At 37.1% G+C, this 72,089-nt stretch overlaps 1 protein-coding gene across 1 annotated transcript; it reads right to left on the bottom strand.

The window, feature by feature from the left end:
• Positions 1-15,151: 15,151 nt before the first annotated feature.
• On the bottom strand, positions 15,152-55,895 carry MACC1 (MET transcriptional regulator MACC1; the record flags this gene model as incomplete). The annotated part of the gene is given in 13 exon segments (XM_081244367.1): positions 15,152-15,364; positions 28,003-28,080; positions 28,310-28,420; positions 31,095-31,202; positions 31,206-31,618; positions 31,621-31,867; positions 31,871-31,957; positions 31,961-32,038; positions 32,258-32,986; positions 32,990-33,387; positions 34,860-34,982; positions 55,784-55,811; positions 55,815-55,895. Coding segments are annotated over 13 exon segments (2,694 nt in total).
• Positions 55,896-72,089: the final 16,194 nt, after the last annotated feature.

Genomic DNA, 72,089 nt, shown 5'->3' with positions numbered 1-72,089 from the left:
TGGGATTTGCTAGTGAGGAGCATATGCATGCTGTCTTGCTCCTGAGGCAGGATAGAGAGGGCAGATTGAAGACAGCTCCAGTGGCTGCTTGGTTTCCAGTGACTGCCCTGGCACATGCCCAAGCCTGAGCAGAATGAACGGTCAAGCACCATCACTCCATGTCCCAGCCCTGCACTGTACCTAGGCTGCCAACACCAGAGAGAGAGCTTGGCTGTGGGATGCAGAGGCAACTTGGACCCAGAACAGTGTCTGGGTAGGGTGAGGGTGGCAACTGCTGGCACATACTTAGGCAGTGCATCAGAAGCAGCCTGGAATTCTGATGGTGGCTGGTCCACCATAACCCACACCCTGATAAATACTGAGACCATGTGGGCCCCACCTGCACTGTGGTGAGACTTCACAACAGGGCAGGGACGGTGGAGATTGGAGTGAGTGATAAGCTGTGTGGAATAAAGGGGACTCAGATGTGAGGCTGAGTCTAAACCAGGTGAAGGCAACAATTACTCATGCCTACACAGGTGGCACATTGCAGGCAGCTTGGACCACTACAGCTGACACACCATAGCCCATGCCCCAACATAAGAGCACTTGCATGGGCCCCTCTGCTTCAGCATTGCTCCCCTCTGAGCCAAGAGTACCAGTACTTAGAGAGGAGATAGCACATACTTAAAGGGAACAGAGCTAGCTCAGACCAGACCCTCAGGGCTTCTGCTCCAGCAACTTGGGATCTGCCCTGCCCCCAATAGGATGGTTACAGCCACTGAGCAGAGGGGAAGCCCTGCCTCAAAATCAGTTCCGACTCTAGCCACTCTGTCTTCAGCCCCACTGCCTACCAAGGTGATGGGTGCAGGCATAATCTGAGGAAAGACATGACTTGCATCCACATCAAATCTAGCTTTCCAACCAAAGAGACTGGGCACTAGCAGTCTCTATAGGGACACTCCTACATAAGAACACCCTTACAAATCTGCAATGGGTAACCGTTTAACCTAAATTCATAGAGACAGAGAAAGTTAAGCAAAATGAGAAGGCAGAGGGACTGGTCTACAGATTTCAGATTCACCAACCCCCATAGTTGCCTTAGCCACTTCCTTAAAAAAAAAAAGACCCAATCAGAAATGAAGAATTCAGTAACTAAAATAAAAAACATACTAGCAGGAACGAATAGCAGACTAAGTGATACAGAATAATGCATAAGTGATCTGGGATAATGGAAATCACCAATCAGAAGAGCAAAAAGAAAAAAATTTAAATGAAAACAGTTTAAGAGATTTTTGGGATAACATCAAGCAAAGCAATATTTGCATTATAGGGGTCCCAGAAGAAGAGAGAAAATTGGTGATTGAAAATGTATCTGATGAAATTATGGCTGAAAACTTCTCAAACTTGAAGAAGGAAACAGATATCCAGGTACAGGAAGCACAGAGGGTCCTAAATAAGATGAACCTAAACAGACCCATGCCAAGACAAATCATAATTAAAATGACAAAAGTTAAAGATAAAGAGAGAATTCTAAAGGTATCAAGAGAAAAACACAGAGTCATATAAAAGGGAACCCCCATAAGGATATCAGCTGATTTTTCTGCAGAATATTTGCAGGCCAGAAGGGAATGTCATGATATATTCAAAGTACTGAAAGGGAAAAAACCTGCTACTCAGGATAATCTACACAGCAAGACTATCATTTAGAATAGAAGGAGAGAGAAAGAATTTCTCAGACAAGCAAAAACTAAAAGAGTTCATCAATACTTTTATGAGTTCATCAATTCTTTTAGGGTAAACCTACCCTAAAAGAAATGTTAAAAGATCTTCTCTAAGTGGAAAAGAAGTAAGAATCTATAAGAAAGGGAAAATCCCACTAGGAAAGGCAAGCATAGAGTAAGGCCTGAGGATCAACAATTTAAATAAGCTAGTACGAAGATTAAAAGACAAAAAAATTGTAAAAGTAACTATAACAAACAGTTAAGGGATAAGCACGAAGATGTACAATATGACATCAAAAACACAAAACATGGGAGAGCAGAATAAACAATGTAGATCTTTTAGCATATGTTTGAACTTAAATGACTACCAGTATAAAACAAGTAGATATAGTTATATGTCAACACATATGAATCTCATGGTAACCAGTAATCAAAAACCTACAACAGATACACAAAAACTAAAAAGAAATGAACACAAGCATACTACTAAAAAAATCATCCAACCACAAGGGAAGAAACAAAAAAAATAACAGAGAAGAACTACAAAAACAACTGGAAAACATGCAATAAAACGGTGTAAGTACATACCTATCAACAGTTAATTTAGATGTCGATGTCAATGAAATAAATGGTCCAATCAGAAGACATAGGGTGGCTGATTGGATAAAAAACATGACAAGACCCATCTATATACTGCCTACAAGAGATTCACTCCAGAGCTAAAGACACACGTAGACTGAAAGTGAGCTGATGGAAAAAGATATTTCATTCAAATGGAAACAACAAGAAAACAGGAGTGGAAATATTCATACAGACAAAATGGATATTAAAGTAAAGACTATAACAAAAGACAAAGAAGGGCATTATATAACGGTTAAGGGACCAATACAAGAAGGGAATAGTATACTCATTAACATGTATGCACCTAATACAGGAGCACCTAAATATATAAAGCAAATATTAACAAAAATAAAGGGAGAAATTGACAATAATATAATAATAGTAAAGAATTTTAACACCCCTCTTACATCAATGGACAGATCATTCAGAGAAAATAAAAAAGGCAAGAGTGGTCTCAAATGCCACAATAGACTATTTCGACTTAATGGATATCTATAGGACATTCCATCCAAAATCAGCAGAATACACATTCTTTTCAAATGCACATGGAAAGTGCTCCAGATAGATCATATGCTAGAACACAAAACAAGTCTCAAAAAATTTAAGAAAATAGAAATTATATCAAGCATTTGTTTCCCAATCACAACAGTATGAAACTAAAAATCATAAAGGCTAAACAACATGCTACTAAAAAACCAATGGGTCAGTGAAGAAATCAAAGAAAAATCAGAAAATACCTTAAGAAAAATGAAAATGAAAACATAACTTTCCAAAATCTATGGGATTCAGGAAAAACACATCTAAGAGGGAAGTTTATAGCAATACAAACCTTCCTCAAGAAAGAAGAAAAATCTCACGTAAACAATCTAACCTACCACCTAAAGGAATTACAAAAAGAAGAGCTAACAAAGCCCAAAGTCAGCAGAAGGAAGGAAATGATAAAGATCAGAGTGGAAATAAATAAAATAGAGACCACAAAACAATGGAAAATATCAATGAAATCAAGAGCCGGTTTTTTAAAAGAAAAACAAAATTGATACATCTTTAGCCAGGTTCATCAAGAAGAAAAGTGAGAGGACCCAAATAAACAAAATTAGAAACAAAAAAGGAGAAGTTACAACCAATATCACAGAGATACAAGAGATCATAAGAGACTATTACAAACAGTTATATGCCAACAAACTGGACAACCTCGAAGAAAAGGACAGATTTCTAGAAACATACAACCTGCCAAGACTGAATCAAGAAGAAATAGAAAATTCGAACGGACAGATCATTAGTAGTGAAATTAAATTTTTAATTAAAAAACTCCCAGCAAACAAAAGTCCAGGACCAAATGGCTTCACAGGGGAATTCTAGAAAACATATAAAGAATAGCTAATACCAATCCTTGTTAAACTACTGCAAAAAACTGAAGAGGACAGAACACTCCCAAATTCATTCTCCGAGGCCATCATTACCCTGATACCAAACCCAGACAAAGATCACACACACAAAAAAATTTACAGGCCAATACCTTTGATGAATATAGATGCAAAAATCCTTAACAAATTATTAGTAATCTGTATCTAATGATATATAAAAAGGATCATATATCATGATTAAGTGGGATTTATTCCAGGTTTGCAAGGATGGTTCAATATTCACAAATAATCAATGTAATACAACACATTAACGAAAGGAAGGATAAAAATCACATGATCATCTCTTTAGTCACAGAAAAAGCATTTGACAAAATTCAACATCCATGAAAAGATGCTCAACATCACTAATTATTAGAGAAATGCAAATCAAAACAACAATATCAACTCACACCTTTCAGGATGACTATCATCAAAATGTCTACAAATATCAAATGCTAGAGAGGGCGTGGAGAAAAGGGAACACTTGTACACTGTTGGTAGGAATGTAAACTGATACAGCCACTATGGAGAACAGTATGGAGGTTCCTCAAGAAACTAAAAATAGAACTACCATAGGATCCAGCAATCCCACTCTTGTGTATATATCTGAAAGAAAAAAAATGAAAACACTAATTCAAAAAGGTATGTGCACTCCAATGTTCATAGCAGCACTACCTACAATGGCCAAGATATGGAAGCAATCCAAGTGTCTATCAACAGACAAATGGATAAAGAAGATGTGGCATATATATGCAATGGAATATTACTCAGCCATAAAAAGAATGAAATTCTTCCATTTGCAACAATGTGGATGGACTTATAGGGTATTATTCTTAGTGAAATATGTCAGACAGAGAAAGACAAATACTGTATGTTATCACTTAACGTGGAATCTAAGAAATAAAACAAGTGAATGCATATAGCAAAACAGAAACAGACTCACAGATATATAAGACAAACTAGTGGATGCTGGCAGGGAGAAGGAAGGTGGGATGGGCAAGATAGGGGTATGGGATTAAGAGATACAAACTACTATGTATGAAATAGATAAGCAACAAGGATATATTGTATAGCACAGGGAATTATAGCCATTATTTTGTAATAATTTTAAATGGATTATAATCTATAGAAATACAGAATCACTACACTGTACACCTGAAACTAATATAATATTGTAAATCAACTATAGTTCAATTAATTAGTTAATTAAATGTGCAAATGATTATGCCTAATACTGTTCTTTATAAACCAAAATAACCACTTTGACAAATACCCTTCCCACAAACTGGTCAGTAAAGTCGCAAATTTTTTTGACCATTGTATCTTTTTGACTGAACTGAGTTAATAATTGGTGTGCTTTCTAGTCAGAGAAACTGATAATTAAGTAACACACTTACAGATAATCCTTTCAAAGATTACCCACATCAAAGTGGCATGAGTTTTATCAGGTCTGGTCCTCAGCCAAAACTGTAATTAGCAAGGTTTGCATTCATTATCTCTCCCTATCACCTTCTGCACTTGTACTTACTTTAAGTTTTGCCCTTTTCTCAAGACAGTCTGTCCCCAAGTCAGTGACACATTTTTGGTACTCTCCATGTCCCCCTTCACCTATAAAAATATCCCATGTCCTTCGCTAACAAAGGTTTAACTATTGTGATTATTTGAGCTATGGTGCAAAATGCCTGATAATGATTGAAAGTGTTATCCTTCCCAGTTGCCACTTTTATTTTTAGCACTGTCTTTCAGTGTTTTATACCTGGGGTGACCAACTGTTTGTTTGCCTGGGACTTTCCTGGTTTTAGCAATGGAAATTCCAAGTCTCAGGAAACCCCTCAGTTCCAAGCTTATTTACCCTAATTGCCCTGAAAGGACTGGAAAAAATGACAGCTGGGGGAGACTTTTTAGCCTTCTCTCTCAAATGCAGTTCCCAGTTGGAGATTTTTCTGCTGCTTCTCTCAGATCTCTCTTCAGGATGATGTATTTGACCCCCTCAGGATATCTTCTCTTTCTTCCCCACCACACTCTTCAAGACAGATTTCCCACATTTGCTCCTCGTGCTTTCTAGGTGGTCTAAGCCGTCCATTATTTTAGTTTGCTCAATAAAAGACATTTGCCTTCCTAGGCATCTCAGTGTTCACAAAAAAAGGGTCCAGATTCATGTCATAATCCTTAACCACAGCACTCTGTTCTTTGTCTTCACATTGCCCACCTGTAGAAAGAGCATTCTTTATCTAAAGCACTCAGATCCTATAATAACAACAAAGAAAACCCAAGGGAAATCATCTATGAGTATGTTTATCTACACCAATATTTTTCATTAGTTCTAATAAGCAGAATTTGATGATATGTCTTACCTGAAGTAAAAGGACAATGTAGTGAAAAGTTTCCAGCTGTCTAGGTTTGCCATCTCAATACAATTCTATTCATTCGTGGCTCTGGAACATCCATCATTTCTCAGGCATCTATGATTTGCCTGTGATAGAGAAGCAAGGAAGAAAAATTTTTTAAAGGCTCATTGTGGGATTGTTTAAAATGCATTCAAACAAAGTAGTTGATTTTACTAAATTAAAAAAAATTTGACCATATCATTTCTGTTATGGATTTATGGCTGGATTGTGTCCCCCAAAATTCATATGTTGAACTGCTAACCCCCAGTGCTTAAGAATGTGATTAGATTTGGTGATAGGGTCTTTCAAAAGGTTATTAAGTTAAAATGAAGTCACTAGGGTAAGCCTTAATCCAATATGAGAAGAGGTTAGGACATAGACACATGTACCGAGATAAAACCACGGTAAAGACACAGAGAAGATAACCATCTACAAGCCAGGAGACAGGCCTAAAACAGATCCTTCCCTCATGGCCCTCACAAGAAACCAACCCTGCCAAAGCTTTGATCTTGGACTTCTAGCCTCCAGAACTGGGAGAAAATAAATTTTTGTTGTTTAAGCCACCCATTCTATGGTACTTTGTTATGGCGGCACTAGCAAACTAATAAAATTTTCTGGTGGATAAATACAGAAATACTAAATGATCAAAATGAGCTCTCATTAAATACAGATTTAGAACCTTGCTCAACGCAAGAACCCAGGGCGTATGGATTAATCACTTGCATGGGTTTGCAGCTCTCACATCAGTATTGGACTGTTATCCCTAGGCACACAGTAAAATTCTCAGCAATCCAAATGGAAATAAATAGAAAGGTTCTCTTAAGAGTATGGATTTTTTTCTTCCAACCTATCAGTGAAACCTCTTGAAAATAGCTTTAGGAATGTAACATCAAGCACTGTCTCATCTTCTCACGGATAACCTTGATCAATCATCTTTTATTTCACCACAACCCACAGCATTCCACTCCACCTGAAAAACAACAGTATGATAGTCTTCCCTGAAGAGTATTTCTCCACTCAGACTAAATTATAAGTATAACTGAACACATATTAAACACATATTATACAGGAACTATGTATTAAGAAAGAAAATGTTTACAGGTTCTTAAAAATGGACAGAATGAATTGTATGAGCTTTATCTTAATAAATTTGTTCTGTATATAGAACAAGCAAATAAATACACCACCTCTGTCAGTGTATCCCTTTTGTATCATTTCGTCCTATTTTTCACTGATGTCTTAGAATCATCTAATTTACTTTGCTGTTGTACTTTCCCCTTGGGCAGCATTTAGAGGTTATTACTGATTCAAAAGTGGAGATAAAGGTCTCCAATGAAAAGTCAGATGGCTGAGAAAGATAGAAATACCCCTGACCTTGGACTTCCTTTCATAATTTCATTCAGAGAATGTTCAAAGGATTGTGTCGTGATGTTTTTCATGGGCAGGTGATACCTGCCACTCAATCTTTACAATTTTCTCAATCAGGCACTCTGGGAACTCCTCCTCTATCCCTCTCTCCCAGTCAGCTTCTTTCTGGCAGCAGTTGAGGTGTATTTACTAGGTTACAGGTCCTGTTTGAGACTGAACAGTTAGGAGTAATAGGAGATCTACCGCTGGACCTCCTGGGTCAGGTGAACTCACAGTCTTGATGGGGTTTTCGATGGCTCTGTCATGTCATCAGCAATTTATAAATTGGTATGTAGAGGGTAGATTGCCGGTGAGGTTTCACTTACTTAGCGTTTGATTTAGTGCAGAAGTTTATAGAAGCAGGCCCACTGCCCAGTCTCGTGAGAGGGACTCAGATGACTAGATTCTTGAATTACACTTGAGGGAAAAAGTTTTCCTGGTATAGGAAAAATAGTTCTGAGGTTATCTCACATCACATTTTTAATGGAAAATTGCTGTTGACGTCCCCAACACCAACCTCCTCCCAATTCCAGGAACAGATCTCAATTTCACCTGGTGACCAGTGACTCCCAAACCCAGTGGTTTGAATGAGGGGGGAGGCTGTCAAGGAAGGAGCTTGTGACCCAGGTCTGACCAGTCAAAGGATTGCTGGTTACAGCCCTTAGTGACTGGCTGAGGGAGAAGCACAAAACCTAAACTGGTCTAATCAGAGGCACTCTTCTTCTGGGGTTATAGGGAAATACTCAGTATTGCCCTACCTATCAATCAAAGTTTATTCAGAAAAGCAGGACCATCAGCAATGATATACAATAAGGATTTATTGCAGTGATTTGACCTGAAACGTATGTGAGAGCTGGTCAGTCTTGGCCTGGCACTTTCTTCTGTCTCTGGTGTGGAGCCAGAAGTCATAGGTCAGGCTGAGGGAAAGAAAAGATGAACACCTGACTGAGGAAGAACAGGGACAACTAGAATCTGCCTTTGTCAGTTACTCGCACCCTTGTTGGTCACTCCTTGTCTCCAAGCCTGCAACCTTGCTGCTGTGGATAACCCTCAGGACAAGTGGTGCTCTGGCTGCAGATGCCCACCAACAAGCTGAGTCAGAAGCTGTAATGGAGCCTAACCTACATCCACCTTCCAAGAGTCACAATGGCTATTGCTCCACAGTGACCTTCCAAATCTTCCACAGATTTCTCTTGTAGCTAACCCTACCCAGAAATATTCAGTGAAGAGAATTCTGGGAAACATAGTTTAGTTTAGCCAAGTTGACACATTACAAAGCCACCACAGCCTGAAACCAGAACATGGAGAAATATGAGGTGGGAGATGCTGCAGCCATATTGCCCCAGAGAGAGCCCAGAGCTGCTGCACTGCTTTGTGGAGCTCAAGGATTAAACTAATATAATCAAAGTCAGAGAAGAGTGAAAAACAAATGAGCAATTTGATCACACCCTTCAAGCTCTGAATCCTGGAATGCCTGAAACTACCCCTGGAGTTTTCAGTTGTGAGAGACAATAAATTCTTTGTGCTTAAGCCAGTTTGAAATAGGTTTTCTGACACTAGCTCCTGAAAGACTGCTAAATGACAATCTTAACACAGGGCTGCTGTGTTTGCTCTTGCTGAAGTTTCTTAATAGTTTTAAGGAACAGTCTTTAGTAGCATTAAATCCATCCTGGAGGAAACCAAGCAACAGTTAATTTGTATCTTATTATTAATCAGATAAGGAGAATCAATGAAAGATATTTTCCATTTTTAAAAAGACCAGCAAAAAGAAAGTTTCCATTGTTCCTTTCATTAGACCACAATCAAACGTTTTCCTATCTCTCCTTCACACTTTCCTTGCTTTCCACCATGATATAAGGGGACTGAGTGAGCGCTGAGTACATATTTTCTGGAGTAAAAGAGTATATTTTCCTCTTATAATGGATTTTTCTACTATACTAAGACAGAGTGTGGTAGATAATTCTATTATGCCATTTAACATAATAAGTGTAAGGTCAACATTATACCAAACTTGTCAACCCCAAATTCTGCTTAAATGACTGACTTTGGTAGAACCAGTTTAAGTAAAATGAATAATATCATCATGGCCAAGTTTGATTTTCAACGACTAATCATATTTATATAAATACATTAAATGTCTCAGCACATTCCAAGGGTTTAAGTGTCAATTTATATATTAGGAACATTTAAAATCTGCTTCCAAGCCCAAAAGGAGAGTCTCAAATGTATCTAAGAAGGAAAAAGTAAGTCATAGATCCTCCTAGTCACCCAAAGAAGAACAATTAAAAAGAAAATTTTGGCAGTGGATGAGATATGATACATTAATGTCAAAGTGAGGTTGCTCAGCTCATCACCCCTGTCAGAGTCACCATCCCTTTAAATGTGGAATTCCTCATTGGAAAGAGAACATCTGTCTACCTTATTAACAAGTGCCTGTGATCACTCTGTAATTCTACAAAGAATGTGAGGCATATAGTTGTACTGACCACATTAGAAACATTTTTTGTTTCCAATGGGGAAAAATTAATTCAATAAGACATTTAACAAGTGATGGGACAGTAAAAACAAGGCTTTCTCCAAAAATATTTTATAGAAACAGTGCATGTATTTTGCAAAATCATCTTAACACACATTAAATGTCTCAAATTATTAACCTATTTTTATTCAAATGTGTTTACATTTTAAACGAGATGTAGGGATATTAATTATTTTAGTTTTATAATAAAAATTATTTTTCAAGCTTTTAGGAAGTCATTATGAAAAAGTTCACTTTATATATATAAATGGAGCCATTATATAATCTGATTTGCAGGGGTTTTTTTGTTTTACAATTTAAAAACTATATTTTTGATGGAATGACATAAAAATTTGTTACCTAGAAGTAAGGTTTTCTGGTTTAGCAAAGATTCCTTTATTCTTATAGAGATGAAGGAAATTAATGCTGTGGTTCTCAAAGTATAGTCCCTGGACCAGCAGCATCTATATTACCTGAGAACTTATCAGAAATGCAAATTCTCAGGCACCACCCCACACCTGCTGAATCAGAATTCTGGGGTGGAGCCCAGAAGTCTGTGTTCCAACAAGCCCTCTAGATGATTCTGCTGCTGCTAAAGTTGAAGAACCTCTGTTGTAGAGGTTGCTTGGTCTAAGGCCTTTGCAATGAGACGGGAGCATGTTTGACACTGTGCTTTGGGTAGCTCCGAGTAAAACCATTGCTGACCTTCTAACTCAGTCCTCATACTCATATTCGAGTTTGTTTTGAATAGTTGGTGGTTTTCAACTATTCAAAATTGTGCATACTGCGTAACCAGTTTCAGTAGGCTACATGAGTAATAAATGAGATAGTATCTATCTGTAAAGTGATTAGTGCGCTTATGTGTGCATGCTATGTGTGCTATGCCTCACGCAGAGGGGACCTTATTTTAATGTAAATAATTGATATTCAAACTATTAGTCTTAGTTCACATTCTTTTCCCTCATAGCAAAATAAATATACAAAACCCACAAAATATCCTACTCATTATACATTCATAGACATTTAAGCCTAAGAGGAATTTCAAGATTACCCAGTTCAAGCCCCTCGTTTTACAGATGAAAAAACTGAAGCCCAGGGAGGCTGAATGACAGGTCAAAAGTCTCTTAGGAAGTAATGGGCAAAGATTAGAAGCCACAGCTTCAACTCCTGGACTAGTATCTTACAGAAGAAGCCATTCATGTTGTACTCACTACTACAACAGCAGTGCTTACTCTGGAATTTTCTCCTTTGCCCTTACTAATTATTATCCAGTACTAATCTCTCCTTCTGCACTCCCTCATGTATAAACTATTATTCAGAATTGCAAAGCTATTAGATTTAAAGCTTTCTGGCCTACATAAGCCTAGATATACATAAACACAAAAGGTAAAATATGCATGCAAAAGCCACAAATTTCCATAACATTTAGTGAAATAATAAAATATTGTAGTGTATACATAGTCACTTTTTATTTTGTATTGTGGACTAGTAAATAAGCATGCAAGAAACCAACTTTCAACATTTATGTTATTTGGAACAATGTCTTTGGGTTAACCCCACCTCTTTAGAACTTTGGAACTCACTAAATTATACAGCAGCACATGAAGGAAACTTCATACAGAAGAGGGGGGAAGAAGTATGTACATATAAAAAGAAATAAAATCTATTTTAATTAGAAAAGACTTCAGAGACATACTTTTTATTATTCTCCTTTTCCTTTATAGTGCCTTAAATATTCCTTGGACATTAAAAAATTATGGAAAGTATAATTTACAGTAGCACAGTATGAAAATTCGTTCTGAAACTTCTAATTATGTATAGCATCATATGATTTTGAATGTATTTTCTTTATTGTATTTCCTCTTTCTTTCTTTCTTTTTTTGTTTAGTTTTGGCTGCGTGCACGTGGGCTTTCTCTAGTTGCAGCGAGCGGGAGCTACTCTTTGTTGCAGTGTGCGGGCTTCTCATTGTGGTGGCTTCTCTTGTTGCAGAGCATGGGCTCTAGCCACGCGGGCTTCATTAGTTGTGGCTCGCGGGCTCTAGAGCGCAGGCTCAGTAGTTGTGGCGCACGGGCTTAGTTGATCCGTGGCATGTGGGATCTTCCCGGACCAGGGCTCGAACTCGTGTCCCCTGCATTAGCAGGTGGATTCTCAGTCCCTGCACCACCAGGGAAGCCCCTGTATTTTCACATAACATATTCAAAGCTATTTAGTAGCAGCAAAATTTCTTAGACCAACACCATCCATTAATGTAATGCATTCTGTTCCTTCCAGAGACCTGGTCATCCCCACGTTCAAAACTTAATATGGTATTTTCTACATTACAGGACATGAAAGTGTGCTGTATTCATGACTGGCATGAACAGTTAATGACTCACTATTGCTTGCACCTCATTAATTGGCTTTCATATTAAGGCTTTAACAGAAGGAAGTGGAGGATCTGTGGCTTACATAGAAAAATTACTACACTGCAAGCTGAGCACTGAACAAAAATCTCATCCTAATGTATCATTAGGGGAAGAGCCTGAAGAACTGAAAGAACCATCTATGCTTTTTCCAGTTTCGAAATGTTTAAAGAAGTTTTATATTAATGGCTTTTGATGCTTTTAATGATGTCAAGGATGGGATTTAAGTGCCTTATTAATTCCCTTGATTTGCCACCAAATCTTAAAAGGCAATTCATGATTACTGAGCTAATCTTTTCTGATTATGAAAATCCATTATAGGAAGAAAAATATAAAATTCAGAAAAGTGGAAATGATTTATAAAAATTTTAGAATATATTTAAAAGAACAGAATGTTTGGACATGGGTTTAAAATTCCTCTGAAAGGATTTGTTACAAGTTTATAAAATATCTTTGTGTATACTAATATTTAAAGCGTTGTTTCATCCTTAAATTACAGAGATCATGCTGTTCATTTTTTAAACTCTTCTTAAACTTCCCAAGCACAATCACAACAGATGATGCGATAAACCTGAAGTGATTTATTAAATCTTACTGCCCTAATCAGCTAGCAAAATCTCTGTCATCTCAGATCTCAGAGCCTGGAAAAACCCAGTTATTAATTCTTTATTATCCTTTCCCGAAATTCTCTGGTTTGCTGATGTGCTAATAAGATTCCAAGAATGTTCTAAAAAAAGAAAAATCACTACTAAAAATGATTATGTTCTGAAGTTACAAATTGTTTTTTTTCTTCTCCCTGAATTCATTTTCAACTAAAATAAATTCTGTCCTTGAATGTGTGTACATAACTCCTTGGGCAGGCTATATTCTCTTATCATCAAATATAAATATTAAAAGCCTTAAAGATCTTAACCCTAATTCAAATTACCTTTGCCAGCATACCAAATACCCCAGGGTGGGTGTATTAAAAGCTCTAAAAATATTCTGCTTTTACTTTTTAGCCAAATGGACATGTTTTATTCAGGATCCCTAAATAAAATCCTTATTCAGCTCATCCACATTACCTTTGAGGATACGTCTTTCCTTCCTTCACTGCTTCATCCTTCCCAGCCCTTCATCCTGGCTCCCTGCGTCTCCTGAGCTCTCCTCCTGCCTGAGGGCTTCAGTGCGTTGAGGAACTGCCTCTTCCAACCTCCCCAGACCAGAAGCAGTGTCTAATCTTCCTTCAGGCTCATCATTTCTTTACCAGGGAAAACTTATCTGATCTCCCTGATCTATATGATGTCCCCCAATATCTATATCTCTTAGCTTCCCAGCCTTTCCATTGCAGCTGGTATTGCAGATGCCATTTTAGATTTAACGGTGTATTTTTTTATTATTGTCTCTATCACTTCAGCATAATTGAAGTCAACGATCATGCAGTTTTTTCCCCATTATTAACCTCAAACATCTATGTGTCTGCCACAGAGTAGGTACACACACTCCATCTGTCAACTGAATGCCAATAAATGAATGACTGTCTAAAACACATAAACACTGGCACGCGGCAGAGGATTGAACACAGGAGTAAGCGCAGACCATCTCTTTATCAACTCTCCAACAGTTAGCATTTATACTGGCCCAAATTTCTATATCATCTTTGTCTTCCAAAAGCTTTAGAAGACACTCTGGTGCACACAAACACACACACACATGTGTTTACATGAACACATGAGCATGCACACACACAGTTATCAGTGATTTTGGTGGTTAAGACCATTGCACTAAGCAGTGATAAATCAGGTTTTTAAAAAGTAACCCTTGTTTTTAAAAACCTTTGAGAGTTAAAGAACTACTCTGATCCTGAAGAAAAAGTCTAAAAGTTAGGCAGGATTAGCTAGGTCTCAAGATGCTGGAGGAAGGTGGTGAAAACTCCAGTTGGTGAGTACAGACAATAGATTTCTGATAAATCATATGTCCCTTCTGGCAGTCTTTCAAGAGATGGTACAAAAGAGCAGGGAGCTCCAATGAAAATGAAATCATTACCATTTCCCTATAAGTTTTAATATGCATTTTGATTTTTTTAAACTATATTCCTATGTCCTATGTTTTCTTAAAAATCCGGAACCAAGTTCTGAAAACAGAAAACCTCCTTCACACTGGCTGTAGAGCCCTGAGCATCCTCTCCAGTCCTTAGTTTCTTCACATGAAAAATGGGAATAATGCTGGCAAACACCACTGAGAAATAAAAGCGATCAGGCATAGAAAGCCTGTAGCCCTGTCCCTGGCCAGAGAGTATTGTTTGCTTCTCCTCTCTCCCTACCTGTCTGCTGGCAAAATTCCAGTGTTCAGACTGAGAGTCTCTAGATTATCTGGGTGTCTGTGTGATGTAACTATGTTAGCCGTCATTTGTTTTAACTAAAAGAAATTAAAAGTAACCTTGAAGGGGAGAGAGGGCTTTTCTTTCCCTTCTCAGCAACAAAGCAGCTTAATGTTTGCATTTGAAACATATATAAAAATGCGTATTTGATTATAAAACCCATCCTTGGATTTTGTGTTAGGCTGTGCTTCCACCAGGAAAAAATATTTTTTCAAACATGAAAAAAAGTAATACTTTTCTGAGTTTCTTTCTCTTTCACACACACACACACACACACACACACACACACACACACACACACCTTTATTTTCCGTTCTCCCCCTACTCTCTCCTCCAAAACATACCCTTCAATTCTATACTTCCGCAGAAGTGGAGAATGCAGTTGCTCTCAAAACCTCTAAAGAATTTACTAGTATTAAAGCTCCAGTTAAATCTCGCCGTTGTTTGGTCACAGGGTTTTTCATTCTGTCCAAAGCTGATTGAAGGTCTTGTAACACATCTCTGTAACTATTTCTGTAGTGAGCACTCCAAGTATAGAGAAAATCACAGGCAGGTTTCCACATCATCGATAAAGAAAAAAACATTAAACTGGAGTAGTTTGGAAATAAATCAGAGAGGAAAATAGATGCTTTAAAAAAAGGTTTAAAAGCCTCTTAAAACTTAAAAAGAAAATGGAATACCAATTACATATATACTTATTTAATGTCACAGAAAACATGTTTTAATAACTATCACTCCTCTGTTATATTCCCATGTTTCTAAACCTCAAGATTAAAAAAATAACGACCAGAAGTAGGGCTTTTTTTTTTTCTTGATTCATGATCTAAACATTGCTCATTGTCTTCATAGGAATACAAAATTCCTTGTGCAATTTTTTTTATTGTAACAGATGTTATTGCGATAAACTTTTTGCTCTCTGACAGACTTTTAAGGTTAAAATAATAACTCTTTTATTGTTATGTGTCTGTGGAGATCTTTACCATACCACATATAACAAGAAGGAAGTATACAGTATATCTAATGATTTAAGTCATTTTATTTGAGCAAGTCTATAAACAAGGAAAAATGTAGCTTCATGATCAAGTCAAAAGGAAAGCAAAAATATAATTCTCTAATTAAAAAATAATTTAATGATACATTTTAATGACCAAAAGAAAGATAGATATTCAATACTTATTATGCTTTCCCTAAGCACCTACCCATACCAATGACCTCATGGTTTCCATAGAAATAAATGTACCCAAAGAGGAACCTCACATACAAGGGTGTATGTAATGGTAACCAAGGCAACCAGGCTCAGAGAGCATAGAGACAAAGGCCGACCAAATAAGACAAATTGTGGAATACACACACACACAGACACACACCCAGGTTAAAATACATTTTCTCTAGGAAAACAACAAAATGATCTCTGCACTTGTAATTGGAATATAAACTTTGTTACTTGCTACTTATTTGGGTTCACTAAACTAATTCATTTGTGATTTTATCACTTTCAAAGTGCAGGAACACAGATTGTTAGCTACATATTATACAGAGTTGCCCTCTTAAAACAGAGCCTCAATTAACAGTAATATCACATGATAAAGGGCCTTGGGATATAATCCTTCACCTTCCACTGATATCCCCATATACCCTACAACTGAAGTTAAAAGAATGAAAGACCTAAATAAGGAGTTCTGTTATGTTTCAATTCAATCTATATGGAAGGCTATGCATCAGGCTTAAAGGATAATTTGATGTTATTTATCCAATTAGCATTCCTGGGAAGCCACAAACACTCATATTTTCACCTCTGTAGACAAAGCTCGAGTCTTCAAGGTATTGAATGGAAGATAATTATCAAAGTTAAACCCTATCTATGTGGTTATAATGCAGCAAGAGAAATCATCCCATATTTCTGTATATAAGCTTTATCCTCACCAAGCTGATTTATAAAGAACTGTGAATGAGGTGTTCTCTCATCTATTTTTCTGAATATTCACATTGAAACCAAACCTCCCAAAGAATAAGTCCCACTAATATTCTGCAATGGAAGATGAGTTGAGGCATATTAATAGAGCCTTTTTAGCAGATTCAATCTTGCCTATCACTGCTAAGATGCAAAAAAGCACTGAATGAGTAGATTATTCTGTAGTGAGAATAATCCCGTGACCCACTGTAAAAGCTTTGAGACCTGTATTCTATGTTATATTCATTTAAAATTCCCTGATGCTCAACTAGCTGTTACATTATTTTTCAACTTGTTATATATTGTTTAAAATAATAGTGTTTATAGCTAAAGGCTTCTAAGACTTTATTCTAAGCCCCTTAGTGACTGAGTCTGATAAAAAGATGTATTTGAAGATATTTTATGATAAACAGCAACTGAGAGCATTTCAGTACCAAGATAATGCCACAGTATCACAGAAAACAGATGTCTCTTAAGACTTGCAAACGGGTAATTTACAGGTTGTGCACTACAGTGCAGATTCAAAGTACACACCTTCACTAACTTTCCTGGGTAGAAAAGCTCTGCATCACATATCTTTCTGCAGCACAGTGCATTGCTATGTATAGAAAAGGCCTGAGGCATACTCAGTGATGAAGCAGCCCCTTGCTGCTGTCAGAAGCAGGAAATACACCAAGGTGATATGGGAATTAGAAACTACAGATTCAGCAGTCCAATGATACATTTACCCACTTACTTAGGCAGAGGGCCACATAATCTCCTCAAGTTTGGCAATTTGTAGTGATAGCAGAACAGTATGGTCAGCTCTTGCAATTCAGAGAAATGTGGAAAGATTGCTGAGTCCTGGACCCTAATTAGGACCTCAGAAAGTGTAAAAAGACTTTCCAGGAGTCCTCTGAATTAGTCAGAAATACAAGGAGGCATATTGCTCTACACTCATTGGAGATCCCCTGGAGTCTAAACCATAAGCTACCTAGAAATAGGTACAGTGGCTTTGGGCTAAAAATACTATGGCAATGTTAAACTGCATGATTTGTACTAAAATATGAGCACATGTTGCATCCCATTTTTGCTCCTCTTTGTAGCAAATTAAGCCTGAATATTCCTTCAGTGCAAAATTTGTTCTGCTATATATAACATCATGGGTGGCTCTCAATACAGATGACAGAGAAACACCACTGTAGTACACATACAGTGAAAATATTTGAAATATGTTGTTCATTAATTAATTATTTCACTTATTAAATCAAAATTACCGAGTTACTGCTATAAGGAATTTTGTTACAAAAAGGAATAAAACGTTGATATATAGCAGGGCTCTTGTTTTTAGAAGCTTTAAAGCATGGAAGGGAGATAGATACTTGAACAAACACTGGCCCAATATATGAATAGACAGGGTTTGATACTAAATAATGATTAAGAAAAACTCAAAAATTACTTGCACATTCTAATTCACTGTAAGAATAAAAAAGGATAGTTCCATCAACCGAGAAGCACTATGGTGTAACAGAAAGAAAGATGAGTTTTGATTTCAGAATCCTGGGTTCACATCTGATTTCCATTGGGTATTGGATGGGTCAGTTAGAGTAAATTTATCAACTTATCTGAGCTTTGAATTTTTTAAACTATAAAATATGGATAATAATCTCCATGTCTGTGTCCAAAGTACCTCATGAAGTGTCTGGCATATTGTTTGCATTTAATGCTTTTCAATAGGATACGGTGGAAAGTGGGTACTTTTTGGGTGAGGGAAAGATAAGCAGTCAGATTTTAGCCTTACTGAGTTTGAAGTAAAAAGGGGCTATCTCTTATTTCCAATAAGAAATTGGAATAGAGAGATGATCTCCAGGGAGCAGGCAAGGGTTTAGCGTCACTCGTGCTAAAATGATGGTGAAAAGTATGAGAGTAGAGAAAATGCCAAGGAGGAAAAAAAAAGGGATGAAAAATTTAACCTTTAATTAAGTCTACAATTAGGGACCACAACTAAGAAAGAGAAGCAATAAAAGGACAGAGAGAAGCTGGTATCAGAGTAATAGAAAATGAAACAGATTGCTTCATGTTGCAAAAGTTAAGGGCTGATAGTATCCCCCAAAGGACATTCAGTGGTTTGCTGGAGCTGGCTCACACCAGCCTATTGTTCATATAGCCTCCCAATTCCATGTTCAGTGACATCACATTGTAAGATTAAAATCATCCATGTTGGGAGTTTTTACACCAAGGAAATGGGCAAAAGCTATAAGTTAGGGCTTTTCCTCCCTTGAAGAACTTGTAAAACATCTACCAGCATGGCACTCACTGAGGACGTCTCTTTTCTGTTACTTCTTCTGCTACCTCAAACATCAAGTGATGTGGAAACATGAAAGAAAACTGAGAAAATTCAGGATTTTGGCAATTGATAGGACTTTGGTAACCTTGGAGGAGGCAGTTTCAAGAGAGTGGTGGAAGGCAGACTGCAGGAATGAGCAGGTGCCAAGGAACTGGAAGCCACAGAACAAATGGGTCATGTCTGGAATTTGGAAGTTAAAGGAAGAGAGACAAAGCTAGAAGTAGAAGCAGTGGAAAATGAAAGTATGTTTAAAAGGAAAAAGTCTGTATAAAGTAATATTAATTGAAAGGAGAGTTTGGTTTGAATCCTAACTTAGCCAGATGGAGAACTTAGGGTTGTTGAGGACTAGAGAGGTAGCAAACGTAACATACTCAAGGAGAAAAGTTAACTTTCTTTAGACAGAAAATACATAAACACAGACAAACATTAAAATAATTATGGAGTTGGGGCATGTAACTAAGGGGGCAAGTATCAAGAAAAATAGAGAAGGAATGGGTTCAAAAGCATATGTTGTAGTTATATTCTTGATACACTGATGGAAAATATTAAGAACTACGTTGTCCCTCAATAAGCAAATCTCTGCCAGGCAGAGTAAATACAACTTTTTCTATACTGAGATTGCCTTAACAAAGCCTGATAGAAGTCCAGCTTTCATCAATGCAACAGTCTAATCAGTTGTTTGTCATCCTTTGCAGTATAGATACATGACATTTGGACTCAAGTTCTTAAATACTTACATTTTTCTTCAGCATTTTTTTATTTTCTAAGATCATTCTATTTTCATACTCAGCAAGTGAACATATGTTATCACAGGCAAAGACACAAAAGGTAACTTCCATACATTAATTAACTACAGACTTTATGAAATTATGTCCAAATATACATACACATTAAGGCCACAAGGATTCTAAACTTTGTAATAAATTAAAGAGAAAATGAAATCATTTTCTCTGGAAAAGTTTGAATGAATAAAATGAGTAGAATAAACAATGTTCTTTCCGGAATGATCTAAGTTAAGTCCTCTAAAACTGGAAATGAGTTGTGGACTGCCAAGATCTCCTCCAGGTTTACGTTATCTTATACCTATTCAGTGGTCTAAAAATAGTTCTTCCTCTCTTGCTCAGTGTTATGATTTAATGGAAGATATGCAGAAACGCTGCACTAATGCTTTGACTAATCAAAAGGAAAGCATGCTCTTCAGGGTTTGTTTTTCTTGAATTATTCCTGATCACAAAACAACTTCCATCAGACTTCTCATCTTTATCACAAATATCTGACACACAGGCATCATTCTTGCCCCTTTACTCTTAGCTTTTTGATGTTAACTTCATGGTGTTTATGGGTTCATCTCTGAATAAGAAGCGTGAGGCTAATAAAAGCATAGAGTTATTAATTTCTCATCTATGTGCTTTGATCTCTTTATATAAAGGGCAGCAGCATCAGTAGGCATTTAATCTACCAAAGCTGAGCAGTTTCTAAGCTCCCAGAATTTGTGTAGTAGGAATATGTCTTTGATTTATCTTCCAGATACTAGAGGACAAATAAGAAGGTAAAGGAGCAATGAAAAAGTAATAAGTGGGATGCCAAAAGAAATGAAATGGAATAGAGATTAAAAAAAAAAAGTTTTCCAAATTTAGAGTGCTTGTTTCCAAAAGCCAATCAGACTCACTAGATAACGAAATGCAACATGAACAAAAGCAATTCAAATTTGAGCAAAGCACTCTATGTCTTTTTTTAGCTCATAAAATATGAATAGTATAAAGAATGCAAGTGGTTTTAACTACCTTTGGATAATTACATTTTGCCACATTAAAGGATTAATAATCCACCTACTTTCCTCGTAAAACGATTGGAGCAATGTTTCATTTTTAAGTACAATTATCTGAAGAAGTATCAAGGCAAATTTGTCTCATTAATGATTATTATATGCATTTTATCTTCAGTGCATCATTTACAGTATCGATGTGGGCCTTCCATCACCTGTAATTGGTAACTACATAAATATTATTGAAGTGAGGTTGCCGTTATCTTTAGAAAAGAAGGGAGACTAACATATCTGGGGTCCCTATTTCCTTAGAAAGGAGACGGTACTGGACTTGGTTAAAACTTGACCTAAGATTTTCTTGGAAAAGTCTCTTTGGGCACAGGCAGCTGTGTTTGCTCTAGAAATAACCACTTGAAACTTCAAGGGTTAAGCATAAGCCACAGGAAGAGAGAGGACCCATTCCTTACTACTGCATCAAAATAGTGTAACATCTTAGGAGAACCTGCTGGCTAAGCTATTCCAAACAATTCTTAATTAGTAAGAGAATACAGGTAACCTGGTTATAAATCCGAGGCCATCTCACTATTGTATTGCAACAAATTTATTTCAGTATTAAACAGTTTTAATAAATGTTAAGTCTTAAAATTAGCTGGGCTTTGGTTTTCTGAAATTTCCTATTGTTTGTGATCCCTAACAATAAACCTTAATAAAGAAAAATCTAAAATCGAATTCAAATATTAGTGTCTCTAAATACATTTTTAAATACCTTTGTAATATTTAACCTAATACGATTATTACTTCTATTTGATTTTCAGTGTGGTAATCAGATATATAATGCAGAATTAAACCAAAGATCATAGGAATACAATGTGTTACCCCAATGTATTACACTGTGATATCCTTTTTTCTTTATTCCATCATCTCAAAAAGTGGAGTATGGTTTTGGAATTAAAGATTATAGCACAAAGCATTATAGTACTGTACAAAATAAACAATGATAATCTAAATATTATGTCACTGTGCCAGATCTCTAATACAAACAATGAAGATTTGAGAAATTATTCTATACATTTTACCAATGGTAGATGAATTTCCATATAATACTCTCCCCTTTTTAAAGAAATTATAAATAAACTTCTTACTGTAAAAGAACAGCAAACCATAGAATTAAGTACTAAGGCTAGAACTGAGCCGGGCCCAGTAAAAGAACCAGACAATGCCACATCCCTGTAAGCAGAATCCAGGCATTGCAGTGTGAGTCGGAAAATCAGAAAACCATAAGACTTGAAGGACATTCCTTTTACCTTTTGCAAGAAATATTTTCCAAGGAAAATTAAATGTTGTTAAGCCAGTAAGAAAAAGCTGGTCAGCCAGGATTTTTTTTTCTCGTTTTTTCCATGCATTACAATTCTGCCAGTTTCTCAGAAGAGAAGGCTTAAAATCACTGCTGACTTTCCCCTTACCTGCATTCTTTCTATAGTTACTCTCCATCATATTACTAAAAAATTAGTATACCTTATTCCCTTTTCCAAAATCACTCAGTGTCACACAGTTGTCAAATTTACCTCTTCCTCTTAGACAAAATAAATAATAATAAGATAACATATATTTAGCTATTACAATGTGCAAAGCATTTCCCCAAATATTTCACATATATTATCTCACTTAATCCTCCAAACATCTGATGAATACGATAGTATTATTACTATCATTTTACAAAAAATGATTTTTTTACAAAAAAAAAGATTCCTAAAAAAAAGTCAAATGACTTGTCCAAGGTCTTAGGGCTAATAGATGGTAGAGCTGGAACAGAAATCCAGACAAGGAATCTTAACCTCTGCTCTGGCAGTCATTCAAGACTCTCCAAAATATATATATCCAACTGTGTCTCCCCATAATTAATAAGATGCACTCTCTCCTCAAGTCCACATACTCTCCTCAGTGGTCTCTAGAAGTCATTGTATCCAGAAGCACTGAAATCCCTTTCTAGTCCTCTCCAATTATTCAAATGTTACCCATCCTTCAGGACTAGGATGTGCCCTCTGACAGCTCCTGCCTCTTTGATCTTCGTTTAGTTAACTCTGAAAGAATTTATCATCAGCAGAGCAAGAGAATAACTGTGTGTAAAACAAACCTGGATTTAAATCCTAGTTCTGTCACTTAACAACCATGTAATTCTCGATAGCTTACACAAATGCATTCACTCTCAGTTTGCATATCTGTAAAAACAGGATGGTTCTAATGTCTTCCTTACAAACTTTGTTAAAGTAAGTGAGATATTGCAAAGAAAATGATCATAATGATTAGATGACACACAGTAAATATGCAATAAATTGCAACAACTATTATCATTCTCATTAGTTATATTTACTTATTTCAGCATCTAATCATATACTTGTTTAAGATATAACAATTCAAATATTAACAGTTTATCCCAATTCCCATGCCAAATGAAACTTGGCTTTAGAGAAAAAAAATCATATTTTTCATTCTGTTTGTGTTTGTTGTAGCTCCTAGGGATGCTGAGAACTGATAATGCTGAGAACTGATAATCCCAGAAAACAAGTCAATTGTATGGATTAATTTAATACTGAAAGCAAGGATACAGAGGCAAGATTCTAAAAAAGTAGGAAGAACTCCATATAGAAGTTTTATTCACCTATAAAAGTACTAATAAAATTAGCTGTTTGAGGATTACCTACTTTCCCATTTTTAATCTAGACTTAGAATAAAGTGCTCTGAACACTACAGCTGTCAGTTAGAGAATGAGGAGGGAAAAGATTGTAGCTAGAAGTTAGGACAGAGAATTAGATCCTCACTGATTAAGTACAGATGGCAAGAAGACATAAATATATCTTGCTGGTTACAGCTGTCTATAGGTGAGTGGTTTCTGAGACGAAAAAATATTACAATTAGGAATGTTCACTTCATTGGGCTTTCATAGGGAGGATGGCCCATTCTGATAAGTCAAATAAGAAATCAGCCTCAACAGGTTTATTGGAGCCCAGTGGGCATTGGTAGTAGGTAATTTAAAAGGGGAAGTGAACCCTGAGTGTCCTTAGTGAATAAATGTCCATATTGAATAAGAGGGAAAGAGCATAATCTTTATTGTTAGTCAGGGAACCAAGGTGAGAGAGTTGTTAGGGAAGTTATTATCATATATGGTAATAATCTGCAGAAGGTTAAGTAAAGAGTACCTAATTTAGGCCTGTGAATATCTTGGTCCTGAAATCCCCAGCATTTCCACTTGTAAAATACAACTTTTTTTTTTTTACAACTGCTTTTAAAATGTGCTATTTTTCTAATATTTTAATGATACGTATTTTTTTAAATTAAAGCTCAGAAAAATTCCAATGAATTTTTACTAACTTTCACAGGAAAACCTTGGCAAGAGTTAAACATCTTTGTATAAGCATAATAGATTTTTTCCCAAAAGAAATACTCTGAAAAATACGTTTTGCTTATAATCATATTCCAAGTTTTATAATTTTGCTTTCACGTAGGAATTACAATGTCATCAGAAAATTTCTTAAAATTTTCTTAAAATTTTACAGAGATGGTTAATTTAAAAGTGTTGTTCTCAGAAGTCTCCAGAGAGAGACTTTTTTTCATCTTAGAAAAGGATAAGGGAAAGCGGCGGGGTGGTGGTGGTGGTGGTGTGATGAACTGGGCGATTGGGATTGACATGTGTACACTGATGTGTATAAAATTGATGACTAATAAGGACCTGCTGTATTAAAAAAATTAAATTAAATTAAAAAAGAAAAGAATAAGAAGTGGTCAGAACTACTGAAGAAAAATCTGACATACTATTAATAATCCATTCTTTAATTGGCTGAAGCTTGATGAAGATGTTGAGGCAAATTTTGATAGTATCCTATCATAGCTTGAAAAAAGAAAAAAGTGAAATGAGTTGCTTAAACTCCCCATCCTAACCGTAACTCCCAGCTCTGCCACTCAGCCACTATATTGGATTTGGACTGGATGGTCAGAGTGTAATAGTTAAAGTGCAAGGACCCCAAAGTCAAGGTTTGTGCTCCAAACCTTGTTCCATGACTTCCTAGCTATGCATGTTTGAGCAAGTTACTTAGCCTCCCTACAGCTTAGATAACATTAGTATCTGCCCCACAAGTTTTTGTTGAAAGGATTAAATAAGTTAATTTTTGAAATGTTACTGGAATAGTGCTTGGCACAGAGTAAGTGCCAGATAACTATTAGATAAAATAAAAATAGAACAAAGGAAAAAGGGAGAAGTTGAAAAGCAAGGAAAATGAGTGAAAAGAACCTGATTGTAGACACTGGCACACATAGGAGGAAATTCTCTAAATTTGTGCCCACTGAGGAAGTGAGATAAAGGAAATAAAAGCAGCATGGGAACCACAAGAACTTGTTATCTCTCTGCCCCAATTTCAATTCCCTCCCTCTGTACACCCTACCCAGAACTAATATAAGTATGTTTTGAAATCAACTGCTTAACTTGTAAATTGATCATATTCAAGAATCATCTCCTTCCTAGGAGAAAAATATTGTACAACTATTTTTTTTCAGAGAGATGGAAATCAGCATATATTTACCCTTTACTTTACATGGCCTAAAAGGTTAAGATTCTCATAGATTATTTGGAATAGCTTCAGGCCAATATGCCGTGAATTATTTTCTAAACATTTAACAATATGCATCAAAGTGATGATTGTTAGTGTTAATCCCAATAGATTGAACAATAGCCCCTAGAAAGACACATAGGGGCTTTCCTTTCTGCTTCTGAGTGTTTATCAGCCTCAGGCGTAGACTTAGTCATTTGTGATTTGGGCTGTGCAAAAGTAAATAAAGGAAAAACAGCCTGTTTGTTGGCCTCCATGAAGATTCCAGGGAGGACAAACTGTAAACAACCACAATCAGAGAGAAGTTGGATACTTAACAAAAAACTCTTTGATAAATAACACTTTGATAAACAACTCTAAATAAAACCTTTTTAAAAACAGAGCTTATTAAGAAAAAAATAAGTCCTGATTTCAATTAGACAAAGTTTTTTAAAAGATTTTTTTTGAGAGCCATTTTAGGTTCACAGCAAAATTGAGAGGAAGGTATAGAGATTTCCCGTTTATGCCCTGCCCCCCCACATGCACAGTCTCCCCATTATCAACGTCCTTCACCATAGTGGTATATTTGGTACAAATGATGAATCTACACTAATATATCATAATCACTCAAAGTCCATAGTTTACTCTAGGGTTGACTCCCAGTGTTGTACATTCTATGAGTTTGAACAAATATAAAATGTTATGTATCCATCATTATGGTATCAAATTGAGTATTTTCACTGCCCTAAAAATCCTCTGTGCTCTGCTTATTTATCCTTCCCTCCCAACCCCTGACAACCACTGATCTTTTCACTGTCTCCATAGTTTTGACTTTTCCAGAATGTCATATATTTGGACTCCTACAGTATATAGCCTTTTCAGATTGGGTTCTTTTGCTTAATAATGTGCTCTTAAGGTTCCTCCATGTCTTTTCATGGCTTCATAGCTCATTTCTTTTTAGTGCTGAATAATATTCCATTGTCACACAATATTCCATTGTACCACAGTTTATTTATCCATTCACCTACTGAAGGACATCTTGGTTTCTTCCAGGTTTAGTAATTACGAATAAAGTTGCTATAAACATTCATGTGCAGGTTTTTGTGTGGACAAAAGTTTTTAATTCCTTTGGATAAATACCAAGGAACATGACTGATGGATCATATACCAAGAGTATGTTTCATTTGCCAGAAACAGCCAAGGTGCTCCAAAGTGATTGTATATTCCCACCAGCAATGAGTGAGGGTTCCTGTTACTCCATATCCTCAACAGTATTTGGTGTGGTCAGTGTTCTGGTGGCCACTCTAATAGGTATGTAATGGTATCTCAATTACACAATTTTTTAGGCAGTTAACTAAAATATCAGAGTAGCGTATCACGTACAGTACTGTTCCTTTTTTATTTCTTAAAGATTTCTCATTTTTAGCTCATTCAGTAAAAACTGATCTGTAGGTTGTAATGCCCTTCTTAGTATATAGAGATAAATGTAATCTATGCAGAGGAAATATGGCTTCAGCCTTTGGCTAGTCGTGGCTAAAGAATCTTGTTTAGAGGCTCAGGTTTCAGGAAACCAGAAGCCAGCCTGCTGAGACTTCCACTGTAGCTGCTAGAATTCAACTAACTTGATTTGACTCTTGACCCTTCATGGAAAAGGTTGTCTTGACCTGCACACCCAGCTGACACAGTTACTTCAAAGTAAGAAAATTTTCTCAAGAAATTAATACCCAGTTCTATGCTCAAAAAGGAAGTAGAGAATACAGCTTTTGCCCCCTATCACGTCATCATCTAACTAGAGAGATAATCTTTCCTTAATTGAAATATCTTGAAAATGTTTACACTCATGTGAGAGAAAGATACAGAACATTTTATATGTGCTCATCACTGGAATATTTTTATTTAAGTCAGTAAAAACTGATTCACATTTCTTTATGGTATTAAATAGAGAAAATATTTATCTAACTTACACCTAATAGTATATCTTTGTTTTAATATTAATAAAAATTTTGCATTTTAAATATTTACTTTGTTCTACATGCTGTCATTCTGTATTTGATGTCTATAGTTATTGTATGCAAAATTGTAAAGGAGATAATGCTCGTAGATATCTCTAGCTATCATTACCAATGAACCCCACACCATCTACTCTCTTAATGCTTTTTGTCACCAAACATTATTTACCACCAATGACTAAGTCTGTGCCTGAGGCTGATAACTACTAATTATTATGTCCTTTTTCCTTGTCATGACTGGGCCCCAACTCTTCCCTTCAAAGTTTATCTGTTCTCTGCCTCAAGTTATTATAGCCCTACATACTAACTGCCTATTTAATTTGGTCAATTTATTTGATAAAAGGCCATGGAGATATGCAATCCAATAGGAGAAACATCAGTATATTTTAAAGGCTCTTAATACCTTTAAAGAGTGATGTGTGTATATTTCAGATAATATCAATGGTTATAGGGGCAGTGACTTCAGTTAGTGGATCCTCTAGGACAATCAATCCACGTATGCAGGGCACTCTTGATTGTATTTGATTTACCTGGTCTGCAGTTTTTCACTATTTAGACAAATAGAAATCTTACCTCTACAGCAACATCTCCAGCTTTTCCTTGGTGAGGAATTTCATATGCCTCCATCTGTCGCTTTGTGAGTCGTACTAACTTTTTTTTTGTGTGTGTGTGGTACGCGGGCCTCTCACTGCTGTGGCCTCTCCCGTTGCGGAGCTCCCAACGGAGGCTCCGGACACGCAGGCTCAGCGGCCACGGCTCACAGGCCCAGCCGCTCCGCGGCATGTGGGATCTTTCCAGACCGGGGCACGAACCCGTGTCCCCTGCATCGGCAGGCGGACTCTCAACCACTGCGCCACCAGGGAAGCCCGAGCCATACTAACTTTTCAGCTAGTTTCCTCCAGCCTTTTCCAAGCTTGACAGCTGAAGTCAGAATAGCAGCCTCTTGGACGATATGTGCTACTAATCCCTGGCAATCAATCTTCAACAGAGCCTGCAGCAACAATTGCATGTCATAATTAAAAGCAACTAATTTGAGCTTTTTTCTATAAATTAAATTTGTCATTACATATCCTGGAAACTGGCATCCTTTTTCTCACCACACATATATTTGAATTTTCTAAAATTCAAAGAGTTGATTTACTTTTTAAGCAAATCCAACAAGCAAAGTACAGAGACCACAACTAGACCAGAATTAGGGGAGATTTAGGACTAACTCATTAACTAATTATAGGGGCTTGGGTAAACCACTGAACTAATATATTTCTTAATATCCTTAATTACAAAAGGAAGAAGTTGAATTAGCCACTTCCAAAGATATCCTGAGGTTCTAGCAGTCAATAATTTATCAACCCAGGGATGATTATTTACTATATGAACAGAATTACTTTCCTTACCAGAGGACTGGCTACAGGATTTCTATAGCGTGAGCACACAGTTGCTGGTAAACATTATTCTAATTTTTTTAATCAAAATGTGATTTAAAACTTCCCAGAATCATGTGTATTGCATAAAAATGAAACACTCCGACAACCTTATTGTTATTTATGACTTAAAAAAAATTTACTCTCTCCCTTCACCACCAGTGTAGTTTTGCTAAATTTAAATCTCAAGGTATCAAATATAAAACACTGAGGTTTCAACAATGCACAGTGGAAAATCTTCAGACTCTTTCTTCCATAATTAAGCATCTGAGCTTTGTCAGTCACCATGCATGTTTTAACACAAGTCTATGAGTTTCTCTTTTGCCTTGAATATATTTTTAAAGTACGAGATTAGATTTACCTATCTCTTTTCTGTTCAACTAAAAATGTTTGGTAGCCCTTCATCATTTAATGGCACTTAAAAGCTTTATCATTACGAAACAATAAGTAAAAATGAATTACCAAGTAAGTACACTTACTATGCAAATAAAGTTTCAAGGGGTAGCCTCTATACAATATGCTTCATTGTCTTCTGGTCAGATAGCCAGGTTTTAGCGCTTTCCAATCAGAAATTCTGAAGCCTCCACTGAGGCAAAGTATAAAATTTTAGGAACTACTCCCTTGAATGAGCTCTCCACCAGCACTGTCTAGTTAGTCACCAAAGCTACTCAATTATCATACACCAACACAGAGCAGGTGTAACCAGGTTTAAACTTTCAGATCATTTGGCCAATATAAACTTTTTTGCCACTAAGAGAAACAAGAAAGCAATTTTCAATTCAGACTTTCATGGCTCCATGCAGAACATGAGCTATGAGAGGTAATGAGCTATTGTAAAATGCATGTGCAGCTTCAACCAGGTAGATCAGCCAATGACTGTAAATGGCCTGGGTTAAGTGAGAATGCAGCACACCATCATAAAACCACCTATTTAACAATCAGATATTGGGCTTTAAAAATTCATCCCTCACAGTATCACTGTAGAAACAGAAAAATAACAGAAGGAGAGGAATTGTTTTATATATATAGTTCTTTATTATATAAATTATTGTTAACATCACAGAATAAATTTCTCTCCAAAAATTTCTCTCCTCCTTTTGCACTTTGGTTAAAACTTTGCTCCTCTACATGAACCTGCCTCATCTATGTGAAGATCTACATCTCTTACAGAGCACCAGCTTTGCAGTTATAGTGATATTGACTACACAGCAACATACGTACTCAAACAGATATTTTTACACACACGCATGCATTGTTAATACCTTTGTTTCAGGAAGACATAGTGGTTTTACGTGTGGCTTTGGAACCAAAACGGTTTCAAATCCCATCTCTGATACTAACCAACTGTCAGAACTTGGGCAAGTTGCCCAACTGCCCAAGACTCAGTTTCCTCTATTTGAAGATGAAGATACTAACTAGACTTACCCCATAAAGTGGTTAAAATGACTAAATGAGAGAGCATGTATAGAATGTTGGGGACAGTGCCAAACACATAGAGAACCCTAGAGAAGCGGTATGTCTCATTATTATTATTTATAAAGTCACATTTTAGCCATTTTTAGAAATAATGCTCTTGATTTTTTTTTTTACTTTTATAAAATACTGAATTTCTACATTTAAGGCAAAATAGTTCTTCATCTTTTTTATAGATCCCTGCTGAGCCTTACACTGGGGTGAATGCTATGTTGAAAAAAAAAGAATCCTAAGAGTCCTATTAAAACATGAAGATTAAGAAGGGAATTAGCAATATCATTTTTGGATTGTGATGCATTGCATACAGAGAATGAATATTAAATTGCTAAAGTTAAAGACATTGGTGATATGTCTAAAAAACACTAAAAAGTGAACCTATACCAATGGCCAAGTTAACTAGCTTTGTTTCAGTTTGTTCTCATTTACTTTCATGTAATTGGAGCTTCTCTGATATTTTAAGAGCTATCTAAATATTTGAAAAAGGAAAAGAAGGCATCTCTTAACTGTTATGCTCTAGCACAAACAGAATCTTTAATCTTCCATTAAAGGATGATCCTTGGGGGCCTAGTTTCTGGGAAAATCACAATTGAATGTCACATCTAAGAAACCAGTTATATGATCTTGTAGGCAAAGCTTTATATTTGCTGCAAAGTGACTTCAATTTACTTGAGACTGCTGAGAATTTTTTAACTACTCTCATATGTTTACTTATAAATATTGCCAATGAAGTTCTCTATGGTAAATAAATTACTGTGATCAAGCAATACTCACCACAGTAAGTTCATAAAGAAACTTCCTGGTATTTCTATCTGCATGACAATCTTCCTTTAACTTCTTTAAAACATAAGAAACTTTTTCTGATTCTTTGTCTGCTTGTATTCATTCAAAATCTTCCAGTGCCAGATGTGAGTAACCTAGGACATCAGCTAAAACTTTCCAATCATAAACTTTTTCTGACACCAAGGTCAATACAACGGAGTAGATGTAAGTCAGTTTTTTAAGAGGCAGGGTAATTTGTTCAAGAAGATTCCTGGTTTTGAAGACATTATCTGACATAGACATTACTTGTTCCTTTGCAATCACCTTGACATTTTTGCAATGTAAAAGTCCAATCCTACCTCTCAGGACTCCCATATACCATTCTTTCACTTTGGACCATCCAATGGCTTTTACTTTACCTTCTCCAAGAAGAGCTACTGTGTCCCCTTTGAAATATTCAAGTAAGTAGTCAATCTTGCTTTGTGTTAGCACTGTCTTCAGGGTTACCCCATAGTTGGCAAAGTTCAAATTTTTGTTTGAAACGTAGGATATTTAACATGCACTGTTGGTAATAAAGGAGCAGACTTGATTTCCTTCTCCTTCTGCAAATCACCTGAAAGATTTGAGAGGCTTTTTAGGTTTGGGGCTGGATCAGGTGTAGTAATAAAGAACTGTGTAACTGGTCTACCATTGGGAGGCTCCACCTGAACACGGAAAACAAACAAGTGCATTTCTCTGGAGTCAGCTAAAGAGAATAAAAATTGTTGATGAACTACTTGACCTGATTACAACTGCTTTTGTTTAATTTCTTTCCCTTTTCCTTCTACCTTTACTTCAAAATCAGGATCACATGAAAAGACAGAAATACTTAAATCTTATGGCTTTTCAAGTAAGAAGGAATGCTTCCCGCAGAGCTGAAACACAACTGGAGATGCGTTGTGTTTCCCACACTTTTTTCTTTTTTTTTTTTTTTTTTTGCAGTACGAGGACCTCTCCACAATGAGAGAGTTGTGGCCTCTCCCTCTCCCGTTGCGGAGCACAGGCTCCAGATGGGCAGGTTCAGCGGCCATGGCTCACGGGCCCAGCCACACTGCGGCATGTGGGATCTTCCCGGACCGGGGCACGAACCTGTGTCCCCTGCATCGGCAAGCGGACTCTCAACCGCTGTGCCACCAGGGAAGCCCCCTACCCTTCTTAATATCAGAGATTGTAAGCCTTCCTGGCATATAACTATGTCCACAAACTGTGAAAATAGCAGAGAAACTGGGATGGATATATTTGGGCCCATAAATTCCAACTGAGGTGGTTTTGTGGATATAATCCCAAATGGTGGCAGCTGGTGGCTGAGTACCTTTAGTTTGTGCAGCAACCACTAGATACATCGCCTGACTCAAGTCTACCAGCTTGACTTGGATGGTGTCTTTATAAATGTAGCAGTTGTTTAATACTTTGAAAGGGCCTTCTTTACCCAGGCTGTGAAAACACACCACTTCTGTCATGACTTGGCTGAAAGGATCCTCTTTCAATTCCGCTCCAATTTTCATCTCCAGCAAAATGGCTTCCATTGTGTTAAGGTTACCTAACATGACGTCCAACAGTGGGCTTACAGTGCATGAAAGATCATGGTTAAGCATCTGTGGAGGATCTAGAAAAGCCCTTAGAGATACCTCTTGGTATTCTCCCACAGCTACATGGCCTTGGGGCACATGAACAGTGATATCTGATTCAGGTAATTGTACTGACCCTCCCTGGTAGTTTAATTTGCAAACTATTGTAGTCTCTGCAACTTGTGTTTGGGCCCATCCAGGACTCTGATTAATTATATTCAAATTTAGGCAGGAGCGGGCCAGGTGGCAGGAGCGGGCCAGGTGGTGTTGACTTAACCAAGCCATTTTATAAGCCTCTCAATCATTTTGAAGCCATTTTAAGTCTTGTTCTAAGATCTGGTCGGAGTTATGTATATTCTGATGGGCATGTGCTGTGTCATCTAAAATGTCCAAAAGTTCTGAAACACTTTTAGGTCTTTCAGATTTCCTTGAAGAAGACTGCCTAAGCCACTGATGCACGTCGAGTTCATCACCGGAAGAAACAAAAGAATTTCCAGTTTCTATTTCTCTAAAAAAAAGAAAAGGATCTTCCTTCAAGATGGAAATATTATCTCTCTTCTGGTTATTTCTTAGCTGAATTATGTCATCCAAAAATGGGTTAGATGCAGACAGTTCATTCCAGAATGGATTCATAGCATTGGAAGCACTATTGCCATGAAGTGTGACATCATCGGGCCAATTGAGAGGCAAACCTGGGTCTGGTTGTTATTTAAACAAAAACAAAGAAAAACAAAGATGAAGTGGCATTCTGAGATATAACCAAGATTAATTTTTATTATAGCTTAAAAATTCAAGAGTTTTTCTTTGCTTTTTGATCTCCAGTCTAATAAATACTACAAAATCAATGTTAAATTTGGTCAAATTTTCATGTTGTGAGGAAAGAGAAATTGTTCTACCAGATTATTTGACCATATGTAATGTTACTTTATCTTAAGACATTATGATTTATAAACAAATGTTTAGCAATTTAGATAATAATCATTTAACACATCTTCTTGAAAATGATCCAGACTACAAACATTTATGCCTTGTTTTATATTTCATTTTCATGAAAGAATACCTCTGAACAAACAGAATAATTGGTCAATTATCCAGATTTTTCTAAACATTGAATGGTTGGTCTCATTACATCTAAATTATCCATTTAATGTTTTTCTTTTCTGATAATAGTCAATATGTAAAAAATATCAAATATATCTGTGAACAGCTAAAATAATTCGTTAAAAATAATATGCTAAACTAGACAATCATGCATTTCTTATTTTCTGATAACTTCATAATGATAAATTTTAATAACATTAAATTTTTTCATGAAAAATGAACATTTCATGAAAATAAACATTGAAAAAATAGACCACCATTAGATTTACTACTTGAAGGGATTCACTGAGCTTCTTCAAGTTTAAAATGGCAAAGAACAGGCTTATTACGACTGTAAAATGGAAACACGTTACTTTGGAAAGTGGGTATTTTAAGGATCAGCAACACATTAAAATAATTATATATCAACTATAATGAATTTCTATATATCTCAAAATTTTTGATTTTTTTTATGTTTAGAGCAACTTATACGTGGTCATTTTGCAAAAAATATTGATAATGATTCTGTGGACTTTGTGAAGCTGGTGCTGCTTTAGAGAAAATGAAAGCTAAAATAGAAAAATGAGTTCAAGTAAGCTTTCAGACTTTTTTATTTAGTATATATAGAACTATACATTGATTAAAATGAGCTTTAAGTGTCATATATTAAAAATCAGAAGATGCGTTTTGAAAAATAAATGTTGCATTTCTTTTATTTTTACACTTTTCTTCAAACCCAGTTCCATCAAACTCTCTTAAAACTTACTTTTTCTCTGAGAATCTATTCAATTCTTTTATACTGTATTTATTAGCCCACTCCAACATAGAGAGATCTCTTTAACCCCAAAATTCATTATATTTACTGCAATATACCACTCATTTAATAATTAGTTTTTGTCTCCTCATAATATTTATTATATGTTGTTTGACTATTTTATTTTCCTCATCTTTTTAATGATAGTTTAAGTATATCCATGGTAAAGTTTAGATTTTACCATTCTTTTTATCTTCTGTAGCACTTTTCAGAGGTAGTTCTCCAATAATTAGTGGTGGTGGAGGAAAAAATTACAATAATTATAAATTTTTGTACCGGTAATACTGCAATTTTTTGAGGATTTTTGGGCTTCCATGTCAAACAAATTTCCTTCAGATGTACTTCGTGAAATTCCTCCTGACCAAAAATGGGCTTTTTCACTGGTTAACATTATTCCACCTACAAAGTAAATATAATATATATGTGTACATATATATATATATTTCTTGTAAGAATACATAAACAGGTTGGCACAGAAACCAAACTCACAGTAATCCACATATTTAAAGAGAAAACTGCATATAAAAACACTCTGCATAGGTCCTCTACTTTTGATAGGATGCTGGACTAGATATCCTGAAATAGGTATTATTACTTCATTGAAAAACCCTCAGATCCAGGATTAATACCAACAGGCAAACCTAGAAATACATTAGTGATCCTATAAAAAAAAGTAATAATGAAAATCCCAAGGATAACAATAAGAATAGTAAGTTGAAACTTCAATCAATAGGCATTCCTTGTTTGGTGATTGGAAGTCTAAAAATCACAAAACTGGAAATTCTCCCCAAATTCTTCTATACATTTAATGCAGTTCAAGAAAAATCACATATTATGTATATGTGTTTGTAACTTAGGCTTTTAAAAAATTATGTAGAAAAGCAAAGGGCTATTCAAGACAAACCAGAAGAAGAACACGATAGAAGTTATGTGTGCTGCCAGATATCAGTATTTATTATAATTTGTGCTAAGTAAGACAATGTGGATTTGGAACAGAAATAGACTAAGGACACACAATACCCCTAGAAATAGACCCACCCTCACATGAAAACTGAATATATGGCAGAGGTAGCCAGGCAGAGCAGTGTGGAAATAGATTATTCAATAAACAGTGATGGTACAATTGGTTGTCCATGCTGAAAAAACTTACATTGATGATACACAGAAATCTGTTCTAAGAGATTTAAAGACTGAAAAACAAAACTTTAAAACTTAAAAATAGAGTCTAAGGAATTATCTTTATGCTTTCTGGAAATAGAGAATTTCTCAAGCAAAGCACACACGCAAAATGCAAACCATAAAAAAGAAAGAGAAATCCTACATATCAAAGGACATTGTTTACAAAAAGTAAAAACACAAGCCAAAAACTGGGAGAAAATATTTGGATTACATATGACTGAAGAAGAAAAAAGGATTGGATCCTAAAATACATCGAAGACTCCTACAAATTAATAAGCAAAATAAAAACATTACAGAAAATTTGAAAAGAGATCTGAATAAGCATTTCTTATAAAAAGTAAACACAAATGATCCCTAAGTATATTAAAATATGCTCAATTTATCAGTAATCAGGGAAATGCTAAATGATACCACATGAGATACAATTATCAACCATCAAATTTGCAATAGCTTTAAAATCTGGCAACACTAATTATTGGCAAAGATGAGGAGCAAAGGGAACTTTTATACACTACTAGTGGAAGTGTCAATAAGTACAACCACTTAGAAATGAATCTGATATTATCTAGGAAAGGTGCTTACAGCCCAGTACTCAGCAATTTCAATTCCAGTTATTTGTTCTAGTAAAACCTTCCATATGTGCACCAGAAGATATATACAAGAATGTTCATTACATATTTTTAAAAAATGGGAATCAATCAAAATATCCTTTGCCATATGAATGGATAAATTGTGGTGTTTTAATACACTGGAGTACCATGCAACTATGAAAACAGATGGATTACCAGTAAAAGTATCCATATGTACTAACTGTAGATATGGCATTGCTGAGCTTCAGCCTTCTTTACATATATGTTTTCTCCGAGCCCTATGACAACACTGAAAAATGCGTATGTTAAATCAGATTTCATAGAGTACAAAAATGAAACTCAACAATATGATGTAAGTAACCTACAAGGTCAAATAGCTGGTGAGTGACTGACCAGCCATAATTACTCATGCACATTACAGCTACACCATATAGCCCATAACTCAGGTTGCCATATACCCCTTCTCAGACTCAAGGTTCCCAGGAGTACATTCAGAGACTATCCCACCTTCCATTTCCAGTTTCCAGTCATGCTAAACCTTACTTCTTGTCGTCCTTCATCTGTTAATCACACCTCCTTCACCTTTGACTTGTCTTTTTTGCCATACATTTCTTTCAAGTTCTTGACATTTTATTTCAAAACAGGTTTTTTTTTTAGAGAAATCAAAAGCCTTTTCTGGTATAAAAAAAAGAAAGAAAAAATTGAAGAGGAGACGGGAGGAGAAGGGAGGAAGGAAAAGAAAAAGAAAGGGAAAGAAAGGAAAGGAAAAAGGGGTAATGTTTTCCAAACATGGTGGATAAACAAATGTAAAAATTATCTCATAAAAAAAATCAAATACTGCAATTTTTTTCTCTGATAGGTGAAACTACATGGAAAGTTTGGATGAAAAGTAGAACTTTGCACTATGCATTTTACACTGAACCTCAAGTTTCCTGGCAGATCCTCAAAATTATGTGGTTGATTTTACCATATGTAATGTCCAAAACTAAAGTCTTTAGCACAGAGTAGGTAGCCAAAACTTTGAAATAGGAAAACTAAGTTCATATCCTTCTGCAAAATTAAGCAGATTAAATTAAATGAGAAAAAGTATTTAAATAAAAAAGTATTTTTCAAAAAGATAAAGTACACTTTAAATGGAGAACCAATTTAGACAGAAGTCTACCTAAACTCTTTAATTTCTTGTGGAGAAAAGAGAAGAAAGGAACAATTTATACCTAGGATTCTTTTGAGGCAAATAACCCTTAATGTAAAAAATAGTTATTACCCAGTGGAATACAGTGAGAATGTCTCAACCACATAAGAACCAGGAATGATGCCTTATGAAGTTATGCTCCTGGAGAATTATAACATTTCAGAAACAAAGGGACAAGGTGGTTGTTAGCTGGAATCCTTTATGGAGTAGTTCTCTTCTCCAGTCACCCAAGCAGATCTTCACTGTCATTTAAGCCAGTAGTTCTAAAATTCAACCCTACCAGAATGACCTGGAGGGTTTGAAGAAACACCAAACAAAACAGTTTGCTGGAGCCACCCCAGTGTTTCAGATCTAGAAGGTGTGGGGTTGCACCTGAGAATTTGCATTTCTAAGAAAGTGGAAAAGTGATGTGATGCAGTGGTTCTGAGGGGTACATTTTGAGAATCATGTTCTAAAAACCACCATGCTAATTTCTTTCCCAAATAGATTTCTCCCTATTCTCTGGCTGTTCCCACTATCCCCCAATGAATCTTTCTTCTCCCAATCTTTTTGTGTATACACACACACCCCTCACTGGACTTTGTCCTAAATCTGGAATTTTTTTTTTCTGTGAATACAGGGAAAGGTGGTATAAGAGAAAATCCCTTGACTGGAAGGACTGTGATTCTGACATACAGAGGGCAGCGCATACTTACACAGGTGCAAATAGCACTAGGCACATTTATCTTTTCCTTGTGTTTTCTTCCAATTAAACTTTATACTCAATTGCAATTGCTGTCTGAAACGGGAATTTTTTAAACCTCATCTAAAGAAGCATGAGTCAGTCTTTGTTGGAATGACTAAGTGGGAAAAGAGCAGTTTACTACCCACTTAACTGGGGACATGTTCTTGCTTTTTAGAACACAATTATTCTGAGTCTACATGACCCACTATTTTTTTTCTTAAAGAACCCATGAATAAAGTTTTGATCTTCATTTATTTTACTGTTTAAAGTAGGTCTTAAGTGACTGGGAATATTTACCAACTGTATAACTTAGCAAAAGATCCCAGATTCTTTCTGAAGGGGGGTGGTGCTTACAAGAGTAACCAGGCAAGCAATACCATTTTAAAGAATTATCCCTTTAAAATGTGTTCATTTGAAGTCATTATAGTAGTCATTATACAGTGAAGATTGCTATCTTTAGCCACCCAGTAGGTTCAAAGTATTTTCCAACTAGTCCTTGAATACCTCAGGTCTCCGTTATGTTTCTATGATCTGTACTGCAGTTAATTCTTGACCTATGTGATATTAAAAATGCTTCCAGGGGCTTCCCTGGTGGTGCAGTGGTTGAGAGTCCGCCTGCCGATGCAGGGAACATGGGTTCGTGCCCCGATCCAGGAAGATCTCACATGCCACGGAGCGGCTGGGCCCGTGAGCCATGGCCGCTGAGCCTGCGCGTCCGGAGCCTGTGCTCCGCAACGGGAGAGGCCACAACAGTGAGAGGCCCGTGTACTGCAAAAAACAAAATAAAACAAAATAAATAAAAATGGCTTAGATTTTAAGACTTTGAAGCAAAAATGATAAAAAGTTTAACTCAATGAGAGTGAAATAAAGTGGTCCCCAGACTCACGCACCATACCTCCTCCAAACAAGGACTTTTTAGATAGGACATTTGGCCAAGGCAAGAGAAAATCAAGTCCTTGGCAAGATTGGTTCTACTCATCCTGACCTTACCTCATTCTTGCAACATATTGCCTTTCACCTCAGAGAGCATAACTACGTAATCAACATTCAAAAATTGGTAAGAAGTCTTTCAAAAGTTCAGAGGCTATTCCATGGAGATAGAAGTGTTTAAGAGAATATTATAGACTTCTGATAAATATTCATTGTAAATCATCAATCTTTTAATATTGACCTAAGCATATATAACTGATGATCAATAGACATTTGTTTTATTAATTTGAAGTCTCTTCAGTATGTTCATTTTAAAGATGGATTTCTTTTGTGTGTGGATGCATACAAACACACACACACACATAAACTCTTCTTTGGTTTAAAAAAGAATTTGAAAATGTTTACAAATACTCAAACTATGCATTTAACCAACAAGTAAGTGTATGTTATTCTTCAGTAAAAAGTAAAACAAAACAAATAAGTAAATAAATTAGGGTGATACTTGCAGAAAGTTGGTAGGAAAATAAAAATAAATGATTTTACAAACATCATGCTTTAAGTTCCAGTATATTACTAGCAACAGATCAAAAATTTGGCTCTCCACTTTCTCAGAGACCACAATAAGGAAAACATTACTAGTTACCAGCTACACAGTGAGCATATGATACAAACAAACCACTTAACAGAAGCACCAACATCACCCGGAGTGATGCGGAGCTTTCAACTGCTGGGAAGGACATCCTTACCTCACCCTTTATCATATGTTCAACAGTGAGTCTCTGTCACAGAATTCTTTCTTAATATGTGCGATGGCATCTCACCCAGGGGCAATTCTGTCAAATTGGACAGAGAGCAGTGGGTCCAGCTAAGCAGCTGTTTCCCTATCCTAATAGAAGAAAACATGTTAGGTTACAAAAGGACAGCATAGATCATCAGGTCCAGTAAAGCCCACCCTGCTTAGTTTCTCTCAACTGAGTTTCTGTTTCCACATTTCAACCCACGTGGATTTATATGTTCTAGCTTTTGATGAGGAACCAAAGAATCACTTTCTCTTGATCCAAACGATGAGCTAAGCTAAAGATGGGAGTCACTCTCTCGGGAAATTAAGAGGAGTAGCTAAATCGTAGACCTGAACAGAAGATCACTTTACCTCTGCATGTTGCAGTTAGGACATGGGCTGAAATTCTCCTGACATCACAGTGGTATTAATGCTTCCACATAGAAGCATATAGGTACTGACCTTCTAAGCCACAGAGCAAGGTTAGTACTTTCACTGTGGAAAACGGTTAATGAAGGTGTTATCAAATGCCTGCTGTATATTCCTAGTGATATGTCTCTCAAATTTAACTTTAAGCAATATATGTTCCTAGCAAACCTTGGAAGATGAATTAGCTACAAAACCTTTTTTTAATGTGCACACGCACACACACATACACACACACACTCCTTCTTGGTTTACAAAGAATTTGAGAATGCTTACAAATACTCAAACAACACAATGCACTTAAACAGCAAGTAAGTGTACATCATTCTTCGGTAAAAAAGTTAAAAAACAAAACAAGTAAGTGAATAAATTAGGGTGACACTTTCAGAGAGCTGGTAGGTAACTGAAAAAGTTTAATTATTGCACGAGTTGCTGGATATGACTTTGGCTGTATAATAGTGACCTTAAGCCTTTTTTTTTTTTTTTTTTTGCATTGTCAAATGCAAGAGAAGTCTCTTGGCTTGTATTTTTCAAAAGGTACAGAGGTCAAGTACAGCTTCAGAAGGGGTGGAGCCAAAGTCGGATTTACAATGTGACTAAGGAAGCTGGACCTGTAGTTCTCTGACTTGCGTGGCTCTTTCCAGGGCCCTGAGACTAATTCTGTACTTGTTTTCTTATAAGATTTATACCCTGCAAAACTCCACCACTTTATAGAATACTTGACATCATGAGATCTCACTGGTTTTCCACTATCAGCAGTGTTCACTTGTTCGTTTTTTCTTATGTGTAAATGCATTTTGGCAAAGTACAAAGAAATTCGGGTTTGGAGTTAGAACTTTTGTTTCGGACCCCTGGGTATAAACTTGGGAAAGTTACTAAACATTCTGTGATTCCGCTTATCATCTGTAAAAAATTAATAATAGGGCTTCCCTGGTGGCGTAGTGGTTGAGAGTCCACCTGCCGATGCAGGGGGCACGGGTTCATTCCCCTGTCTGGGAGGATCCCAAGTGCCGCGGAGCGCCCGTGAGCCATGGCTGCTGGGCCTGCGCGTCCGAAGCCTGTGCTCCGCAACGGGAGAGGCCGCAGCAGTGAGAGGCCCGCGTACCACACACACACACACAAAAATAAATAATAATAATAATAATAACTATTATTATTGTTGCTGTTGTTGTTGTCATTGTTCTTAATGGGCCCGCATTCTTCATAGTGCTGCTTTAACAGTCAAATGAAGTACTGTATAAAAAGTGGCAGGACCAGGTGATTCCCTTTCTCTTCCTCTTGTCCCTCCTTCCTATTATTCCTGTGCATATAGAAATAATTTCTCCAACTAGGCCCATTCCAGAAGCTTCTCCTATCACTCAGATGGCTTGAGACCCTAACCTCACTCCCTAAGGGAAAAAATGATTGCTGACCAGTTGTGTCTTGGGACCCTATCTCCTATGCATTATTCTTCATAGAATATTTTAACAGGTATCTGTATTACTCCTGCCAAAAAGAGTGGTAGGCTCGTGACAACAGAGAAACTGGGGTGCAGTAGAAAGAATGCAGGCCTTGAAATTAGACAGCTATGTGTTCCAAGCAAAGCTTACAAATGAATTCACTGATCTGAGCATCACTTTCTCAACAATAAAGTACAAAAATATTTATTTTAAATAGTTGTTTTAATGGTATGTGAACTATGTATCAATAAAGCTGTTTTTTTTAAACAGAAAGTTGTTGTAAAGATTAAATTAAATACCATAAATCCCCAATTAACACCAATCACTGCTGAAAATGAGAGTTCTTGTTTGTTTTATTTTTTCACATCTGTGCCAGTTCTGTTGGTTTTAGCATGAGTAATGAGTGGCTACTGACAAAGATACTTAAGGAATATCGGAAAAGAGGAAGCAGAAAAAGTTCTGTGGAAGTTTAATTGCTATTTTCGCATGACTGATTATTCAACCTGATAATGCTCTTTTTACTCTCTAAGGAGGGTAATAGAAAATTACTGTATTTTTTTTCTAACTAGATTTTATCAGTCCCTCTGCAACAAAATCTAATATTTTTCAGCCAACACTTACCCCACTGCTACTGGATTAATTATAAGATTCCCCATAGTCTTTGCCAGGAGAAAAACACCCTCTGACAAACATTTTGTGTACCCCCTGGGTTTGACCTCAGAATGCTGGTGTAAATCATTTACATATCTAAGTCTACCTTCTTGACAGAGCCTCAATATGAATGCTCAGTTGCTCCTAAGTGATAACCATGTTCATGCACTAATAACTGCTGTGAGAAGAAGCACATGGATGAAGTTCAGTAGAATTGATAAAATTAAAGAAAGGAGCCCTCATTATGCCACATCATCTAGTACGTAAAGCAGGAGTTTCCCTTAAATTCTCAACAATTTATCATGTCTAATTTTTAATGTTTCAGGGAGTCACAGTGTTTTTATTCATCTCTGTAAACTGAGAATTGCGGGCAAAGTATGAACTGTTTATTAAAACACAAACTTGAAAAAAACTAATATGTGTTCATACGTGACTATGTATAGTCAGATTGGTAGGTAGATGGATGGTTAGATAGATAGACAGTTAAAGCAGATAGATAAAGTAGATAGGTATAGTCATGTATACATATAGTCAGATGTATATATACATATATTATTTAGTGAAACAAGAAATATGTTTGTTATTAGTAATGCTTCACTCTTCTCTGCATACTGGAAACTAGATGATTTCCTTTCTGAGAGACAATTAAATCTTCAAACTTTCACTTAGTTGAAGATAATAGCATCAAGTAATCATGGAGTATGAAAGAAGTCTAAAGAAAGAACCTAAGAGAGACCAAAATTTTTCTGTGTGACAAAGGAAACCAACTCACAGGGCTGGGAGTTTGGGACTGCAAGTGACTGCAGCCTAAAAGGAAGAAGGGAAATGAGAAGATGCAACTAATCAGAATATTTTCAGTGAAATACTGAGGGCTATGCATTGTCAACCCTACTTCTAGTTCTCCCATACACTTTTTTTCTTTTGGCTGCGCCTCAAGGCTTGCAGGATGTTAGATCCCCGACTAGGGATTGAACCTCCCCCCCCACCCCCCAGGCAGTGAAAGTGCGGAGTCCTAACCACTGGACTCCCAGGGAATTCCCTCCCATACACTCTTCAGAAATAGCCATATTACTTACTGATATAAAATAAGCTTATAGTGAATCACTAATAAGAGGTGTTAAGTCCTACTTAAAGGCATGAATAACAGGAAAACACAGCTGCCCAAACGAACATATGGGTTATAAGTAGGGAGACCAACTGTCTAACTGGGTTTGCCCAGGACTGTCCTGTTTTGTTTTTTTTTCGTTTTTTTTTTTTTTGGTACGCGGGCCTCTCACTGTTGTGGCCTCTCCCGTTGCGGAGCACAGGCTCTGGACGCGCAGGCTCAGCGGCCACGGCTCACGGGCCCAGCCGCTCCGCGGCATGTGGGATCTTCCCGGACTGGGGCATGAACCCGTGTCCCCTGCATCAGCAGGCGGACTCTCAACCACTGCACCACCAGGGAAGCCCCGACTGTCCTGTTTTAAAACTAAAACCTCTCAGCCCAGGGAAACCAGGATGGTTGTCACTGTAATTACACATATTAGGGTATAAGTACATGGCCCCACCTGGAGGATGTGAAATAGTAAATATAAATTCCTTCCATTATTAAAATTTTTTTAAATATTTAAAACCATCATGAGGAAAAAAGCAAACATATCTATAACTGAGCCATATAGGAATGACTAACTTTAATGTTTAAATTATATTTTGTTGTTCTATTTTCATGTGTTAAATTCTAATAGAAATATCAAATTAAATACAAAGGAAAATATCCAGAATGAGATGAATAGAATTGTCCATTACTGTCCTTTTTATTTCATTAAATCAGCCTGAAAAATTGAACGCTCTCACTTCGCCCAAAAGAACTTCAAACCTTTTCAGAAGGAACTCTTCCTTTCCCTTCCTCTCCATCTCCCCTTTCATTCAAAGCAGGTGGAATACTCAAGGTTGAAGTTTGTGTTTCCCTCTACTGAGACCCTCACTGCTCTGTGGGAGCTGGAGGGGTCCTTGTGTTCAGCTGGGGAAACGGGGGGAAGGAGGCTCCGTGTTGTGCCCACAGCACCACCTGGTGCCAAGTCAGGGTCCTCCTGGACTGCTGTTCTGCAGTTTTGTGCTGGTCTTGCTTCCAGCCCCCTGACTGGTCACCCTAGCTAGTTTAATATAGGGTAGTGGTTCTCAACTGTTCTTCTGCATCATCAGTCATGGAACTTTGAAAACTGATGTCTAGAACATATCCCAAGAGCCTGAGGTGGAACCCAGGTATCAATAAAAATGTCCCAGGAGATTCTGATGCACAACAAACATTGAGAGCCACTGAGTCATAATTAAAGGTGGTGAGAATATATTTGTTTCACTTTATTTTGTTTTAGACAAACATATTACTGGACATCATAAAATACAGGCAGGTCAAGATGCCTATCCCTACAAGGCAACTCTTCTGGGGCAAAAACATTTATTGGGACATTGTGAGAGACATGGGATTTCAGGGTGATAAAGGAGAAATGTAGGACTCTCTCTTCCCTGTGAGTGGCGTGACACTTCCTGGTATAGCCCAGGGATCACTTCTAAGACCAGTTCTGCTTTAGGAGTTAAGGACAAATACTCTCTCCCTCAGCATGCTTTGTTGGGGTTTATATATTCCTCTTTTCTTTCTCTTAGAATTATAAGATCACCACACAATTTTAATGCCAAAGTAAATTAATATAAATATCCTGTAATGTAGATAAAACTGAACAGATTATGAAACATCCCATCATTAGAAAATTATGCAGTCATTAAAGATAATCTTGATAGAGGTATGTAACAGCATGAAGTATGCTTATAAGACTATGTTGAAATGAAAAAACTTAAACATGGTACAAAATCATGAAAAATCATGAAGAGAAACAAGACTAGGACACTCAAAGACTGACATACTCAAAAATACTACCAGTACATGTGTTTAAGTGGTAAGACTCTTGAGACTGATTTTCATTTTCCTTTTCTATATTTTTAAAATTTCAATGAGTATATATTATTTGATTATGAAAATATTATTTTACATAGAGAGGACAACAGTGATTAAATCACAGCTAATTTCTGAAGAGGGACATGTTTAAGGATAAAACAGGATGAAGAGGAAACCACAGTGGGAACAAAGAAAAAACCTTAAAATTGATATGAACTCTAATATGAATTAATATTTCATGGCAATCCCTTGATTCCAACAATCCTTTCACCCTACAGGACCGGCAACCTACCAATTCTATCACTTTTTCACTGCCTCTCACCTGTCTCCCCTTCAAATCTCTCTTCTTTTATTCACAGTTTAAATGACAAGAATGGTCATTACAACTGCCTTCTTGCCTGCACCCTTAACTCTCCAAATATTCTACAAGTTTCTTCCACTAACTAGTGGAACCATACCTTGGGACCATATAATACTCCACCTACTAATCATAATCCAGAAAGCTGCTTGTAGCTGAAGAAAAGCATACAAACTAATCCCAGGTGGTTAGTTCTTCATGTTGCCAGGCAATCTTACTTAATGCCCCTGGCACATACACGCCCCTCTCCTTTCTTGCTGAATCTCCAACATCCTTCTCGTTTTCATTTTTAGCTGATAATCTTGCTTCGTATTTTACTGAGGATTAAAAAAAAAAGCAATCAGAGAGAGCTTCCACCTGTTCCTACCAACACATCTTTTGAACTTCCTATATTTGGACCCCTGTACTTGGGTTTCTTTCCTGTTACTGTGGATGAGCTGTTGGTGGTGCCAGCCAAATCTCCCCCGCTCCGCAGGTATGCAGGTCCCATTCCTACTCACCTACTCAGAGAAATGCGTCAAAAACTCTCTTCCATCTTTCCTGCATCACAAGTGTATTCCCCTCTATTGCATGTTTCCCATAAGCATAAAAACATGCTGATACTTTGGACACCTCAAAAAAAAAAAAGCCAACCAAACCTGTCTTGACCTTCCTTCACCCTCTAGATTCCACCACATTTCCCCCCTTCCCTTTACAGCAAAAAGAGACACACAAAAAAATACCTTGTCTCCTTATCCACAATTATTTTTTCCTAACTCTCATGCATTCCCATCATTTTCACCCATTCCCCACTCCACCAGAAATGCTCTTGTCAAGGTCACCTATGACCTCACATTGCCAAATTCAATGGTAAATTTTCATTCCTTGTCTTGCTTGATTCATCAACATCATGCAGTGTAGCTTATCACTTTCCCCTCCTTGAAAGAGTCAGATCATTTCACTCAGGTCATATCATTCATCTGTTCAAAACCTTGCAATGGCTTCCTTTCTCAACCAAGTAAAAGCCACAGTCATATGACCTATATGGCCCTAGTCCAAAACACCTGACCCCATAACCTGTCTGAGGTCATCTTCTATACCCTCTCCTTCCTCATGTGAGTCCACCCACACTGGCCTTACTTGTTGCTCTTCAAACACACCAGGTACATTACTTCCTCATGGCCTTTATGCTTGTTGTTTTCTCTACCTAAAACGCTCTTCCCCCCAGATAACTGTGGCGACTTCCTCAGCATCTTTAGATATTTACTAAAATATCACCTCATAAATGATGCCTTCCCTGGCCTCCCTATTTAAAATTAGTAATTCGACACACATTCCTTGTTGCCTTTGTCTACCTTCTTTTTCTCCATACCACCTATAACCTCTAATATGCAATATATACGACTAATTTATTTTGTTATGTCCTATTTTCCCTACACTAGAATATAAGCACCATAGAATGAAGATTTATTTCTTTGTCTATTTTGTTCACTGTTGTTTCCTTAGAATCTAGATCAGTTTCTAGTACATAGTAGATATTCAGTAAAATATGCAGTGAAATGAAATGGATGAATGAATTTCCACTTGAGAGCTGAGAAAGTAAAGAGCTGGATTAACAGACCAAAAGTTATTTGCAACAAATCAGAGGAAGTCTGTGAGGGTTTTCTAGTTGGTTTGCAAATCTGGCATATAGGTAGCTTACATGAATAGTTTTCTTGAAAGAAATGCCCACCGCAGTATGAAAGCTGTGGGAAGACTAACCAAGAAATGGCATAAATTCCACTATCTATTAGTTTTAGGCCAAGGTGAGAGAGTCTGCCTACTAACATGAGAAGGGGGAAAGAGACAGAGACAAATAGTTAGACACACACACACAAACACAAACAGAGGTAGGAATAGAGAAAGAGAGAAAGAGAGAAAGAGAGAGAGAGAGAGAGAGAGAGAGAGAGAGAGATATCCAGGAAAGTATATGAGACTCCAGTTTCTAAACTTCTACCTTCTAATCTGTTACTATCTATGCTACATGTGAGGATTAAAGTGCCTCACTGTAAATGAGTAGACCAGACAATCACAAATATTTTCAGTCTCCTAAATTATCTTCAGATTTGTACATTTGACAGCTAGTAAACATCTGGATTCTTTTTAGTCTTTACACCCATCCTAAGACCTCATTCTGTGAAGATCTGAATAGCTATTCCTGACCTAGCCTGGTTATCAATTTCAAGCATTCGTTCTCCAAGCTCACAAAAATAGTCACATGAAATGATATTCTAAGTAAGCCCCAACTGGCTTTAATAAATAAACTGTTAGCTTGACTGAGGCCAGTCTTTTGTATTCCAAAGTAACTTAATCCTAAAAGAAGAACATCTGTGATATGGAATAACTATAAATACGTGGTACTCTAAAGATAGAAAGATAATTATCCAATTTGACATTTGATAACCATAGTACCAGGCTTAAGGTGGTAAAAAATAAATCAGGACTATTTTATAGTACTGATTTGTTCAAATATATGTATACCATATCATTTTTATCTTCTGAACATCAAAGATAATTACATTCATACCAAATTAAATGTTTAATTGTGAACAGTTTTCCACTTAGCTTTCTTTATTCAAAACATTTTGATTCTACTATTTTAATTATTATTTAATATTTGTATAATATTTAAGGCCATAGATTAATAAATTGTTACTGGATCTTGACATTATACAAAAATTTTTTTCTTAATACAAATTTTTCAGAACTGACAAATGAACATAAGAATCAAGGCATAACAAATAAACAGTCCTCACTGTTGATTCTGTTTTTCAAAAAGGAATTGGCATTGCCTTTTTCCATTCCCACAGCCTGCACAGATAATTCTAAACATGAAAAATCTGGAGGAGTTCACAGCTTCAAAACAGCAACAAAGCCAAAATTTGTAGTTTTTGTCAAACTAAGAAAAATGGAAATATTTTCAATGCAAGCTTTTTTTCTAATAATAACCCACTCTTTCATTTTTGAGAGGCTGCCTGTGAACTGTTAATGATAGAACAAATAGTGGACCTATTCCTGTGACTTCTACTGTTGCAAAATTCAATTTGACACTGACAAAAATGAGTATTACTCCCAATAATGTTTGCTTTCTGTTTTGTGAAAAGACAGTATTTCCTTGCAAAATACAACTGTTACTGTGACACAAAGCCCATAAACAAGGGAGGGTATTAAAAACTTGGAAAACAAAGCACCAATATTTTATGAATGGCTTGCTCACCTTTCTGTCGCACCAGCTGCACTGATCTGAACATTCTCCCTTAGTAGACATTTTATCCATATCTGCAAATGACTAGTAGTAACACAGCTCCTCCTGTATCACTCAGGGTCCAGTAAGGAAAATAGAAACTATATGAGGTATTTCAAGCAGAGGGGAGAAGTCTGAAAGAGCAAAAACGCGGAATGTGAACTAATCTAAATATTGACACCTGCAAGAAGGAGCTACTATCCCCAGGGCCAAGGAAACAAAAGGGAGGATGAGGTGGTGGAAGCCAGGTGCCCACTTGCTAATGCACTTGTGTGGTGCCTCAAGAGATCTTGGAAACACCAAGCAGGGACCCCTGTGTCAGTACTTGGACCACAAATAAGGTGCTGGAGAGAGGTGGGTGGCTGGAAATATAACTGGGCCCTGTGTAAGTGGTGCTGGAACTGCTGAGGAAGTACCACTCAGCTGGAGCCAAGGTTACCAAGGGTCTCTGTTGTACGTCCTGGTGCTGGTATAGCCAAGGAGTGAGTCAAAAGGCGAGTCTTGCAATCAAGGAAGAATCTGTACTACGGTACTGAAACGGCCAGAGGATGCTTGGAGTTCATAGCTTTTTCTTGCTGCAGATGGAGGCCTAAAAGCTGAAAACAGGAAGTGAGTCACTTTCCCCCTCCTTCATTTCTCAGTTTCTTGCCGGGACCTCTCATTGGCAAGACCTAACTGGAATCTTGCTGGCAATAAAAACCTGGAAAGGCAATCTGTGGGGTATCAGAAACCTACAATACATAGAAGAGCAGAGAAGGACAGAAATGGAGGCTAAGGGCAAACAGGCAAATGGCTCACATGCCCTATAGTCTACGCCAATTTTTCTGTAGTATTTATTTAACATGACTATACCTAAATTTGCTAATGACAATCTGGCATTTATTTTTAACATCTTACTAAAGGAATAAAATAAATAAATAAGAAAGAAAGAAATGGAAAACAAGGATATAATATATATAAAACATGTAATATATAACTGTAAACTAGTGACCTTATTTAAGCTGGCTATTGAAATAATTCTGAGTTTTCAACTTTATTAAAGGCACATTTAATAGATTTAGCAAGTTACAAAATATCTCTTTCCTGACTATCATAAAGCCATGTTAATGTTCTACTTAAACCTTCATAATTCTGTTGACATTCCAATATATGATGTTATTTAGCAGGTAATTTATACAAGAACACGATCAATAAAAATTTATTACCCTGTGGTAGACTAAAGATGATCTCCAATTCAATTATTTGCTATCCTCTCACTGAGATTCCACTTGAATCCAGACAGGCCTTAGTGATTTGCTTGACTAATAGAGTGTGGGAAAAGCAATGTTGTGAGATTTCCAAGATCATAAAAAGTCGTGGAGGCTCTGTCCAGTTCTCTTTGAAAACTTGCTCTGGGTGAAGCCAGCTGCCATGTCAGAAGTCTGACTGCCCTGAGGCCATCATGCTGGAGAGATTACATATAAGTGCTCTGGTCAACAGTCCCAGCCGAGCCCCAACTTCTACTCATATGTGCAAAGTATCAGACAAAAATATGAAGCCATCATGAACCCTCCAGACCAGCCCACCTGCAAGCCTAGAGCCACAACCTATACTATGAAGGGTAGAAGACTGCCCAGCCAATCCTACCTAAATGCCTCAGCTACAAAATTGTAAAATATAACAAAACGCATGTTTTGAGCCACTAAGTTTTGGGGTAGTTTGTTATACAGCAAGAGATGATGAAACACGGTCTTTCTAATAAGCAAAACGATGTACACTAAAGCAAATTATCCATGTTAAATGTAGCCAGGTTATTAAGGTACTAAAGTAGTTAAATTACAGAACACAGTACTCATGAAATTTCAGGGATGAAGTATTTCACATATTACTGATGAAATTGAAATTATTACAGTATTTGAGGGAACCACTTTGATAATGTTAAGCTGTTACAAGTTGAGCTTATGGCCCCTCACTGTGATGATTCCCTTCACGGCACTAGGAGGCACCCTAACAATTTATGTTTGTAATTCTGTATTCTTTTTCTCAAAGATCCCCTTTCCCCAAGTTATACAAATTTCAGGCCCCATAAAATAAAGTGTGTCTTTGGGGACGACACATCAATAATCCTTCTAATAGTCCTTCTAAGTAATTTGTATTTTCCCCAAGAAAATAATTCAAAAGGAAGATGGACAGCTATGTTTATAAAACTCTCTTTCACAGCATTATATATAATAGAAAAATAAACTGAAAATAACCCAAATGTTCTTTAACAGGTGAATAATTGAATACATTATAAGCTATCAACTTAGAGCACGATGTCTTTTTTTTTTTTTTTTTTTGCGGTACGCGGGCCTCCCACTGTTGTGGCCTCTCCCGTTGTGGAGCACAGGCTCCAGACGCGCAGGCTCAGCAGCCATGGCTCACGGGCCCAGCCGCTCCGCGGCATGTGGGATCTTCCCGGACCGGGGCACGAACCCGTGTCCCCTACATCGGCAGGCGGACTCTCAACCACTGCGCCACCAGGGAAGCCCACGATGTCCTCTTTTAACAAAATAGTTGCAGAGTCTCTAACAACACGAGAAATTGTTTATAGTATAAGTGGAGAAGCTGATCTTGAAAGTTTATATGAATTATGGTTGCAAGTATTAAAAATGTATATATTACAGATAAAAACTGGAAAGAAATTTGGAGAAGTGAAAAAACAGTTATGTTGAGGTAATGGTCATAAGCTGCAACTTTGTCTTCAATTTCTTTTAAAAAAATATTTATTTAGTTATTTGGCTGCGCCAGGTCTTAGCTGCAGCACGCGGCATCTTTTTTAGTTGCTGCACGGGGGATCTTTTTTAGTTGTGGCATGCAGGAACTAGTTCCCTGACCAGGGATCGAACCCGGGCCCCCTGCCTTAGAAGCGCAGAGTCTTAGCCACCGGAGCACCAGGGAAGTCCATATCTTCAATTTCTTTTTTTGCCATTTATCTTCTAAGTTGCATCCCATCACAGTCATTGGTAAGTGATGCAAGCTCTCTCAGAAATCAGCTTCTGAGGTTTTATGAGATATCTTGTAAAATATGCAGGTAAACTAAGGGAATGACTGTAATGCTCAAAGCTAGGGAAAGCAGGCCAGGTTGTGGAGGGCCACTTCTCACTTCTTTGCAAAATGTGATGTGGAAAAATAAACATGTCATTAAGAAGGTAAACTCAGACTCTTGGGGAAGTTTGACTTCTTTGTATTCCCTTCTTGCCTCATGAACGGCAAAGTAAAACCATCAGGAGCCAGAAATCAAAAAGCCAACACTGTTCTCCATCCCTGTATCTGCCATTTTTACACAAATAGGGATGCGCCTGCACACAAAATATATATAGAAACACATACACACACACACACCTTCAAGTAGATATATTTAAAGAAAACATTGGCTATTGTAATAATTTTTTGGATACTGTGAAGTGGTAGAACAGAAAGAGCAAGATCTGGAGGCCAGTTCTGGGTTTGTGACCAGTTGGTGCTATGACCTGCAGTGACTCCTTGCTTGTTGAGAGCCTCATGTCTCTGTCTGCAAAATGAGGGGATCCTCATGATGTGATCATCAAGACCTCATCTCCTGTCACCATCATCTGACTCTGTTCACAAATGAAATGGGATCCATTTTAAAACCAGGGAACTTGTGAAGCCATGCTGCTCTGAGGGGTTTTATCTCTTTTTTATACCATAATTTTAGATCATAGAATTTTAGACGATACAATTTTAGGTGATGGAAAGAAATAAAAAGGAAGCCAGGTTCTGACACACAGCTCAGTGGTGACAGAGGCAAGGAACCCAGCTTTTCTTCCCTTCTCCAAACTTAGAAAACAGCACAGCCAAGTGACGGCCCCCTTCCAAGTTCTTTCTTTTCAGTTTTCATTAGAGATAAACGCAAGGAGAAACATTTTAATCTGGTCCCGTGGCAGAGGTATAAAGAGCCTCTTAAGTAGTCCTCACTCCTTTTACTGTACCCTTAGAAGCTCACACCTGAGTCACTCAGGTGCTGGCTGAAAGCCAGCTCAACTTGTGTGGTCCTGTGGCTGAGGTCCAGCAGACAACTATAAAAGCAAGATCATGTCAGGAACTTTATTTCCACACAAAACATCGTTTTGCTGTATTCACAAACAATAAGGAAAGTCTGCCTTTTGGATATGGCCTCACAATGTGAATTTAAAATGGCCTACCATGTAGTTTCCATCAAAAGCCATGCCAATCCTAGAAGAGGGTATATGAACTATTCACAGCACACAATTCTTCTAGGCTTAGCCCTAGATCAATTCCAATCAGAAGGCAGCTTTAAAAGTAAAGCATATTATTCCAGCCTGTTATCAAAATGGTCTTTACAGAATGATGGCTTAGCACCACTTCCTTGGTTTTTACTCCTGGTAAAGATGAAGTGTGACCATATATGAAATTTCTCTATATTTTTGTAAAAGTGTAATCAGGGAACTTGCCCAGTATGTTTCATATAAGGCCATGTGTGACAAACTATTCTCAGATTTGGGGGGTAGGAAACGTTTCTTCCTCCAAATTTTAACCTTTTCTCTTAAAGACTAGTATCCTCTCATGCTTTGGGTTTTACCTTGGCTACTAGGGAAAGTTAGACTGGGTTTTTGTGCATTTAAAATAGGTTCCCATATCCCTGGTTTTTGTTTGTTTGTTTAATATAATTAATCTCTTCACCCAACCCACTATACCTTTTCATTATTATATGAGGCTTAGCTTTTATTGTTAATGGTTTTCAATTTTATTATTATGTATTTTTTATGATTAGGTTGGGGAAAGGTAGTATATAAATATACAACAATGTGTGTTGGTATATGTATATGTGTGTTGTATATAATATATATTAATTGTCAGAGAAAACACATCTTTAGAAATGAAGGACCTTAGCAATAATTTAATTGAATGGTTTCAAACATAATTCTCTCATGCATGGAGGACCAATTTCTTCAAATGAAATAGTATGCAAAACTTAAAGAAATATACTTGGAAAGTAAATAATAAAAGCAGAGTTCATCTGGTTGAAACGTAAGGGGAGAATAGCCCACCACCCTCACTTGCTAGCCACCACTTTCACTGCAGTAGGGGGCTCTGGAGTCACTCCACAGAACTTACAGTTTCCCACGGTACATATTTGAAAACTCTCAATCAAATTCAATTGTCTCCTTTTATAAACATGGAAACCGAGGCTTTGAAATTGGGATTTATCTAAAAACATTTACCAAGGTGGTGATCAGGTCAACATCAGTTCTCAGGTTAGGTTCCCTGATTGCCAGATGTTTATTTTTGTTACAACAGAAAGGTCAATCCCAATATGGGCTTAACATTAAAATTGTGTTATTTGAAAAGGATTGAGTAGTTTTGAATTTTGTTAAAAATTAAAGAGAGTCTAAGATTTTCTTAAACTCAACAAGGCAGCAAACATTATTTTCTTTCTTTTTTCCTCCTTCTAGGTCCACCCAGGGGGGGATAGGCCTCTCTTCTTTTCAGGTTTGCTTTCAACTGGTTCTGTGCGTTGCCTATTCCCTATGCGAAACTAACAGATCTAAATTTTTTGAACCTCTGAGTAAAAATCATATGGCTCTGCATTTTTTCTGTATTAAATAAGCATAGCTAAGATAAAGATTCTGTGGAATCTTAGTGACAACTTATTTTTCTTTCTTGGACATTTTAAAATGTTGACCCGATTCTGATTTTTCACATAATACATATCAAATTCTTTTGTCTGTTAGTAAAATCTGTACATGTCCTTGTGTAACCACTATCAATAAACTGAGGACTGAATAAACTTGGGAGCATGGTTTATTTTACAAATGCCTCCAGACAAAAACTAAGAAAATAGAATGTAATTGCATGATGCACAAAGATTTCAGACAAACTATAAATAAATCATGTAAAGTTTTAAAAAGCCATATTTGAGCTACAAAGTTCAAAGTCATTATTCTTCACACTCAACTTCAGATGGAACAGAAAAGTTTGAATCAAATTTTGATCATCTAAGAGTAGACTTAACATTATGGCTTTTAGGAGAAATGCTTCCAAAGCTATCATTTATTGTTTGTTTTCATTTTTATTCCTTACAGTATACAGGCTTACTTTGTCCACTAGAATATATGGGTAAGTTCATTTATAGAAATATTTATTTAATAAAAACCATTTCAACATAAACAGTTTCAAGGATCATAGGAAAAAAATACCACTCTCTAGTGGTGAAACCCTGAAACACCAAAGTCATGAGGGCAGACTGCCTTCCAGTTACTGCACTGACTCCTCCAGGTAGAGAAGGAAATAATAGGAAGTTCTGAAGTTTGGTTATTAGCAAAGAAACCTCAAGAAGACTACAATGCATCTGGATGTCCTGGAGAGCACAGGACACCTGGGGCATGGAGGAAAATGGTGGAAAGAGAACCAAACCATTGCCAAAAAGATATAGATCAAAGCAATGTCTGATCTCCTTTTATGAGTGATGGGAAAAACCTGGCACTAATTAAACTAGTGCCTGGGTAAAGTCCCAGGGACTTTTCTGAACCAGAATTAAGCACTGGATCCAAAGGCAGCATGGGAGATCAAGAGGGATAAAGAGCCAAGTGTATCCTGCTAGTTCAGGGTATAAACAATGAACAAAGCTGGGTAGCCAAGGAATCAGTTTAATGGATGTTGGTCTCCTATTGGGCCAGAGGGGATGAAAGGGAATCAACTGGCCAAGGTAAACATTTAAGGCTTAACCAGACAAGTGAACATTTGTCCAGGCTCCACCCTTTGATTATTCAATCATGACTTGATAATCTCCTGAAGTCTGTCCCTGGTCCAAGCCTCCATTCTGGAGTTCTCCATTCAGATCTCAGCCTCATTTTTAGTCTCTCCAGTTCCTTTCTAATGAAGCAATATTTTTATAAGGGTTGCCAATTTATAAGTCAAATTACATTTGTATTATCCAAATTATTCAATCAGAGGAATAAATCCCATACACCCCAAGCAGCCTTGACATAGAACAAATCCTTCAAGGGAGAGACAAAATAGGATTCAAAAAATAGTAATCTGAATTGGCAAAACAATGAAGAGTTCTTGAAAAAGATCTACAGAAATCCTTTGTCCATAGACGTATGAGGCTGAGACTGTGCAGGGAGAGCCTTTTCTAAATTATTAAAGATTATCATATATTGTAAAAACTGCAAAGCCCTTTATAAATACTAGATCCTGTGTGATCTAATATTCTGGTGGCAGTAAAGGGGAGGATGGTAAGAATAGTAATTTGAATTTATGGAGGGCCTATCATCTTAGACACTTGTGCATTTGAAAGTCAGTTCATTAATCCTCAGGACTATCTTAGCAGAAAAGTAGCCAGTGTTATTAGCTCCTTTTGCAGATAAGAAATTGAGACACAGACAGATTATGTGGCTTATACAATGCTTGTGCAAGGAAGCTGGGAGTAGACAGGAAAAACATTAGCTACAAAGGTGGGAATGTGGTCCACAGATAAAGAGTTGGCAGATTTGACTTTCTCCTGTTCAGGCACATTAAAAAAAAAAAAAAAAAAAAAGGTACCATCCCAGCCAAAGCTATCGGGGCAAAAGGGAATTACACAGAGAAGGGACCTGGGAGCATGGGGCAGTGGGCTGGAGGCAGCAGCTCAACCCAGGACATACCAGTGAAGTTACTGGTGAAGCACTTGGCTTCCCTTGCCGAGCACAACGGACACCCTGGCATCCTCTTCGCCTGTGCTCTAGCACCATCCTCCCCCATCACACCCTCCCACAACAGGAAGATCATCGCATAAACATGAGTAAACAATTACTTCAGAACCATGCTCTGAAATAAGAATTAGCGTGAAGGAATAAGTACAATTGCTCAAATTAAATGAGAAGCACACAGCAGCAACAAAGAACTTATTAACATGAGAATTAAACACCAAAAATAAATGAAAAGGAACTCACAGAGGTGAGTCAAGAGTACATAAAGTGTCATTCAAAAATAATACTAAGGAATCCACTTTCAATTCTCACCACCTTCTTTTAATAAAAAATAGACTATTTTTATTTTAAAATAATTTTAATTTATTTTTAAATTAAAAATGATTAAAATAAATAGAAAAATAAATAAACCTAAATGTTCTTTAAAATCAATCAGTAAGAAAGTTGTGAATTAAACATACTTTCATAGAGGAAAAAAGGCCTTGTGAATAGTTTTAAAGCAGCTGTGAGTTAACTATATCCTACAATTATTAGCATGGTAGAGAATAAAGGAAAATAAGCGGCTATATAATTTTATATGCATACACACACATTTAAAAGATTACTAGAAACAGAGAGCTACAGATAAACATAAAAATGTCTCTTCCAGTAACACACTAATTTATATTTCAAAATAATAATAATAAAAACTGAAGAAAATCATGACATCCAAGAAAAAAAACAGGTTACTGAGAGAACTCCGGTATCAACATTCTCAACCAACTTACTGATCATAACAACAAATCCTGGAAGAGAAAGTAAATTGCCGTCAAATTGCAATAGGCAAGAGTGCATAGGTTAATTATAGGCAATTTCAACTTCAGAAAACAGCCAAACTCAACTCAAGACATGAGAGATCAAGCAATGTATCAGTAATTACATAAGAGGGGAGCCAAAGCAATGCTCTCAACCATCAGTACCTAATTTCCTTTTTGCTTCAACCAAGGGAAATATCCTCATAGTTAGGCTCCTAAGACATCCCTTGCCATCCTAGACTAGAAACATGGGTGTTACCCAGTAATGGAAGTTTATAAAAGCCAGGCAATATTTTCATGCCTATCTACTGCTTCCAGGCAGAGTGGATATTCAGTGAGAACACCAGGTACTATAGGCCGACCAGCTTCCATTCTGGTAGGTCAGTGTCCATGCCTCGTCCATTGTTGAGTATTTTTCACATTACTCTGCATCTAGGAAAGTGTCAACTTAAGTCTACGCAGGTAGTTGTTCATCTCTCTTTTTTAAAGTCTTCAAAGATGACTGGGTATTATTTGGCAGGATGATTTCTACTTTTATGTTTCTTTATTAAAAAATACACCTTGTAAAGGGAAAGAAGTGACACTGTATCATTTGAATTGATGAATCAAATATAAAGACAACCTTAACGGGTGCTGGTGAGACCCAGAGGAAGGTGGATGCAGTCTGCAGTTATAACAGCAGAGAGGGCAGAGAGGGATGAAAGTAACAGCTGGGATCAGGAAATACAAGAGGACAGGAGAAGTCCTTCATCCTGTGTGCCCCAAGGTATCATGCAGTGTATATGAAATGGGTTCTGGAGGCTGCGCTATCTGGGTTCACAAGCCAGCTCCACAATGGAATTTGTAGGGACAAGAAGGGTAAAGAGTGCTTCAGCTAAAAGGAATATGATACACAGGATGTGGAAACAAGAGTGAGCATGGCTCATTCAGGAAGCAACAAGTAGTTCAGGAAGGCTGGGCTGTAGCAATGGGGTAGAGACAGAGGTAGGAAGACTGGGGAAGTGGCAAGAGGAAAGGATACAGAGACCTGCCTGGTCCTGAATGGCCTAGTGAGACATCCTGAGGAACTTGAACTTTAGCCTAAAAGAAAGAAGACACAGAGGAATTTAAAATAAGGGAATGATGTGATCCAATTTATGATTTACATTTTAGAAAGATAGAAAGCAAAAGGTGGAGCAGAATTAGAGACAAGGAGAGGTGGCAGTGGCCTGAACTAAGAAAGCAGTCTGGTCATGAGAATGGAGAGAAGTGGACAGAGCCCAACTAATTCCTTGTCTTCTATTCCTGAGCTGCCTAAGGATTCCAAGTCATCCCTTGAGTTTTTGCACTCAGGACCTCCTTATATTCCATTTTTGGGCTTCAGCCTCTGAGGATGCAAGACTTGGAGGAAACCCCTTAGTCCATGTTCCAGCTGGACCTCTCTGGCCTCCTATAATGGAAGGGGGGTTGTTCATACCTCACTTACTGCTAATTATCTTTTTTTTTCAATTTGCTCCTGTATTTTCTTTCTCCAATAAAACAGTTATACCCACACACCATTAGATGTTTAGTGTGAAGCAACAGTTTTATTATGAATTTCATATACCTTATTTGTAAAAATAGAAAGTAAATCTGGTCTGAAAACAATCTATGCATAACCAAGTCACTGAGTAGTTTCTTAGAGAACCATACAAAAGCGAAGGGAAAATATAGATAAGTGCAGTTATTTAGTACTTTGCTATTGCTACTAAAGCCTTTCTCATTCATTAAAACAGTCTTTTAGTTGAATCTGTGTCTGTGAATAAATTCATGGATTGTAAAATAGAAGCAAGAAACAAGACTGTGTTTCCCACCAATCCAGTAATGATATAGAGATGAGCAAATCTTCCTTCCCTTAGGGATTTCTAGATTTTAGAATATTCCCCGTTGTATTTTTTTTTTTTTTTTTTTTTTTTTTGCGGTAGGCGGGCCTCTCACTGTTGTGGCCTCTCCCCTTGCAGAGCACAGGCTCCGGATGCGCAGGCTCAGCAGCCATGGCTCACGGGCCTAGCCGCTCTGCGGCATGTGGGATCTTCCCAGACCGGGGCACGAACCCGTGTCCCCTGCATCGGCAGGCGGACTCTCAACCACTGCGCCACCAGGGAAGCCCTCCCCGTTGTATTTTGAAAGTAGAGTGAAGCTGATTTTATATTTTCTTGTCTTGAGGGTCAACCAATGTCGTTTAGAGGAAAGAACATGGGACCTGGAATCAAAGAACTTGATCAAGATTCTAAACCTCTCTGATCTTGGATTTTCATATCTATTAAGTGTGAATAGTAACTATACCTTTTCCCCCATGTTTTGTGAGAATCAAATGATTTAATGTCTGTGACAGGGACCAAATATTCTGTGATTTGGGGGATGTTCTATATCTGCTTTGTCAAATCAGGTAGTCAATAGTTACATGTAGCTACTGAACACTTGAAATAAGGCTAGTGCAACTGAGAGGCTAAATCTTTTCATTTTAGCTAATTTTAATTAATTTAAATTTTGAAAGACACCAGATTACCCTACTGGGTTACCATACTGGAAATGTTCTCCATATTCTCTCTCCAGTAGCATTTTAGTTTCAGTTATTCTTACTGCAAGTTAATTAACTCTACTCTGCTCTGGAAATTCATAGATATATTGTCTTTGTTTAAGAATGAGAGTTTCCCTTACATATAGGTAAAGATACATATGTAACCATTTTAAACAATTTGTGAGATGAATCAGAATGCAATTGTAATTTTGTCCACCACTTTCTTTTTAAAAATGTATTCATTGGGGGGAGTTTTTCCCAATACCACTGATGAAAATTCCCCAGTCGGCCCCGTGTACCTTCTGGTCACTCTTAGATTTAAAGAAAATTCTGTGGTTATTTAAAGTTGCAAAATGCAGTTCTGATTCGTGAGTTAGAATGCCCCATCCAATATTTCCATCAGCACACCAACCAATTCCAGGGTAAGACTGATCTCCCTGCCCTCGTGCCCTACATGTTTACAGCCTTCTGGGAACGGGGTGCTGTGCACGTCTTCTCTTTTTCTGCCTCACCTCCTCTATCACCCAATTTGCAAGCTCCTTTTACTGAAGCCTCCAAAATTGGAGAAGAGGGAAGAAAAGGGAGAAATAAGACAGAACATTTTTACTCTACTGGTATGATTGAAAGCTGGTTTTGCCTCTGCAATGTTATTACTGATACTGTGTATGTCGGGGTGTGCACATGTACACGGGTGAGCTTCAGGGAATCCTCAGAAGCTTATGACTGCACTGCCTGTGAAGTGAGCAATGCATCCAATTCTTCTGTTAGCTATGCCTCCCTCAGCTCTGGTTTTCTAGCAGGAAAACACATCAAGCTTTCCAAGAGTACACAACAAAGCCACTTCCTCTAAGTTTGAGGTAAAAAAAAGGACCATCTCTCATGTCTACCTCTCTACACTGGGTTAGCTCTTCAAAAATCATTCTCACAAAATCCTCTCAGTGTTTTTTCTCCCTTTATTTTTCTTTATAACCTGGAGGTGGGTGAGGAGTCAAGAATTGTGAAAATATTCCCAATTTGGGATTTTAGTCAGATATCTCTTTTTGATATCTGAAACCAGTTATCTTAAGAGTCTTGGCCAACTTTTCTAATTTAACATCCTTGATCACTGCAGCTGTGGTAATAGTAGACAAAGACTAGAAATTATATAAAAATCATCAATAATAGACCAATAAAAATCTTTGGCTTACCCATAACCATTGTTGTAAAAAAATAATGTGGCCTCTTCATATGCAAAGATACAGGCCAATCACTGAAATATATTAAATAAAAAAAGGAAGGGCACTAGACATTCCATGTTTAGAATATTTCTTACTGGAAAGAGTCAGAAGAAACTGAACACTGTCATGCTGTACTTCTGAGGAGAGGATTTGCAGACCAAAAATCTGAAACCTGGAGTTTCAGCTTACTTTACATTCTATATGATTTTATATTACTTGAATTTTTTATTGTGGTAAAACTTACTGTACATTTTTTCTTTAATATCTTTGTAAATATATTTGGATACATATTAAGGCCTCTATTCATTGTTTAACTTTTTAAACATTATTTTCCAGTCTTTCTATTTGGCACAAAGTCTCCAACATCTTTTTTTTTCAGCCCTGACATCCTGACACAGTTGTGTATCTATATCAAAGTGAAATACCCTTCCCAAATAACTGACCAGGTCATTTATAACATTTGGAAACTTGAATGAAACACCACAGACAGTATAAATGAGTCTGTAAATAGGTGAGCTCTAACAAACATGCTTTCTTTTTTTCCCCATGAGAATACAGAAAAATAGGCTGGATTACAGGCATAACATAAAAATACATTCATACTTTAAGTTTGTAATCTACATGTAAATACTGAGGAATTAACCTTTACAACTGGAAAATGATGTTTAATTCTTGATATTCAAAAACAAGTAATATTTTACTGAATGTTCAGTTTATTAAAATCATCCAAAAAAGAGAATGGTCTAGTAAGCAAAGACTGTTCACTCTGCTTGAGACTTGCTATTTTTCAAGTAGCAAAGGATAAAGAGGCTCCTCCTAGCACCCTAGTCTGAGGGTCTAGAATTATATTTATGCTATAGGTATCAAGGAGAAAGTTTCAGAAAAAAAAGTTTGATATATGAAGTGATATGTAAATTAACAAAATTTATTTTCTTTTGAGTGGCAAAAAGTGGGAAGGGAAACCCACCTGAAGTTTTATTCTGATAAATTTTCATTAGGTCAAACTGGCTAGTTTCTAGTAATGCTAAGTTTTGTCATAAAATATTTCCTGTAACTTCAGTCAGGAAGAGAAATTGAAAGCTATGATATAGAATTAAACAAAGGTAAGTATTTAGCTCCATACAAAAGAAAAAAGAAATTAAGAAGGAAAAAAGATCTATAGGACAACGTATACCACAGTATAAAATGTTATTTTATAAAAGACTAAACTCCGTTGTAAAATTTCTTCAAGCAGTTTCCTTTATCCCCAAAACCATCTTAAAGAATCTCTCACCGTGCTCCCCCTCTTCTCACCACTCTCTCCAGCCTGGGTTAGGTTTCTCTATCTTGTGTAACACCCTGCCTTATTTCTCACATAGTATTATCAATTTTATATACATACTTGTCATATATACTTGTCCCTATATCCCTAGCACTAAGCAAAGCACAGGTAGAATTAATGTTTACTGAATAAATAAAAGAATAATGCCACTCATCTCACAGTGACTCACACTGGTTCCTCACTGCCTTCAGAATAAAGTACACAATCCTTAGGCTGATATTTGAAAATACTTCATAATTAGAGGTAACCTATCTTTCCAATCTTATTCCCTTCATATTTTCCCCCCAGTTCCCCAAATACTACATCATGAAGCAACCCATCTATGGGGAGAGACGGTGTCTTTCTTGTTGACTGCTGTGTCCCACAATTTAGCTCACAGTGCCTCACATATAACAGATATTCAGAAATTATTTGTTGAGTTAATGACTGGATAAAGTAACTTTACCAAATCTATCTTGTACTTTCCACTTTCTTATATTTTCTAAACAGCTACTCCCTTTATTTTTGCTGCTTTAACTTCCTTTCTCTCATCTCCAAGGCTCAGTAAAGTTTGATCACCTATGAGAATCATTTCCAATTTTCCTAGGCAAAATTAAATTCTCCCCAATACAAATACAGACTTATGCTCTTTTGCAGTTATTAAATATTAACTAGACTTTAAGCTTTTGGAAGTTAAGGACTATGATACTTTGATGTCTCTTTTCCCAGTCTGTTCCCACCTACCCTTTATCACTTGTCTTAGCTGAAACAGACTGATTAGATATGAATTCCACCATCTCTACTTACTGTTGACATGCTATTTCTGTGAATCAGTTTCTTCATCTCTAAAATTGGCATAATCTCATTATCTTACCCCAAAATTAATTAAATAAGATATTTTAATTAAAGGGCTTAGGACACTTCTTGGTACATGGTAAGCATTCAATTGGTGTTAACAGGTGTTATCAATACCATTATCACTATTATTATTAATACAAAAGTAATGTCTGTTAAACGGAAAGTTAGTCAATCTCTCACACCATAGGTTGAGAAACAAGGAGGTTGATTTGAGATCAAATTTTGCACTATATTTTACAGATTACAATGTTACAAACATATCTGAGTCTGCAAGATGCCACAAGTGTCTGGTTTTCAGTTACATCTGGAAAGATTATTTCATTAGAACATTTAAGATAAACAAGTGTCTTGAGATTATGGGAGAAACAGGAACTCCCATCCATTTTGTCTATGAATAAAATATAGCATAAATATTTTAGAGGACAATTTTTCAGTATCTCATAAATTTGAAGATACATATGCCTATGGCTCAGCAAATTTATGAAATATTCACTAGAATAGTTCTTACATTTGTATACAACTGGCATGTATAAGAACACTATTTATAATGCTACTTATAAATAATGTAAGTAGCATTATACCATACAGCTATGAAAACTAATAAGTTGTGCTACAATAATCAACATGGATTAACCTCAGAAGTACAAGGATGAAAGAAAAGAGCAAGTTGCAGATGAACACTGTAACTCTAATGTTTATATAATATTTTTAAACATTAAAACAATGTTATATAGTATTTATGGATATGTTCACATAGCAGTGGAAAGAATAAAATATAAAAATAAAAGCAGAAAAAGGAATAAAAGCATACAGTGGAGAGAAAATCTACAAAGACAGGAAGGTAGTGACTGCTGAGATGGGAAAGGGAGAAACAGAATCAGGTAGAGCACTTCATTTTTTAAAATTTCTAAAATTTTATTTGTTAAGCTGGAAGGTGAGTGTGCAAGTCTTTGTGATATCTACCTTTAAATAGAAATCTACTATGTATTGTACTTTTTAGGAAAACTTCCAAATTAAGTGCTCTTCCCAATGGAAATAGAAGACACACAAAACTCCCCTCTACCATTCCTGGAAAGTAACCCTAGTGGTCATTCTCCTGGCTAGAGATGAAGATGTTTTTGTTTATTCCCAGGGAGGACCCTACAAAGAAGTGTCATCTCTGAGCAAGGTGGCTGCTATAGTAATCAAGAGGGAACATCCAGGACAAAATAAAATATCGAAAGCAAACAGTCAGCTCTTCCTTCCCCTTTCCATCCCTAGGTAGTTGGAGATTCTCTTTCTTCAGCATTCCTCTATGAGTGAGGCAGGAGGAAGAACAGAACTAAGTTTCATTTTAAGAAGGGAGGTGCTTGCTTGCTGTCTCTATTTCTCTGGCCAGTTCTGATGGCTCTCCAGAATTCCAATTCCACATGATTAGCAACGCAGTTTCCCTTTCCCCAGGAAGGTCAACTCAGCTCAATTTCAAATTGCCTGAAGTACAAAGGATCATTACCCCCCGCCACAAGAACTAGCTCCCTCTCTTTTGCCTCAGTGTTACTGTTATTCTCTCAGGCCACCAAGCTTAAAAACTCAAAAGCATCTTGTCTGTCATCATTTATTATTATTATTATTATTATTATTATTTTCTTTGTTATTGAATGACTTCCCCATCCCTCTCTTCCATTTTCATTCCCAGCACCTGTTATTTATTCATGCTCAGATGATTAAAACCTGTTTCCAGGGCTTCCCTGGTGGCACAGTGGTTGAGAGTCCGCCTGCTGATGCAGGGGACACGGGTTCGTGCCCCGGTCCGGGAAGATCCCACATGCCGCGGAGCGGCTGGGCCCGTGAGCCATGGCTGCTGAGCCTTCGCATCCGGAGCCTGTGCTCCGCAGTGGGAGAGGCCACAACAGTGAGAGGCCCACCTACCGCAAAAAACAAAAAACAAAAAATCTATTTCCAAAGTGCTCTCTTTGCATTCATGTTCCCTGTGCTCCAGCCTACCCATATGCCATTCCTTGTGTGATCTTCCTAAGCACAGATTTCAACATGTTGTCCCTGGGTCAGGACCCTTGTGGAACTCCACCATCTAGAAGTTGATATGCAAATCCCTTCAAATCTTCCACAATCAAACTTATCCAGCATCATCACACAAAGCCTCCTAGGTTACCCTCCATAGAATGCTCAATATCCCTCCTTTCCAGCTATACATAAAACCAGCCTATTCAATTTCACTTCCTGATTTTTTTGTACGTGGCATTGCCTGTACTTCAGTGTTTCACAAACTTCAGGCATTCTGGTACCTCTTCATGATTCTTCCATTACCAAGTACCATCTGAACTATTTTTTATTTAATATTTTCTTTAAATCCACTCTCATTTTAGTTCAGATAAGTCTTTTAAAAGCACATTTCTATCAGTACCATAAATGAAAAAAAGCAGTATCTATTGGAATAAATAGGCAATAGCTATAAAAATAAATATTATCCTAAAAGTTATTAAGTTATAACTAAATGTTTTTTGCCTGCTAAAATCATTGAACCTGTTACTTACTCTATTGTTGTTATAAAGGAGGATTAAACAAGTGTTAAAAGAATTTCAAAGTCATATCTACAATAATAAGACTTTGTCCTTGAAGAATTGAAAGTAATTTTAAAAATATAGTAACTTTCTCACTGTGTAACCCAATGTTATTGACTGCCCAGTCCACATATTGCCTAGAATTATATTATCCATATAAAATTTGGGAAATGCTGCTATAGATGAGATATTTTCTTCAACTTTTTCTGATGATTTCAACTCTGTACATCCTTCCAGGTCTGGCTAAAAAAATAAAGCTCTACCACTTCCCAGAGTACCCACTTGGTATTCAGTACACTATGACCTCTCCTTCCTCTGGCATTCTGGGTATGCGTTTCTTCCAAGTTTTGGGAAGTCACTCCACTTTGTTTTTGACTGACTCGCATACAAGTTTTCAAATTTATTTTTTTAAGGTCTCCAATGATTACAGTTCAAGCAAAAATTTATGGAAGCTTCTTTAATCTCATGATACTGGGCATCATATACTCTAAGCAGTAGGAATTAACCAACAGTGAGGCCAGGAATGACTTGAGTGATTGATGAATTAGCACTTTCTCTCTTCAGCTATTTATGAGTACATATCTCCTCTAGTAGACCAGGATCCCCTCAAGGGCTATGCCTCAGTCACTCTTTAACCCCAAAGCCCAACCCAGTGGGAGGACATTGTAGGATTGCTGGAAGTAATTGTTAAGTGAATAAATGACACTTCCTAGAGAGAGTAGACTATAGATGGCATTCAACAGCAAAAACAATGCTGCCCTTTTAGATAGTACACTATATTTATCAACTGCTTCTGTAGCTTTCCTTCTCCTTTGTTTTATTCTAATGCTACCTCGGACTTCCTGACACAGTTCCCCAGAGGGTTTACATTTAAATGGTATATCACACGCAAAACTTTGCATACTTGTCACAAATACTAGTTGCTATCACCAAATATCACAGGGGACACTTAGTTTTAATAGACAGCTAGGGATTTGTGTGGTCTTTCAAGAAAAACTTTTCCAAAAATTCAACAATGACATGCTTTCAAGTTTAAAATCAATTTAATTCCAAATTGTCTTTTGTCCTCCAAATTAGTTAATGTATTGTAAGATAGGATAGTGTTTAACAGATCCTGTCTTAATAGTCTTTATTATCTCTAAGACAGACACATAAAATTATCTGTTTATAAATTAGCTCCAGGGAAGGTGAGAACACCAAAATAAATAATACATTTAAGCTGTATCTGAAGTTTTCAAGTAAGTTATAACCAAATTATGACTTCACAGTTCCTATATTTTGTACAGTAACTATGAAATCATATTAAAAATCACTATTTTGAATTAGAGATAATCACATAATTAATTCATGGAGGGTATACAAGGATCTCCACAAAAGTGGAGATAACTTTAAGGGTATACCAAAAATTGGACTTCCCTGGTGGCACAGTGGTTAAGAATCCACTTGCCAATGCAGGGGACATGGGTTTGAGCCCTGGTCCGGGAAGATCCCACATGCCACGGAGTAATTGAGCCCGTGTGCCACAACTACTGAGCCTGCTTTCTAGAGCCCATGAGCCACAACTACTGAAGCCTGCGTGCCACAACTACTGAAGCCCGTGTGCCACAACTATTGAAGCCCGCATGCCTAGAGCCCGTGCTCTGCAACAAGAGAAGCCACCGCAATGAGAAGCCCACGCACCACAAAGAAGAGTAGCCCCTGCAAGCCACAAATAGAGAAAGCGTGCACGCAGCAAGGAAGACCCAATGTAGCCAAAAAAATCAATCAATAAATTTATAAAAGAAAAGAATATACCAAAAATGTATTATCCTCTCCACTAATTATTATGTAAGAACCAGACACTAACATAGGTGATCCAATATCGATCCTAAAATTAGACCCACTGAAAATGGAATTAGACATCTTTTAAGGAGTCAGAGACACCTTAATAAATGGGAGGCACCAGAACTTCCATTACATGCTCTTTGATCTGTTTTTTTTAATTGTGGTAAAAACACATAATGTAAAATTTACCATCTTAACCATTTTTAAATGTACAGTAGTGTTACATATATTTACATTGTTGTACAACCAATCTTTAGAACATTTTCAAATTGCAAAACTGAAACTCTTTACCCACTAAACATTTCCTATTTCCCCCTTTCCCCAGCCCCTGGCAACCACCATTCTACTTTCTGTTTCTGTGAATTTGACTACTCTTAATACCTCATATAAGTGGAATCCTACAAAAAATTATCTCTTTAATCTGTTTTTGAAGCTTAATTGAAACTTAATTAGGAAGAAGCCAAGTTCATCCTCCAGCAGCTATTGTCTAAGCATCTATTTAGTATTATGCATTATGCTCATTTCATTCTACTAATCCAGTGAGGTAGGTTTTATACCCACTTTATAAGTGTAGAAACAGGGGCTTGACAAGGTGAATTATTTTGCCAAAGTCCACACGTCTAATAAGAAGTGGAGCCACTGAATCCAACTTTATCTGACTTCAATGCCCACACTCTTTTCAACACACCTGCTGCCTTTTGAAATATTTAAAATTTTCAGAGGATTTCAACCATCTACATATTTGAAGCAAGTCAAAGTGGGGTTCTGTTGTTTACATTTGACTTTGAATGTTTCATGTCTTACTCTTCTTTTTATACATCATTTCATTCTATGCCATCTCTCAAGGTATTAGTCTATTCTATGTGTTAAAATTTATTCTAACCCATGTCCCAGAAACCCACAGGATATCAATTACCTTTCCTTTTTCCTTCCCAAGGAGGGCTTGGGAAGGGAGAAACATTTAGTTTGGTCAATTGTTCCGGAAACGACACCATTTCCTATTTGTACCATATATCAACAGTGAAAAGGATATTAATTTTTAAAAACAACACTTACAGTTGTGGAAATGAACCCCAGTCTCTTCAGTTCAGGAACATTATTTGGTAGAAAGAATCGAAGTCATTCTACCAAAACCAAGGACTCTGCAAACGTGCCTTGCTCTGAATGTGGCACCTGAACTACTGCTTACCCAGCCACCTAGGACTAGGAGTCCTCCTGGTGTGGCTCCAGGCTGCCTAACTGGAAACCCTAAAAGGCAGAAGAACTACAATACCCACAATTCAAATTCCTCACCTGAAACCAGGAGAAGAGGGTGGATGGCTGCAGTTTCACCCTAGGAAGATGGAAAAGCAAAGCAAAAAGTAAACATGTATGTATCAGGTGCGTATATCTAAGAACAATTTGTAAATATGAAACTATTTTTATAAAAGGAAACAAAAAAGGTTTGATGTTTGCCAAGGAGTAAGAAGGCGCCCTCAGTGTTGCCAAGAACTAAAAAATCTTTATGCAAACAAATCCTCATGCAGCCGTGGAACCTGCACCTCCAGTTTCTCTTTCAGTGATTCAGAGCTGAGGATGCCTCACTACCTGGTAGAACAGGTGAATGAGGACTTCCCAGGTGAGGCCTGAAAGCCTCTAGTTCCTCCTGCATCAGCATTGTGATTGTCATTCACAGGTGCTAAGGATATAATGGAGACATTTTACCCTTCATTTTCCAAACGGCCTGGATTTCTTTAAATATGCTGTTTAAAGTGTGAGCAAGATGAAACTTTTGTTGATATTTTCTCCCATTTTCCTTTCCATTCCCTGATTTTGTGTTTTTCTTCTGTACATTCCAGCATTACTTCTGACTGCTCAAAATTCAAGAGCAAAAAAATTGGAAGGAAAAATAGAAAAAAAGAAATTTTAAAACAGGTAAAATTAAAGGTGCTATTGTTTCGCTTCTTTGCAACATTGGGAACAGAAAGTGTTAAATACAAACAAAAACTAAGAAATGTGTATTCTCCATTTGTTCATACAGCATCTGTCTCTTTTATTTCTCATTAGAAACAACCCATAAAATGGATATAAACAAGTCCTGGTATGAACCCAAGAACCTAATGTAAGGATTCAGCTAAAGTAAGCAGATGGCAGAATGGTGACAAAAGAGAAATTTCTTTTCCATTTTCTGAACACTTTCTCTCTTTCCTCCCTAAATGCTGCCCCCCCCACACACACACACAAGGAACACAGGCTTCATGTGGCCCAACCTACTTGATCTACCCAGAGCTGTTTTGAAGTTCCCCTTTGGGTCATTCCACAATTCAAACTGAGTCATTCTATTTTTCTTTGTCACAGGTACCACAGTCTCCTGACCAGAACCTCACCTACCCTTATGTCATTTATATTACTTCCAAAACAAACCGCTCACCATTTCCCTAAACCCTATAGATTTTGTTCTCCATGCTGTTTCTTCTCTCTGAAATATTATTTGCCCACCTTTAAAAGTTCAGATCCTTCCTTTCTTTCAAAGCCCAATGAAAAAACATTCTTCTCCAAGAAGCCCTCCCCGGTCTGCCCTAATCTGAATTATTCTCTCTCTCCTAACAAATTCCATATATTATCTAGTCCTCTCATAACAGATTTTTTTTTTTTTTTTTTTTTTTTTTTTTTTTTTTTTGCGGTAGGCGGGCCTCTCACTGCTGTGGCCTCTCCCGTTGCGGAGCACAGGCTCCGGACGCGCGGGCTCAGCGGCCATGGCTCACGGGCCAAGCCGCTCCGCGGCATGTGGGATCTTCCCGGACCGGGGCACGAACCCGTGTCCCCTGCATTGGCAGGCGGACTCTCAACCACTGCGCCACCAGGGAAGCCCTCATAACAGATTTTATACTTTGTTTCATTGGTGTGTGTGTGTGTGTGTGTGTACGTGGTTTTACCTTCTAATCTGAAGGCAAGACCTTATTTTATTCCCACTCGCTAACTCAGTAATTTACATGTAAATGTTTCTAATAAACAACCAATGAATGAAATAACTGAGATATTAACTCTAAACTGGATGTTAATACTATCTTTATGTCTCCCAGAAATATTTGCATTTAAAGAACTCTCTAAATACCTAGAAAGAATACTGTTATCAGAATGCTCCTGTGGTCTAGTCTGGTGTAGCTTCCACAACCTTTATTTGCAGAACGATAAGGTACTAGGTCTATCAATTTAACCCCTGTCAATACCTGAAATGAATGCTTTCCTGGATCAGAACTAATTGTTTTACCAGCTCCGCCTCATGCTGCGCACTTGGCTTGCTAACAGCTTCCCAAGGACTGGCCCCAGTCCTATGACTGCATCTTGGAGACCTGGTCCTGCCGCCATCTACAATTTTTGATCATCACCTCCAGAACTTCTGGCTCCCTTCCCCTACAATCTAATCTCCTGTTTCTGAAGTCAAAACTCTGACCTTTAGACTTCTTTGAATAATTCTTAATCACTGATCTCTCCCACCCAGGAAGGGAATTCTCTCAGTAGTTGTTAGTTCCTCACATGTCTGCTTCTGTGGGATTCTCCCAGTCCTCACACAGTCTGCTATGTCATCTAGCTGTCAGCCACTGTGGAGGAAGTGAACCTTCTAGATACTGCTGACACACAATGAGATTTCTGTGGATCATCAGACGCAAAGGCAGGCTAATGAAGTTGATGTTGTCAGGGAAGTCTTCCTGACTCTCCTCTAACATATCGTAAGGACAGTTAGCCCCTTATCCTGCCTGTGTGCATACAATCTAAGCTATCTAACATTGGGCAGGGAGTTCATCCTCAACACACAGTTCAGGGTTGCTTCCTTAAGAAAGTCTTTTCTGACCCCTCTACCCCACCCTTAACAACCCTCACATGTTTCTTGTACTGATTTACACAAATGTCTGACTGGGTTGATATTCTGTTCACGTTAAACCAAGATGTTTTCATATCTCCCCTGAAATCATGATCACTTGCAGCCATGAGATTTATTGTACGTAAAAAATCAGTAGAACATTGACATCTGTTATTTCCTGACAGATAGCAAAAGGGTATGGAAAGCCAGCCCTTCCTACCCCAGTGTGTGGGAAGAAGAAACCCAGAGGGTGAGTGGAAGTCTAAGGGGGCTTCAGTTGAAACATACTAGTAGGTACTGAAAAGTGAAATATATCAGGTGCAGGGCCTCCATGTTCAATCACACAACTGACACCATTGTATTATTTGCCCAGTTAGGAGAGCTAATCAGGGACTAACTATTTTCACATTCTTCATGTGGGAA

Source organism: Mesoplodon bidens (assembly GCF_964165515.1).
Source record: "Mesoplodon bidens genome assembly, chromosome: 9".
Classification (NCBI taxonomy): domain Eukaryota; kingdom Metazoa; phylum Chordata; class Mammalia; order Artiodactyla; family Ziphiidae; genus Mesoplodon; species Mesoplodon bidens.
The sequence above is the reverse complement of the archived record's forward strand: the minus strand, read 5'-3'. Positions and strand labels throughout refer to the sequence as shown.